This window comes from Lathyrus oleraceus, chromosome 2 (assembly GCF_024323335.1).
Source record: "Lathyrus oleraceus cultivar Zhongwan6 chromosome 2, CAAS_Psat_ZW6_1.0, whole genome shotgun sequence".
Lineage (NCBI taxonomy): Eukaryota > Viridiplantae > Streptophyta > Magnoliopsida > Fabales > Fabaceae > Lathyrus > Lathyrus oleraceus.
The window spans coordinates 470042781-470114869 of record NC_066580.1 but is presented as its reverse complement, the minus strand read 5'-3'; the positions used below and the strand labels follow the sequence as shown (position 1 = coordinate 470114869).

Below are 72089 nucleotides of genomic sequence, written 5' to 3'. Positions count from 1 at the left end.
AAGTTTTCCGACCCCTTCTTGTCTTTGATTTCGACATCGAATTCTTGTAACAAGAGGATCCAACGGATGAGCCTTTGCTTCGAATCCGGCTTGGTTAGCAGATACTTAATCGCCGCGTGGTCGGTATACACAACGACTTTAGACCCTATAAGATAAGATCTAAACTTTTCTAGCGCATACACTATTGCGAGTAGTTCTTTTTCCGTTGTGGCATAATTTATTTGAGCCTCGTTAAGAACCTTACTCGCATAATGTATCGCATGAAAAGTTTTGTCTTTTCTTTGGCCAAGTACCGCTCCAACAGCATAGTCACTCGCGTCACACATTAGTTCAAAATTTTCATTCCAATCGGGAGCGACTATTATTGGAGCGGTAACCAATTTTTCTTTTAAAACCTCAAAAGCTTGCAAACAATCTTCGGTGAAGAGAAATACCTGGTCTTTGGCGAGCAAATTGCTCAAAGGTTTAGCCACCTTTGAGAAGTCCTTGATGAAGCGCCGGTAGAACCCCGCGTGCCCCAAAAAGCTACGGATGCCCTTCACATTCACCGGAGGGGGTAATTTTTCAATTACTTCAACCTTAGCTCTATCCACTTCAAGCCCCCTTTTAGAGACTTTGTGGCCTAGCACGATCCCCTCGGTCACCATGAAGTGACACTTTTCCCAATTTAGCACCAAATTGGTCTTCACACACCTTTCCAACACCGTCTTCAAATTTGCCAAGCATAGACTAAACGTCCCACCAAATACCGAGAAGTCATCCATGAAGACTTCCATTGTTTTCTCTATCAGATCGGCAAAAATGGCTTGGACACATCGTTGGAAGGTCGCCGGTGCATTGCACAGCCCAAAGGGCATTTTTCTGTATGCGAACACTCCAAACGGACACGTGAAAGCCGTCTTCTCATGATCAACCGGGTCAACCGCAATTTAGTTGTACCCGGAGTAGCCGTCCAAAAAACAATAGTATTGTTGGCCCGATAGTCTTTCAAGCATTTGATCCATAAATGGGAGTGGGAAATGGTCCTTACGAGTCGCGGTATTCAACCGTCTATAATCTATACACATTCTCCACCCCGTGGCATCTTTAGTCGGGATCAATTCGTCTTTGTCATTTCGGATTACGGTCATTCCACCCTTCTTCGGAACCACGTGCACAGGACTAACCCACGGACTATCCGAGATCGGGTAAATCATTCCCGCATCCAATAGCTTCACCACTTCCTTTCTTACAACCTCCTTCATCGTAGGATTTAAGCGGCGTTGTGGTTGAGCCACCGGCTTAAAATCTTCCTCCATCAAAATCTTGTGCATACAATAGGATGGACTAATTCCTTTTAGATCGGAAAGAGTCCAACCCATAGCTTCTTGATTGGTTTTTAGCACAATGATTAGACGGGCTTCTTCTTCTTTTGTCAAGAGGTTGCTTATGATGACCGGCTTTGCCTCGGTCTCATCTAGAAACACATATTTCAAAGTCGAAGGTAACTCTTTTAATTCAATTGGCGCTTTCTCGTCAATGACCTCCTTCTTCAAGTTTTCTTCCTCTACTTCCCACGGTTGTAGGTCTTCCAAACTATCAAGTTCCTTTAAGCATTCCTCAAGAGCTAGCTCCTCTTCAATAGTGAAAACCTCCAATGATTCGTCAAGAGCTAACTCCATAGGAGATATCTCATGAATATGCTTTGAAACCTCTATAATAGCGTCTTCGATCACATCGATGCGAAAGCTATCATTTCTATCCTTGGAATGCTTCATCGCCTCGAATAGATCAAATGTGACTTCCTCATTTTGAACTCGCACCTTCATTAAACCGTCATCAACATCTATCATCATTCTTGCAGTCTTCATGAATGGTCGGCCCAATATGAGCGGAGCATCATCATCTTCCTCCATATCAATTACAATAAAATCCACCGGGAAAAAGAATTTGTCGACCTTCACCAAAACATCTTGGGCTACGCCATGAGGATGGGTCGTCGACTTATCCGCCAATTGCAACGTCATTCGGATGGACTTAATCTCGATGTTGCCAAGCCTCTTGATAATTGACAAAGGTATAAGATTAATGCTCGACCCCAAGTCAATAAGTCCCTTCCCGACATAAACGTCACCAATTTTAACCGGCAATGTAACTCTTCCCGGATCAACCTCTTTCTTAGGAAGCGTCCTTTGAATAATGGCACTACAGCTCGCATCAAGGACGATGGTCTCCGGTTCCGTATACCTCCGCTTTTTGGTTAGTATGTCCTTCATGAATTTGGCATACTTTGGCATTTGTTCCAAGGCTTCAGCAAACGGAATGTTGATTTGCAACTGTTTAAAAATATCCATGAACCGGGCGTAATGCCGTTCATTCTCCCTTTTGGAAGGAGCATGAGGATAAGGAAGATTTTGGACCGGAGTAGCGCTCACTACCTCCTTTCCCTTTGCAATTCTAGCACTTTTCCATCTAGGCTTCTTCACTACCTCCCTTATTACCTCATCACTTTTATTTCCCTCAATCTCCACACCTTTTTCTTTTTCAACTTCACCATTATTTTTATTCTTTTCAACTACTTCCTCATCACTCCACACTCCTATTTCACCATCAACATTTTCCTCCACTATTTCCTCCTCAATTTCTTTCTCTTTCTCTCTTTGTTCACTCTCAACTCTTTTTTCATTCTCACTACCCAACTCCCTCCCACTTCTCGTCATAATCGCCTTACAATGCTCCTTAGGATTTGTTTGCGTATTAGCCGAAAAAGAAGGACCGGTTTGTTGTTCAGCGAGTTGCTTGGCAAGTTGCCCAACCTGAGTCTCGAGATTTTTTATGGCCGCGTCATTACTCTTTTGATTGGCCATTGACATTTGCATGAACTGCGTCAATGTCTCTTCCAATTTAGAATTGACGACCGGCGGTTGTTGAGATTGATACGGATTTTGGGGAGGGTTTTGACGGCTAGAAGAACCACCTCCATAACCTTGGTTATGATAATAGTTGCTTCTAGGTTGGAACCCTTGGTTCCCTTGGAATTGTTGTTGTTATTGAGGGTGCGGTTGATAAGGTTGTTGTTGTCTCGGTTGATAGTCCCGTTGATTGGCCATGTAGTTTACTTCGTCAAAACCGGGAGGTGGACAAAATCCGGTGTCATGTTCACCTTTACAAAGTTCACAACAAGCTATTTGTTTAGCTTTTGACGGTTCTCTTAACTCTTTGATTTGTTGCGTTAAGAGTTCCACTTGTTGTGAGATGAGCTTGTTTTGGGCAAGGATGGCATCATTCGTCCCTAACTCAAGCACTCCCGCCTTCTTCAAAGAATTTCCACGACTTTGACTCTGAAGATCATTTAGAGCCATTCGATTGATAATGTTGGTGGCTTCTTCGGCACTTTTTGACATCAACGAGCCACCCGAGGTGGCATCCAACAACGTTTTGCAGTTTGGTTGAAGTCCATTTCTGAAGATATGGATTTGAGTTAATTCATCAAATCCATGCCCTTTACATTTCCTAAGCATGGACTTGAATCTCTCCCACGCTTCATTCAAAGATTCACTGGTTCCTTGAGAAAACACCGAGATGACCGTCTTTGATTCCATGAATCGGTTATGGGAGAAAAATCTTTCAATGAATTTCTCTTCTAACACGTTCCAGTCTGTCATTACGGCTGGTGTTTGATCGAGATACCAATCCTTTGCTTTACCGAGCAAAGCGTGGGGAAATAATCGTCTGAACAATGGAAGCTCCTGAGCCTGATCCACTCCGGCAGCCAATGCTATCTCATAAAATTTTGTGAGAAAAGCAAATGGATCTTCATGGTCCATTCCGGTGAATGGACTCCCATATAATAAATTCAGAGTTCCCGTTTTCATCTCAGCTTGCCTTCCTGTGTGGTTGGCAAACTGAGCGGTGTTCCTTGGACTATTGATACATGGAGTAGAGATAGGTGGTGGTGGTTGTGGCTCCATGTTTGGTATGAATGGGTGTGGATTTGTGGTTGAAGAATTTTCTCCTTGCTCTTGGCGTTGTCTAGCCTGTTGCCTCCTACGTCTCGTTTTGCTATTGAGTCTCCTTGCGGTTCTCTCGATCTCAGGATCAAAAAGAAGTTCGTCCACAGGGATTTGCCCTCGCATAAAACGTAAGCTGCACACTAAACCAAACAAATTACAAGCACAAGTCAAAAATTCACAAGCTAAAACTTAAACAACCATTGCGATGCTCGCAATATCAATTTACAATCCCCGGCAACGGCGCCATTTTGTTGAGATGTATATTTCGTGTCGGGCTTTTGTTATCGTATCCACAGGGATTGTAAGATATCACCGCCGTTCGATGGTTGTATTAATTTAGCTCAATGTAACAATAGGGTTTTGGTTTTAATCAAGTTATCTTGCATAAAAAGTAATAAATTGCGGTAAAAGTTATGGTTTGATTAAATGAGAAATATTGTCAAAGTTAGGTTTCAATGATCACTTTGCATGTATTTGCTCGGTCAACAATCTTATAAACTCCTTTAGATGATAAATCATTTCACAAAGTCCTCTCAATATGTTTCTCTCGAACACATATTGTGAGTTTTGCCATTTTGATCCATTGTTTCTCTCGAACACAATCTATCAAAATGACAACTTTTTGGTTCAACCTTATGGTGAACAAAATCATTCGTTACTATCTCTAGCTAACAAACAAGTTTGGATGAAAACCTAGGTCAAGAGTCGGTAAACATCTCTCGATCATAAACCAACACAAAGAGTTTTAAATAGCAACAAAGTTTTCATCATATATTTACCGTTAAAGAGTTTACATATGAGGATCCTTACATTTACACACAAAGCTAGTAATCACCTACATCTAACCTTGACAAATGGATGACTTAGCTACTCATTTTCATGGTAGCTTGGTCGGCAAGTAAGGAAAGAAGGTTGATCAACATCCAAGTCGGATAATCGAAGTTGGATGGGAATCCACCTTCTTTTTGTAGAAGATGGTTCTAAGATGAAGAGAAAATGAAAACTAGGGCATAAAGATCCCAAGAATAATGCTGCAAAAATATCTAGAAGAAAGTACAAAAGTGGAAAAAGTTGGTAAAAATGAGGTATGGTGCTCAAAAGTGGCACCTGCTACTTATAGACCACTGCTGGGCTGTTATGTTCGCTAGGCGAGCAGAATGGCTCGCCTAGCGAGGGTCTAAAATGGGCACAAAAGGCCCCTGCGCCCAGAGAAAACAGGGCCTGCTGAACTGTCATGTTCGCCTAGCGAACATACCTTCGCCTAGCGAAGGACACGCTTCAACCTTCGCCCCAGCGAGGTTGAGAGGTTTTGCTACTGGAATGCTCGCTGGGGACTCGCTAGAGCTTCGCCTAGCGAGTGAGTGCTGGCTGCGTTTTTCACCAAAACAGAATGAACTCGCTACCACCTTCGCCTTCAGCTCGCCTAGCGAATTAATTTGATAATTTACTGGAGCTGTTCGCCTGGAACTCGCCTAGCGAACCAATGCTTCGCCACAGCCTCGCCTAGCGAGCAGGCTGATGAAATGCTTGTATTCTTTGGTTCCTTTGCCAACTTTCTTGTGTCTTCATTTTCAATTAGTTCATGTCTTTCCTGCACAATAACACACAAATCAAAGGCACCAAGCTTGTTTATCAATGTAATGCATTCCATGTAAAACAAATGTGGTTTTGACAGTTTTAGCAAGGAAAAAGAGTGAAAGATGCCCACATATGATAGCTCTAATAAGCACTTTTGGGCATCTAACACGTTTCTACATCAACCTCTCTAAACATGGCATTAATTCTATTTACCCTCAAGCCTATGGTGGGTATTAGAAACTTAGGTGTTTAGACTATTTGTTAGATTGTTGGGCTTTAGGGTGGTTAGTTAGATTCACCTTATTGTTTAGTTTGTTAGACTATTTGTTAGTTTGTTGAGCTTTAGTGGTTTGTTAGCTGCAACCTAAGTATTTATATGTATCATACATGAACTTTACCTTTATAGACTAAACTTATCATTCCCAGTTAATGAATTCATCTCAACGCAATGGGGCTTTCATGTCACATCACTTTTAATAAGAATTTAACTTGCCACCTCCACTTATACCAAACACCCCCCGTTTAAAGATTTTTTTTACCGTTACACCCTTGTGTGAATTCCGTAAATTTTAGAAATTTATAGATTTTTATCGAAAAATATATAAATTTACAGTTGTTTACCGCAACAAAGACACATGTACCGCGAATTTAGAATTTCTGGAAAAAACATGCCAAAAATTTCACAATTTGCGTTAGAGGTGTGAAGTGTTTTTTAGGAAATTATGCAATTTTTGATAGAGGTATACCGAAAATTATGAAATTTCCGTGAAATGTCACAATATTCCAAAAAATTTAAAATGTCTGGTATGAGTCCAGAATTTAAAGAAAAAAACTTAAATTTTCGGTATTTTCCACAAAAACTTCCACAAAAATTTTCGGTATTTTCCATAAAAACTGTGCTACATACAAGATTACAAAAAAATTATGATGACTTCCTAACTTCATCTTCCTAATGTCTAATTCGTCCTGTATATGCTGATTCCCATGCTTTTGCATCTTCAGTACAATTCTGTCTCAAACGGTCAGTGACATGAGGCAATGGGCAATCAGGTTTCAACTTTACCTGAGTCCAATGATTGTTGTTGACAAAACCAATAACAATGATTTTATGCCTACTTGTATACATAGGTGGAACTAATGTTAAGTCTCTTTGACAGGGAGACAAATACAACAATATATCTACAAGCAATAGGGTAACCCATATCAGGATTCATCATCCATTTATCTCGATCCTGCACACCCAAATGTTCTACTCGTAAGGCATTCTTTAGAGACTGTGTCATATAATAAATTGGAAAACAATTTAGGGTGTTGATGAACTTGAGTATCTAATTGCGTCTGAACTAACGGCTGTGACTCTTCTCCCTATCCAAGTAAAGCTGCAATAGCCTGAAAACCATAATTTCCATCTCCACCCACATCAACAATGTCATCAATGTATTGATGCAAGAAAACATGAAACTGAGACAAGTAAAGACGCTTCGAAGATGTAGTCAACAGTTAACTTTGACCCGACAAACTTGATGATTGACTTCATGTTGGTTTCATGCATGATCTCTTTGTAGTCTGACTCCCCTGCAAGCCCTCATCATACTCCCACTATGAAGGATCATGATGCACATCACTCTCTTCAACCTTTCTACTCTTCTTAACTCCCATCTTTGGGTTGTACTTTATCGATGGTAGACACATATAAGTTGTGGATGGATGTGTTAATTCTCGAACCGTTTTCTTCAACAACCTTTGGCATTCAATATCCAAAGTATTGAAATATATCTTCAACTCTTCACACTCTGCTTCTAAATCCAATTGTATACCACTTACTTCATGACGGATATCATGCTCTTCAATGGGTAATTTCTTCCAAAAAACATGAATTAGTTCTAAAGGAACATGATTTCCTTGTATTTAGAAACCAAAAAGTTGACACGCATAGGGTAACACATATGTTATTCTAATGAAGCAACCACAAGCATCTTTGCTTGCACCAATAAATTTTACCCATTTCTAGTTCCTTTCCAATGTGTTGTATACACTGCCTTGAAATAAAATCGTGCAAGTTGGTATAGAATAAAGTGTTATACCGATGCTCAATGTTGACAATAATTTTTTTTAAACGAGACATTGATTGAACCTAACTTCAACTTCAACATGGTGTTCACAACATCCCAACTTCGACATAAATCTCCCCGACTTGTAGCTAACATGTTTTTTAGTCTCCAATGAGAAGACTCCACTCTAAAAACCATAATTAAAAATATATATTAAATTATGTTTAGTAATGTAATAACATCAAAATGACGTATTTGTACACGTTCGTTGTTGTGTTCCCTAAAGGAGTGACTATATTAGTCCAAGCAACAATAAACCTTTCTTTATAAGGTGTCAACCATGTTTCACTCACATACTTAATAAATAAAGAAATATCAGCACAAACAGTTTCAAAGTGCTTCAAGTGTGCGACAAAATCAATTTCTCTATTAGCATACATGACGTTGTTCCATAGATCCATGACATGTTCATGTCTTTCTGATTTAACATACTTTTTACATTTCATGCTAATGTTATTTGAAATATGGAAAAAACACAACAGATGAGTTGAATTTGGAAACACAACTTCCATGGCATTCATCAACACAATCTCCCGGTCCGTCACCACAACCTTCAGTAGCAATTTCTCGAAAGAGAACAACTCTTTGAGATTCTCCAGTACCCATTTTAAGTTCTCCTCCTTTTCATGTTCCAAATAGGTAAAGCCTATCGAAAACGTCAATTTTATTGACGTAACACCTACAATCTCAAGCAGTGGTAACCGATACCTATATGATCATGATGCACATAATTAAAAATTTGATAAATCAAAGTATGTCGAAAAGATATCAAATTATGATCACGATGCACATTACCTAATTGTCTTGTATGTACGATAAAAAATTAATACCAAATTAAACATATTCAACAACTTCACTAAACCATGATGTGTTTAGAAGATATCGACAACAATATTTGAATCTTCTTTATTTCTAGTCTAGCACATGTATTTTTCTATAAGAATAAGAGTCAATAAATTTTTCATTTTCGTCAATGGACCTCTCTTGCTCGTATTGCACGTAGCTCTAGATTTATCCACCTAGGTAACACTGGTGAGGTTTTCTAGTTCTTTGTCTTTCAAAGCAGCAACTATGTACCATGGAGTCATGTTGTACTTCGTCATGTCATTCATAAAATATCTTTCATGAACTTTTAGATGACTGAATATGTCAAGGCCTTCTAAATCCTTAGATAGTTTATGATTATGAAACCCACACCTAACTATCACCTTCCAACCGCTACCACTTGGGGAGACCTCAGTCTCAAAGGACATTTCACTTTCATACTATAAATGGCCTCTGAGGATTTACTGCTTCCATATGCATTCTTCCTTTTATAATCTCCTCCTCTCTCACACCCTATAATCAATTTATCTTTCTTACCTCGCTAGCCATTTGCAGTATCAGAACAAACAGTCACAATAATAATACCATATTGTTTGTCAATATTTTATGCTCATGCTAATACTTCAGATGGAGACTCAAATATCTTCCATTTACATCACATAAAAAAGTATATTATCAATATCATATAGAGGTAGGAAAATATTTAAATTAAACTTGTTATGTAGAAAACATATTGCGTAAGTGGCTAAGAACTGCGTAAAATTTGTGCACGAGTCTGTAGATGACCCTGCCGGCTCCGAACCATACAAATAAAGCATTTTTTATGTTTTCTAAACTGTTACCGGAAATTTGATTTATATGCAAAATTTCCGGTATCCGGAAAATGTTAAACTTCTGGAAGTTTTTGTTTTTCTTGAGAAATTTTGACAATTTCTGGCATAGTTTTAAGATTTCCGAGGAACATACCAGTTTTTTTGAAATTTTTGGTATTTTTCACCAGAAATTTTCAAATTTCTGGTACAAATGCGAGAATTTCCAGAAATGTAAAAAAACGTGTATCGGAAATTTCGCTTGTACTACCGAAAATTTCGTTTTTGATATGTTAGTAAGAGTGAAAATTTTAGAAGAAAAGTAAAATTTAGTTGGTAAATAATAGGAAGGACATTTTTGGAATTTTAAAATTATGGGGGTTGCCAGGTATAAGTGAGGGGTGATAAGTTAAATCCTCAGTTGTAATACATACATTAAACATGTTACATTCATTAAACACCCATATCTCAATATTCATTCTATTATCATTCATTTAGCATCCCTTGCATTGTTCTCTGTTTAATTTATGACTCTATCAATATGAATCGTCCTTTAGAGATTTATTCTTTCTACTTCTCCAACATTCTTGAGAATGTTAATCATTTGACTCTTAAGCGATATTTCTCGGAGTTTGGCTTAGTTGTGGAGGTTTTCATCCATGAAAAGCAAAATAAGGTTGGTGCGATATTTGGTTTTGTTTGATTTGGTGAAGTCAAAAACCTTAATAAGCTTCTAGTGAAGCTTAATGGTTTGTGGTTTGACAGTTACAAATTGATATGCCATTTGGCTTTATTCTCTAAACTAAACTCAAGGGTTCTAAGATAGGCTGTGTCTAATACCTCTAACCAAGTATTCAAATATGTTAGAGTAGTGGGAAAAGGATCCTTCAAGGAGGCTCTATTGAAAGATTCAGAAGAGGCGGGGCCTGACTCTCTAGCTAGCCCGTCAGGTGGCTTCAAAAAGTTGGTGATCCATGAAGTTGATGCAAGGCTACTTATGGCTATCTACTTGCCCCGTTTGTATTTTGGAAAGTAATGTTTCCTTTGAGGATATGTTGGATAACTTTTTTACTTTTGGATTCTATCGGTTTAAGCTTTTAAAGTTAGGTAGGAATTATATTATCTCAGTTCGTCTCATGAAGCAGTGTTAAACGCATTCAGAGATTCAAAGTTTATCTTCTAGAACTAGTCCATCTTATTCCTTAATGCATGGTCTCCATCATTCTCCTCCTTTAAAAAGAAGGCTTGACTTTCTATTAGAAGTGTCCTAATTCATGCTTGGGCAAATGAGGTTGTTTCTACCATTGGTGATCTTTTTGGGAGAGTGGTGGAATTAGAAACCAGAATTTTAACAACTTTGTATTTTGATTAGGGAAGATTAAAGATTGTTTTAAGGCTTGACTGGTTATAGAAAAAAACTTGTGATCTCCATAGGTGATGTTGACTTCTCCTTTTGGGTGGTAGAGGAAGTATTTGAGTTGGTTGCTAAAGCCGGATTAGTTCAAGCTTTGAAGAAGAGTAGTGGAATTTTTAGGGAAGATAATAGTGCCTCCTCCTCTAAGTATGATTTGATTAACAAGGATGAAGGAGGTTGTGGAGGATGTAATGTAGAATGTTGACCTGAATGAGGAAGATGGAAGCAAAAGAGATATGGAGTTTTGAGACACTTCCCTTTCCTTATAACTGGAAAGAGGTGACAGACATCCCAGTGTGTCCTGAAGGAATTGGTAAGGAGTGAAATCCTAGTTCTGACTTTCATAAGGACATCCCCGTTATTCTAGGGATTATTTACAATCCAACCGACCCTTTGGCAAAATATAAGGAAAAGCTACCAAATACTTTTCCTTCTTCCATGAAAGTCAAATATATTAGTAATAAAAGAGATAATGTTCATGGGAATCTACATCATTTATTTTCCCCACACACTCTCATGTAAGTGTCTCGTGTGACTCTTATCTGAGCCTAATGAATAAAATGCATCTTACCCACCTCTCGTTCCCTCACACACGACATGCTTATAAAAAAAGGCTAGACGATTTAGGCCTATTGGGTCATTAAAAGGGCTAACACCAACCATTTTTTCCTGGGAAATACTAATCTCATCCTATGAGATGGAAAAATGCCATATGAAAATTTGAAATTGACCATCAAATTCCAAAGATGTATTTACAGACGCATCATTTGCATCACTGAATGACACGTCAAATGAGTGTCACCCCATTTTAAAATAAAATTTTATTCTGGATATGCATCGTCGAGCATATCTATTTAATCTATTGATTATTAAGCATCCTAGTGGAGTTTCCGGAAATATATTTCCGGAGTTTTCAAGCGGGAATTTGAAAATCTGCCACCTTTGCATGTCAGTAATTTCCGGAGATGCATTTCCAGAAATATCAAATATGTTTTTAATAAAATAGCCACTTGCATGATCATACCCATACCCATTTTTGTTCAAAACCCTTTCCAAAATCCTTCCATTCTCAATCAAGATTTTCACTCCAAACTTTCATTCTCGTGTTTCATCACATCAAAAGGAGCAAAAGAAGTTGTAATTCAAGATAAAGATGATTCATTTTAAGCCTCATTGCTCACATTAATCTTGTTTTGAATGTGAAAAACTTACGTTTAACCCGAAAATGTATTTGTGAATTCTGTATGAATTCCTCTGGAAATGGATTTCTGAAGTCTGTCTGTTTTCATTTTCCAGCTGTCTGTTTTCAATTTTAGCTATTTTTGACTATTTTATGTTATTGTTTTCATTAGATATAGACTCGTCTTGATTCCATCAAGTTGTTCAATATATTTTCTACTGTGCTAATAATTGATTCAACGTATAAGACCAAGTACAAGTTTCCACTATTGGAAATTGTTGGTTTTACCTCTAATGAAAATACTTATTTTGTCGACTTTGCATTTCTAGAGAGCGAAAAAAAGAGAATGTTACTTGAGCTTTAGAGGTGTGTCGGATAATGTTGAAGGACAAAGAAAACATGTCGAAAGTTATTGTCACCGACCGTGATACCACTTTGATGAATTTAGTTACAAATGTCTTTTCTATTTTTTATACATTGTGTATGTATCACATAACAAAGAATGTGAGAAGTTAGGTTAAACTCGCAGTAGGGACGGAACAAATAAAGGCCGAAGAGGAAAAAATGGTCGAGGCGGGCTTGATAGTGGAAAACTTAATAGATGTATGGAATGCTATAATAAAGTCTTTTACAAAATAGTTATACGCCGATGTTGTTATACATTTCAGAAAGGTGTGTGAGAAATATTTAGATTTTTTGAAATATGTTGAAAATATGATTGTAGATTAGGTGAAAGAGAAAGTTGTGTGTGCTTGGACCGATCAAGTTAGACATCTTAAAAATACAACAAAAAATCGAATTGAGTTTGTCCATACTCCCATAAAGAATTGATTGAGAAATAATGAAAGTGATTTATTACTAGGGGTGTACGCGGGTTGGGTTGGATCAGATTTGGTCTAACCTGTTACCCAATCCATTCAAACTTCAATGGGTTGAGTCTGTCGTCCAACCCGTAATTTCATTGTCAAAATCGACCCGAACCGACCCGTTCATTAATGGGTTGAGTTGGGTTGGGTTCGTGGGTTGTGTTTCAAATAAAAAATATATTTTTTATGATTTTTTTTGTCGGTTTTAAAAAAATATAACACAACTCGATACAATCATACTCATTTATAACACTCAAATTCAATAAAACACATCATATAATAATATCTAATAAAATTCATCAACACGACATAACACATTATAATAGTATAAAATTCAACAAGACACGTTATTTTCATAAAATACATAAGTTGGAAATGATACAAAAGAAAATAAGAAACAACATTTAATCTTAGAATTACGTAAATTCATTGGTCTAGTAGTATTATTGGTGGAGAATAATTTTTTTTGGAAAAATTATGGTTATTAGTGAGATACTAATTTTATATTTTATTTAAAATAATAATAAAAATAATAAGAAATTACTAAAGTCACGTCAATGAGTTGGGTCAACGGGTCCGCGAGTTGCAAAACTCAAATCCCATACCCGAACCAAAACTATACGGGTTGTTATAGATTGGGTTGAATATATCTATGCGTAAATGAATGGGTTCGAATAATTTATGAATTGGATCATCGGATTTGTAGGTCAACCCGCACCCATAAACACCCTATTTATTACATATAAGAAATTAAAAATCAATTTTAAAATAGGAGGGGATGCTTTAGCAATTTGTAACAAATATCAAGATTAAAAAAAAAAAATACGAAACAAGACATCTTTTGGCACATCTAGTTATTCGCCGGTTCCTCGCGGAATTTATCGCATCAATTCTCACCCACACCACACCCTTTGATTCCCCGATCCACGCTGCACCTTCTTCCATTCAATTCCTTCTTTTATTTTCCTCTCCCTTTTTCTCCCTCAATTCAACTCTATTCTATTCTTTTCCCAGGTCACTGCATCCTTTTTTTTTATTCTTTCTTTTCCCCTTATTTCCTAAAAAAACTCTAAATTTCCAAATATGAACAAAAACTTACGCAATGCTATAAACCCTGGATAATTCCATTTTCTAGTTAATATTATGAATTATGGTTGATTCTCCAAAATCTAGAATCATTTTTTTTAATCGCAAATCAATAATCAGTTTATGTGTATATACTGAGGATTTGGATTTGTAACAAAGCCTGATCTAATCGCATTGCATAATTTTTTCCCTGATTTGATGCTTTCTCACAATGTTATTACCTATTTCTTCAGATAATTGATATGATTGTTGTTGCTGGAGTTTCCTGAATTGATCTCTTATGCAATTGAAGTTAATTTGCCTATTCAGGTCAATATTTGGTAATCATCATCAATTTCTCTTTCTATTTTTGTTTATTTACATATTGTGTATAATTATTGAGGGTTAAATGTGTTTGTTTATAACTTATTTAATATTATTATTTTCATTATGATGTTTGTAGGTCAATAGTAGTCAGAATTTTGTTTTTCGCGGATGGGTTCATTCCACTTCGAAGCTTTTCTCTAGATTAAAGGAAAAACTATACTGTCATAAGGTTGTGGAATTCTTTTAATGGGTGCTCCTAAGCAAAAATGGACTGCAGAAGAAGAGGCAGCTCTGAAAGCCGGAGTAGTCAAATACGGGGCTGGAAAATGGCGAACCATTCTTACCGACCCGGATTTCAGCACCATTTTGCGAATGCGTTCAAATGTAGATCTCAAGGTTAGTCTTTTCAAGATTCTAGCAGGTTATGGGAAGTGCTATAAGTAAGATGTATTCAAGATGTTACTGCTAAATGCTTTATTCTTTGCTTTGAGAAAATTATCATACTCGCCATATACCAGTTTGTTTCTATATAACTGTATATGCTTTAAGCTGTGAACAGGATAAATGGAGGAACATAAATGTGACAGCAATATGGGGGTCCAGGCAGAAAGCAAAACTTGCACTTAAAAAGAACCTACCTCCTCCTAAATCTGAAAATAACCACGTAACCTCGAATGCCATAGTTCCGTATAATCAAGAAGTTGCTGCTGCTAAGCCTCTAACAGTTTCTGGTGGAACATCTACTTCCAAAGAACAAATACCAAGGTTATACCACTCCAAGCTAAATATATCTCACTCCTTACTGAAACTAAATGGTTTGTGATTGTTGGTTGGTATAAACTTGTTCTTGAGTAGCAAATGAACAAACATCGTATAATCATTGATATTATTTCCTTTAATGGTTATCAGCTCTAAGGTTGCTTAAAGCAGCGTGCTAGTATATCAAATTTTTAAATGAATTAGTTTTTTAAGCCGGTTGCAAGCAATTTTTGCGATAATATGTGTACTGCAAGGTTTATTGTTTTCTGATTCTTCATTAGCTATTTAATTTCATGATGAATCTTTTCCAAGCATGGCAAATATACCCTAAAGTGATTCAAATACGTCCATTGATTGATTATATAGGTTCCAATTACAACTTTAAAATATTTGATATATAGTTATCTTCTGTTGGCACTTTTGGTGACAATATTCTCAAGATTTTAGTGAATTTGCAACGTCAATTATGTGGCGATGTTTTTCAATGACGGCAGCTTAACTTTTTTTAATAATGGCAGATTGGACAACCTTATATTAGAGGCTATTGTCAAGTTGAAGGAGCCAAAGGGTTCTGACATTTCCACCATTGCTGCTTTTATAGAGGTATTTCTACTTTAATTACATCACTGGTATTTAGAACCTAAACATCAAACTTATATAAAAACCAAACTTTTTCCTCACGCAGTGTGAGCAGTTACGTGCACCATAAGACACTACGATATCCTATTATAAATAATGTCTGATGACCGACCATTTAATGCCAAATCCTTCATAATCCAAATGTTGGTGCCTGTAGACTTCAATACTAGAAAACATATGTAATTTATGCTTTTGCAGACTCTTCCTTTTCAAGTTAATTTCCAACGAATGTTTAGAATCATGCGGCAAATTATTAATTTATTCATCTTTCATCAAATAGTTTTTCTTTTTATATATTAGTTTTATATTGATTGATGGATTGAATAATTGTTACAAAATATTTGTACAATCAGCCTACTTTGTGATTCAAGTTTAGAACAAAAGAAAATATTTTAACTGTTTCAAAATGTTTCTCTTCCATGTCCGTTGATTCATATCTTGTTTATCAATTATCAGCAATTTCAACTAGCTCTGACATGTAACTCTTCAACTTCCTTTCTTATGGTGCCAAAATATCTTAGCCTTTTTTTTTTCATTTGATGGTTATTTTTGTCAAATCTAAACAGGTTCCTTGAGTTTCTCACCTGGGGCAAGAACACGCTCTTAGTTTTTTATTTCCTATGGTTAAGAAAGGCTTAGCATAACTCAACCAATCATGATATACGATTTATTGTTTGTCTTTTTAAATATACCAGCAAATGTCATTTTCTTTTTATGCTTCTCTGTATCATTGTGTCGATAGTAATTCTGATTTTTTACCTCAATAGGATCAATACCGGTCTCCACCAAACCTCGTAAAGTTACTTTCATCTAAACTGAAGCATATGGTGGCAAGTGGTAAATTAATGAAGGTAAATATACTCTTTGTTAATGAAGGTTGGCTTCTTGGAACGATGTTCCCATGAAGCAATATATTTTCCTGCAAACCTGTGTAGTGAGGGGAGTGTTGTCAAACTGGATAGCATTATATTTGGTCAGTTGATCCTGAGTTGGCATTCCTAATGACAGGTAAATCAGAAATACAGGATTGCAACAAATTCTTCAAAAATATCTGAGAAAAAAAGATGCTCTTCGTTGATGCTCCTCGAAGGGAGGCCAAAAGATTCTCCAAAAGCAGAGAAGGCTGATGCCAACATCCTTTCAAAATCCCAAATTGATGTCGAGCTTTTAAAAATGAAAGGTGTGACAGCTCAAGAGGTGGCAGCAGCAGCTGCAAAAGCAGTTGCAGAGGCAGAAGCTGCCATTGCTGAGGCTGAGACAGCAGCACGAGAGGCAGAGGCTGCAGAAGCCGAAGCAGAGGCTGCTCGAGTGTTTGCAAAAGCAGCACTGAAGGCACTAAAATGCAGAAGACTTAATATTTGGTAAGCTTCCTTACCAAGAAACACTAATTAATGCCGAAATGACTGGTGTTTATAACGTCCTTTTATCCCATTTTGAATGCTTTCTCCTAGTTGTTACTTTTCCAAATCTTTTTTAAAGCTCTATGAAACATGTATTCATGTTTCTTACAATGTTTAAAAGATTATGTCAGAGAATAAAAACTTTCCAAGAATATTTTTTTTTTGCATCTCCGCGGTTTTTTTCTCTATTGAGGGGATGGAAAATCGTACTCCCGTGCAAAGGTTCTCCTAGTCTTCAAAATTTAATTTAATATCTTAGAAACAAACTCCTCTTAGGATTTACAATGTCACTAGTTTCATTCCATCTTCCATACCATAGGTGTTATCCAACAGGTTGGCTTGTTTACGGTTTGGTTTATATAACTGAACCGAATCAAACTAACCCACAAAAGTCGTTCAAGAAAACTGAACCGAACTGCAATCACTTCACCTGAACCAAACCAAACTGGTTCAGTGGTTCGACGCACTATGGTTTCCGTTCCAAACCAATCTGGTTATTTTACTGATTCAAAAATTTGTATATGTTCAAATCCAAACACTAAATGCAAATATGACGCCATTAGCCTTCAATCCACTTCATTTTCAATCCATTGTTTAGATTCACCGCTATAAGAAAGACGGCTAGTTCCGCGTAAGATTTTCAATCTTGTTCTAAACTTACTCGATTTTCCATTCATTATTACACTGGCAACATTGAATTGAAACTAAGTAGCAAGCAAGCAACACTTGCGTCCTTAAGTGACTAGTGTCAGTTAACCATCACACAATGATTGCAGATTGCAATTGAAAAGGAAATTCCATGGAGAAGTGAATTTCCTTAAATCCACTTAAACAACATCACCATGTGATAATAAAAACAAGGGATATGAATCATCACATGTTTCAGATATTTGTCTCACCCATAAAGTTTCAGTTCAACTCTTTCATTGTGGGTTCACGGAATAACATCGAGTAGTTCACAGTTTGTTTCAGTTCTCACTGAACTGTAGATATTTAAAGTTCGGTTAGTAAACTGACAGAATTAAAACACGGATCAGTTTGTAATTTATTTAAGTAGTTCAGTTTTTTAAGAGATAGTTTGGTTCAGTTTGGTTCTACCCAGTTATTTGAACGGTCCTACCAACAGGTCCTGAATAACATGTGGAAAAATCTCAGCTAAATGTCTCTACTCTCTGTTCAAAAACAAATTATCCCTCCACTCTTATACTTGAGTTTTATTTAGAAAATCAAAATCTCCTTCGCAACATTATCTGTAAGCCAAAACCCGGCCTCTTGTGAAAAGACCATATTTTTCGATAGTCACTGCAGGTCAAAGGTTTTTTTTAAGCTTATGACTCGTGTAGCATTATTTTGATTCCTCTATTGAATTGGTTTCTATCAGTTCTTTCAGCTAACAGTTTTATTTTGCAACTTTGTGCAGATGGTGTTTGCTTCTTCGTGGTTGACATGAGCAAAGCAGCAGCAGCATATATTGGCTAGGGTTTGCATGTATTTAATTACTGTGCATAATTTAGGCTTGTAAATTTGGAATTTGTTGGACTGATCCATGAAGCATTTTTGTCGGGAATAGTTTATTTTTTATTAATTTTTGTAATTTTATTTTTTAATGAAAGACACAATGCGGCTATGGTACACGATAATAGTGTTTGGTTATGTAGTGAAAAAAATTTGATTTTGAATGAAATAATTCTTTAAAATTGACTCTATGTAAGATTGAAAAAGTATTGATCGGAGTACCCGATTTTCACTTGGTGTTGATTTCTTTTAAGAAAATGACAAAAATATTATGCACTCTGAATATTTTAGCCTTTATTTGTTTCTACATTGTTCATGTTTTATTTGTCTTTTTGTTTATGATACAGAACCCGTGTACACCACAAACTCCACTTCTACAGCTAGGTGGTCTGGTCTCTAACGGTGTCTTGAAGAAAGAAAATATGACATGACATCCTCTAGTTTCATCTATCTTTCTTTTGGGCATCATATGGGTCATCTCCTTAATAGGGTACCATCATCTCCAATGTCTTGCATTTAGAGTAGTTTAATAATCTTTACCATCATCTCCAATGTCTTGCATTTAGAGTAGTTTAATAATCTTTCTCTGATTGAAAGATCTGGGATAAATGATATGTCATCAAATATGATGGATATCTCACCGATTGGAAGATAGAATGAAGAAGTCTCTCAGTGTCATCTCTCAGCGAAAGCAGACAATAAACCATGGTTAATATAGCCATACTCTATCTTGCATAAATCTTGTAACTCCAATGCATACATGACATCCTGAAATGAAATCATGACTCATCAGGTTGACGCAACTCAATGTATCATGGTACTGTAAAAAATAATCATCGTTAGAAAGTTCAAATTTTATAGCATACATGTCTAAAAGAATAGTTAAAGATTTAAGTTACCTCTCCATCCCACACGTACCTAGCAGCATGGTCTGGATACATAGGTGTGGAACCTTGCTTTGAAGGTTACTTCTAGGTGACTTGCCTTTAAACACACCAACTTTTGATGATGACAACTAGTCCTTAATGACAAGTCAAGTATAAGCGATTAAAGCGGTTAGAGATGCAACCCAAAATATTAGGGTTTGATGGGCTTGAATATTCGATGATGGCAACCAAATAGAACATAAATCAATCTCAAGTGAACTCAAGCAAGTGTCTACAAGAAAGAAAGCATACGAAAAAGTCTTGAAGTACAAGAAAGTCCTACCTTGATTAGTTTGAGTGAATATTATGTAAAGCATAAGGACATTCTCGAAAAAGTGCATGACTAAATCACACACACGAAAATATTTTTTAAACTGATTTTTCTCAAGAAAATATTTTCAAAAATGTCTTGAAGTCATGACAGATGAGTTAGGAGCTGTCAAAAAAGTCCTAGGAGAAGTTTTTGTCTCTACTAATCGATTGACCCTCTTCCAATCGATTGGAACAATTCAAACATGTGCCCTAAGTGATTAGGACAACATCTTAATGATATGTAACGATTATAGATCTTTCATTTCCTTTTTGATTCCTAATAATCGATTAATTTAGGGTTACCAATCTATTGGTACATATTGCCAATCAATTGGCAAGTTATAAAAAACCTTAAAATCATTCTTTTTTGCCAACCTCTAGCCTATAAATAGAGGTCCATTTCCACTCTTTTTCACATCAAGAATCATGTTTCATTTCACACATCTCATTCTCTCTAAAATTCTTTTTGTTTACTTTCTCACACTAAAAATTTAGGCGAAGTATTTTTTCGAAAAAGTTCTTTTGTGAGCGAGGAAAAGTGTAATTTTGGAAGGGTAGTTTTGTAAGTTTGCCAATGAAGTTTTATTTATACTTTGGTTGAAGGATTAACCGCATCGGGAGGAAGATGACTTCCGACAAGAGAACCTTTCTAAATACACCTCCACCTTTCAATAGTATTAAGTTTGAACTTTGGAAAGCTAGGTTTAGAATCTTTATCCAAAGTATTAGTTATGAATTGTTGGAGACAATAATCAATGGTCAGTTTATCCCTACTCATCAAGTAAATGATGAAGTAATAGATAAACTCGAATCCCTTTGAAAAAACTCTCAAAGTTTGTTTAGAAGCTTTAATACTAATCACTCCAATATTCTTGTAGAAAGGAGACTACCAGCTTCAATCTGCCATTTAGAAGGAAGACTCATCATTTCACTACATAGTTTGTTGTTTGATTGGAAGTTAGCCTTAAACTTTATTAAGGGGGTTCGTGAGTATAATCTACTAAAACTCTCAAATTTATTAGATACTCTAAAGATCAATTCTTTTGAAGATGAGTAGATCTTTTTCTTTGTTTGATTGAACCTCTATAACTTTCAGTGTTTTCTCTCTTCGCTTAAACTCTTCAATTTACACATTTTACATTTTTCTATTCTACTTTTCCGCTGCTTAAACTAAAATATTTTCTAACTCTGACTTTAATTCATTTTTTTTCAAAATCATATTTTTTAGAAACACACAATTCACACCCCCTTCTCTTATGTGTGAAGTCACATGTCCAACAAGTGGTACTGGAACCTAACTCTTGTTTAAAGACTAACAGTCTTAGGTGGAGGATGACTTCTGACAAAAGAACCTTTTTAAATACACCTCCGCCTTTCAATAGTATTAAGTTTGAACTGTGGAAAGTTAGGTTTAGAATATTTATGAAAATTATTAGTTAGGAATTGTGGGAGACAATAATAAATGGTTAGTTTATCCCTACTCATCAAGTAAATGATGAAGTGATAGATAAACTCGAATCCCTTTGGATCGAAGAAGAAAAGTGAAAAACTGAAATAAATTTTAAAACCAAGAGTTTTATAACAACTTATCTAGATGATAGTAAATTTTACTAGGTTCATCAATGCAATACCACCAAGGAAATGTAGGATACTCTTAAAATAATATATGGAGTCTCTTCAAGTATCAAACAAGAGAAGATGAACACACGAGGTGAAGAAGATGAAGATACCATTTTTAAATGTTTTTCAAAGTTTAGAAATGTTAGAAATTATACAGGGACTTTGTCACTAACCAATTTCTAAGAGTTAAGAATTGAAAATCTAATTCAATCCTTGAATCATAAGATGAGAGCCTTCATAAACTTCAGGAAAAATCAAGAGAGAAGGAAATTGTAAGAAATTGAACGAACTAGTTCAATTTCTCAAAGATGAAGAAACAAAAATTGAAGATGATGAAGCTTGCTCAAAGGAAACCTACGAGGTAAATACTATTTCATGAACTAAACCATCTTACGAACAACTATTAAGAATGAGCGGCCAATTAGTGGAAGAAAATAATAAACTGAGAGGACGTACCTTAGGTCTTAAGGAGTCCGTAAGATACCTTGACAGAATTTCAGACAGAAATAACTAAGATAAGAAATTCAAGAGAAACATGTGATAGGTGTGTGTCCTTAAAGAAGGAAGTAATTAATTTACATGAAACTCTAGGCAAGTTTATCCGAGGAAAAGAGAAACTTGGTTTGATCTTATCAAGTCAAAGATACTTCATAAATAAGAATGGATTAGGATTTAAAAAGGATAAAAAAACCTAGTAAAGGTATAGACAAAGAAATTATGTTAAAAAAAGAAGATTTTTCAAGAATAAAAAAAATAAAAGAAATAAAGTCTATATTTCTTACATTCTTTTTGTGTGTACCTCTACAACCCTGGTAACGATGGTATGAATCAAGCACGGTAATGTTGCGGAAATATAACAAGTATTGACAAGGTTTTTAATACCACGTCCCTTTAAATAGTTTGAAACCATATGATGTTAACTATATTATACATTGAGAAATTAAAAAAAATGTTAGAAATTTATGTGGGGATTATAATCATTAGGAATTTTACTTCACTCCTCTGAGATATTATTAGCAAGCTAAACATGACTTTCTCCCTCGAGCATATATGTGATCTAGATTATTTTCTAGGTGTTGAAGTTAAACAAGTGATTGTTTATTAAAAACACCTATAAACAATACAAGAGACCACATATATATGATCAATGTCTCAAAGACTGTTTGAGAAATCTCCATCTTACCTCGTTCTAAAAGAGAACTCTTAAGACTTAAATATGATTCTCAATCAAATTAAGCCAATTATTAATCTAATATATCATACAATCTCGTGAAAATTGTAAAATTGTTCTTAGGTTGTAAAATGACTATTTTGACCCTAGGTCTTCAAAATCTCATTGATAGAACACGAGCTTTTCAATAATATTTTGAGTCGGAATATTACACCAACACATATTCATGGACTAAACACATGAAAATTGCCTTATTTTTTTTTTTGTAAGAGAGGAGATTGCACTCACCAAACTCCTATCATCTTCGAAGTTTCTTAAACCAGGCACAAACTTAGAGTTGCAAGTTTCTAGTAAGATCCAATTTTCAGGTTTGCATTGTACCTAACTAAAACAATTATTCAAGTTAGATATCCAATAATTGTTGCATGTCAGTATGTATAAATGCAAACAATTTCTCTATCTTGTAAACTGTTTGTATCTATAAATGCAAACAATTTCTCTATCTTGTAATTAACTTTTATCTTGTAATTAACTTTTCATAAATGAAAAACCAGTTATTACAAAAAGTTGTTACTCACTCTACACTGTCTATTAGGATGTGAGTTATTAATTATGTTTTAGTTAGACTTCAAACTTTACTTCTCAAAGTTACACTTACACATTGAGCACGTATAGTAAAAAATGACTTCTAATTTAAAGAGAAGATCTAGATAACCCATACAGTATACACAATTTAATATTGTTTAGTGTATGAGAGAGAGTAATATTTAAGATTTTAGAGTATTTAATATTGTTAAGTGTATGAGAGAGAGTAATATTTAAGATTTTAGAGTATAGTTTCGTATAGATAATATTTTAGATTTACCTAAACACACGCAAACAATAATAAAATAACAAATCACACAAAAGATGGTGTAAAACACATGAGTTCATTTGTGTAGGAGTAAAATATTGTTTTTTTATGATTTAATACAAAATTAATGTTTCATTGATATTCACATGGTATGTGACTATGACATTTATGTGTGTTCCTTTTTATATATAATTTAAAAAGAAGGGAAGAAATGGGTTAAACTTGTAAGTTATTGAGTTTTGAAATGGGTGTATTTAGCCGCCTATAAACAACTCTTTTTATCAAATTAGTTTTTTTTTTTTAAATAATTTTCTGAATCTTATGGATTTTTAATTTGAAAAAGGTATTAATATTTATAAAATAAAAAAATATATTTTAGATTTTCTCATTTGATAATCATTCATTTTGATCTGTCGTTTCTAAAATATTTTAATCATAATTTTCACATGAAGCAATATATCATTCATTATTATCCTGCCAAAAATATTATAACTAACTTACATATTTACAACTTATCATATATGGCGAATGATGTGACTAACAACTCTCCCAAAGATAAATAATCTTTACCATAACTCTTTCTTCTTTTTTCTCATTTTATCCCAACACTATTAGAATTTTTTAAAAGAAGATAATACTTCTGCGATAAGTTCCTCCGACAAACTTACCGAAGATGACACAATGGTTTCAATATGCAACTGATAACTAATCTTTTTGTTTTTAGAGTTCAAAGTTTGAACCCTTCTGACAGCGACAATCAATCAATGGTTTCACAATGATTGGTACTCCCTCCGTTCCTTTTTAAGTGTTATTTTTTGATTTTTTACCCATACCAAGGAAGCTAATCATTATTGTTACTTTTCAAACAATAATTCTTCTTTTACCTATAATACCCTTAACTATTTATTACATTCACTTTACTTTTTCTCTCTCTGCAATCATTATCTAGGGGTAATTTTGACAAAATTGCAATTAATACTACTTTGAACTTTGTAAGAAAGTGACACTTATAAAGGAACGGAGGGAGTATTAAATATCAATCAATTCTATTAAATAAATAGTTAACTCTAATATTTTTTTAAACAGAAAAATCAATTGAATTTTTTTTGATATTATTCTATTAAAATGTACATAAAAAATCATTTATTTAATATTATTACATTTTTAATTTTTATTATGTTTATCATTTTCAAAATTGTCAATTTAGAGATTTGTTTACACATTTTTAATTTAAGATAATATTGAAAATCAATTGAAAATAATTTTTTGAGTTTTAAATCTTTGAATTATAAAAAATTTATATTGTCTATAATTCGAAATCGTGTATTATTTTTAGTAGCTCTTAGATAGTGTACAATTCCAATTGATAAAGAATAAAGATTCAAAAGATTAAATCTAATCATCTATTTAATATTAATAAATATAAGATTAAATTATAATTTTGTCTCTTATTATTGTCTATTCACAAAATGTAGATCTCCTATTTTATTTTTAAACATATTTGAAATCATTTTATTTCTCTCCCCACAATTAATCTTTAGCTTTTTTTTACTTCTTTCTTCTCATTTTATTCCAACACTATTATAATTTTTTTTAAATAATCTTTTTTTTAATTAAAATTTTAAAATAATTATTTCTTCGAAATATTTATTGAAATAATCATATTTCAAACCTAGACGCCAGTTGCATTGACGCATCCAATGAAAATGTTAATCTTTGACGCCACATGCACTAGCGCATCCTTGGTCAAGGCACACGTAGGATTTAGGCATGCATGTGTATGCACCACATGCAATGGCGCATGCATAGTCCACTATATGTGTGTGTCAATGCATCTGGCTACTGCTCCACTATTCGTCTATAAATACAGAGTTTCACCTCCCATGATTTTCCACACAACTTCTTACCCTCTCCTTCCATTTTCCTTCATTCTCCTTCCATTTTCTTTAAAATGTCTTCATATTCATACTTGTGTCCTTATATTCACAAGAGAAATGTCGATTTAATTATTTCAGCAGTGCAACCTGCAATGAAGATCCAACTTTGGAATGTAGATTCATTCGAAAATCTTAACACCATGACCATTGACTCAACAATATTGTATCAACCTTTAGTACGGTCAAACAACGTGACCACATGTGTGTTAGTTTTGACAGTTTCCTCTTTAATGAATTTCATTGAAGCATCACTAAACAACTGCCAAGATTATAACACTGAACTCCATTTGGAACGTCTGATCTCAAACCGCGCCCTAGCCTAAAATATGTTGCTTGCACTAAAGCGATTATAGGTAGGTTTCAGATGCCTTTGAAGATAGAGTTCATTGATTCTACAATGTTGTCATGTGGTCCCATCATTGATAGTTGTCGTATGCCCTAAGCCACTTCTCCAATGGAATATTGTCGATTCACCTTACTACATCTACGCTTGACAATCTGATGTCTTCACGATAGTGTTTGAAAGAAGGTTCTGTTAATGCATACCCTGCATTAACAACCTTCTTCCACTTCTCTAGAGTGACCGTGTAAAACTGCAGTTCGGCATGCAATAACAAATTTCAGAACCTCCGACATGTTTGGGAGATCGGCATCAACAAAGAGTCGATGACCAATAGGATTATTCCGATTTGAGAGATTTTGCAAAACATATGTGTCGTCATCGGAGGAATCAACGAGAACACGTCTTAAACGAACCAGTCATACATGGTGTTAGACCAACTCAACATTATATGGCATGATTTAGGTTGATTACAACGCCACCGTTTGTGTCTGAGTCAAGGTACTTTATTGATCCACGCCAACGGGTTTCGTCATCAAACGCCCAACAACAAATCCCCGCCCAAGAACAATATCCACCCACCCAAACCCAACGACCAACCGCACAACATCCCCCTACCATATACACCAAACCACCAAACACCCAACTTCGCAACCAATTCATACCACACACCCAAACTCAAAACCAGGAACCAAACCCTAACCACCCAACCACCACATCTGTCTATAGACTGGATGATTCATACGATTCAACCTCATGCCATCGTATCCCCCCACTTATGAACACACAAACATCTCATCGCCACATTACCCAACCATTGTATGACTTTAATACACCACAACAACCATTGCTTCATTTCCAAAACGATTCAATGTCCTAATTCGGGCAACCATACCGTCCACAAATCACCCAACCACAATGATCCAACTACGACAACATGGGCACCGAACTCAATTACGGAAGCGTAGTTGACGATAACCCCCAACTATTATGGAGAAATAATGACAAATATATCAAATACCGCTAGCCTTCCATCGGACCTTCACCAACCACCATTGCATCATGTCAGCATTCAAAGACCTCAAACACCTCAGGCAAATCATGGGAGACCTCGAAGGCAGACTAACACACCAGGATGTGGAACAGAGAGGGCGTTTCAATCAGGCGAGTCATTGATTTTCTTGTCAATTGTTATGTATTTTAACTTTATATTATAATATTAATAATTATTTTTCATTTACCTATTTAATTTAATTATTTATAAGTATAAAATTTAAAATTTAAAAAAAATTATATATGTATTGTAAGTATGCGTCAATTGCATTAGCTTCATTGCATGCATGCGCCAATGGTATGAACGCTTATGCTCAATGAGAAAATAGATGCGTCAGTCCAACTGACGCATGCTTCATGAAAGGTAGTTATTTCGATAAATATTTTGAAAAATGATTATTTTAACATTTTAATTTAAAATATAAATTATTTTAGAAAATAAAAAATCTACCCACCCCTTTAGTATTTGTAATATTTTAGATTTTATCTCACACATAACTAAAATATATATGTATTACGTATTTAGTCATTTTATCAATTTGCATAGCATTAACTAATATTATTATCATAATATAACTCTTTTTGTGTATCTTATTATTCATGTAAGAAAAAAGTGGTAATAAATAAAGTGACCCAAATTAGAATTTTGTTCGCTAGTCTCATTGATCTATGCCATTGAACAAAGTCATTTTCTCCCCCTTTTCTCTTCACAATTACAAATAAATACAAGACTTATTTTATTTTTTAAAATCACATAGTTTCATAAGATACTTTTAACTTTAGTCTTTTGTAAAAAAAAAATTAGTTAATTTAAATTTTGTAAAAAAAACTCTCTCAATTTTAATTCATCCCTATTATTCTTTGAGATGTTCCATATATTTTAACAAAAACCCGTGAGAATCTATTTGTCCATTATTCTTTAAAGAAAAAAAATTAAATATAAATAAAATTCTGAATTTGTATAAAATATAATCCATTCACATTTTTACTATCCGCACAATAACAATATTAAATCAAATAATAAACTATTAATAAAGAAAATTACATTTTTCATCCTTTTCATTAATTCATGAAAAGATAACAAAATAACATTAAAATAAATAATATACTATGCACCCAGAAAAAAAATGTACAATGTCGTATCTTTCGAAATCTTAATAAAAGAGGTTGATTTGATCGGTTTCAATTTTCAAGAGAGATGAAGGTGCAATTCCTTTTTATATGACTTTTGAAGGCAACAATACAACAATGAAATTTTGACCTAAATTAAAGAAATTATATTAATAAAAGAAGATTTCAAGAAAAGAAAAAAAAAAAGTTTATAGTTCTTAGATTCTTCTTGTATGTACCTCTACAACCCTTTTAACGATTGTATGAACCCTTAACCTTAAAGATTGTATGAATCAAAGACGGTAATGTTGCAGCAATATAATTAATAGGTATCGACAAGGTTTTTAATATCATGTCTCTTTAAGTAGTTTGAAATCCTATGATATTAACTATATTATACATTGAAAAATAAAAGTAAAAATGTTATAAACTTATGTGTGGATTATAGTCATTATGAGTTCTATTTCACTCTCCTGAAATATTATTACCAAGCTCAACACGACTTTCTCTCTCGAGCATCTATGTAATCTAGAGTATTTTATAAGTGTTGCAAGTTTTCCCTATGTTTGTGTGTGGCTATGTGTGAGTGAAGGGGGTTATTAGAGATATGTTAGCTAGATCCAATTTTCAGGTTTCCATTGGACCTAACTATAACAATTATTCAAGTTAGATATCTGATAAATATTACATGGTAGTATGTAATAGAAAACATGTTACAGCAGGTAATGTTACATGTCAGTATGTAATAGAAAACATGTTACAGCAGCTAAACTGTTTGTATCTATAAATGCAAACAATTTTTCTATCTTGTAATTAACTTTTCATAAATGAAAAATGAGTTATTACAAAAAAAAAAAATTGTTACTCTCTCTACACTTTCTATTAAGATATGAATTATTTATTATGTTTTAGTTGTACTTCGAACTTTACTTCTCAAAGTTACAATTGAACATTAAGCACATGCAGTGAAAAATGGCTTCTAATTTAAAAAGAAGATCAGATTAACACGATTTAATGACTTTTCAAAGGATTATACAAAACCAAACCAACATTATCAAGATTGAATAAGATTCATAATCATCACACAATCTAATTTAGAGAAGCTTAACTCTTCATAGCTAAAATTACAATACCAATTGGATAATAAAGAAGAATAGCATATGGATTCATATTCCATTGAAGGATTGACCTCCAATGCTCTCAAAATAACACTTTGATGCTGTAAAATCGTATTCCAGTGTCAAATTTCGTAATCCTTGTGAAAGTGCAAAATTTTTTCTTTTAAATATGTTCGAATGGACCAGAACGCATTAAAAAAATGTCCAAAAAGGTGACTATCGCGCGCACGATGAAACTTTTAATGTCATATCGCATACGCGATGTTAGATATGATTATTTCCGAAACTTCACCCTTTTTTACTACTTGTTCACTCAAAATTTCACTAATACACAATTTGCACACTTAATTATGTTTTCTTCATTATTTGATCACTCCCTCTCATATTTACTCACCTTTCATCGATAACTTTGAATTTATCAACTACATTTTATATAGTCATGAATTGAACAAATTATTTACTTATTAGATGTTCTGGATGAATTATAAATCGGCAGATCTAATTGTCACCTCTAATTTATATAGATTATTTAAAATCAGTGCCTAATAATTTCTGAAATAAATGAGTTCCCTAAAAGCTTCGAAAATTTAAAATTTGAGACCAAAGAGCCCCAATGTTTTTAAAAAGTATTTTCATAATGTGTTTTGGAAAAAGAAAGTTTACAAAATTATAAGTTTGGCAATCAGGAATACAAAAGCAAATTTTTAATATTTTTTTTTCAAAAATATAATAAACAAAAATCGTAAAAGAATATTTTTCATTTCCAAAAAACAAATTGTTTTTTAAACAATTATTTTTTATATTTTAGCAAAATATAAATTTTTTAGAAAAAAACAAAGAAACAAACTTTTTAAAGAAATGGACCCTTGCGTCCCACTTATGCCCCCCCAAACTGATAACACTAGGGAACATGACCGAAAAGTAGTCACTCAATTCTGTGACTTGGTGACTTGGTAAGAGCTTTACAAATAAGGCTTTGTGACTTGTTTTTTTTTTAACACCTCTAGAAAAAACCATCGATTCCTCTCGCAAAAGCAATTCTGTGATTTTTTAACGATATAGCTACACCGATAATACACAATGCAAAGCACCTTAGATAAGGGAAGAATAAACCAATCTGAGAGTTAGACATGCAAATGCCACTAGAAAATCCAGAAATGAGTCGCAGGGATGTTACATCAGAGTTCAAAACACAGTAGTTTCTCAGCTCTTTGATTTGGAATGCTTCACAAGCCAGTCTATAACAGAATCAATGTTGGTGGAGTTTTTGCAAGAGATCATGAAACAGCAAACTTCTCTATCAGTAATTGATTTCAGATCCCTGCACACCAGAGAGAACTCAGTACCAAACAGAGATAAATGTACAAAATTGATGGAAGGGATAAATACTAACTCCTAGTACCAATTTAATCTGTTATCGCTAGTAACAACCAGAGTGGAAGGGACGTGAATCTTACATTTGGTCGGTCAACGCTTGTTTAGAAAGAGCCCCTGCCTTGTCAATCTTGTTCCCCAACACCAATAGAGGGATACCACTCAATGATGGTTTGCTCAGCAAATCATGAAGTTCACTTCTTGATATGCTAAGATTATCTGGATCAGCAGCATCAACAACATAACTGCAGAAAAAATTATATTAAGAAACTAGCCAAGTCTCACAAATTCAGCTAATGCTTCAATCCATAGAAATTTGAGTATGATTCAACTAACAACTGTATTAGATATAAGTAGCATCCCATTTTCAACAGAAGAAATGAAATTTGCTTTGAACTAAAACCAATGAAGACTTTTTTTAATTGAGCAGCAACAAAGCACATAGAGTGAGAGTTTTAACTCTTGAAACTTTGGACCACATGTTGCAAGATAATCAAGTTCATGCACAGAAATTTCAAGAAAAATTCTCAATCTACCCACTTTACCGAGATAACCCACTTTTTCGAAAAAAATCCCAAAATACCCCATTTTTCAGGAAAATTCTCAATCTACCCCACTTTTAGGAGGAGGCGCCAATTGGATTGGCGACCCCTCTTAAAAACAACAAGGAGGCGCCAATCCAATTGGCGACTCCCTTAAAAAAGCCTCAAATGAAAAAACCTCCAACATGAAAGTTGTAGATCTTTTCAAGACAATGAATTTAGATATAAATTTTGCATCATTTGGATTTTTTATGAGAAAGTTATAGGCAGTTGAAGTTGGACTTCTGAGTTTTTCAACTATTATCTGACCTATAATGTCTTGCATTATTTCATGTGTTTCTTTTAGAGTTATGAATTTTTGTACAACATAACAACTGAAGTAGACATCTTAAATTTTCCAATGCACTTGGTCCCACCTCAAAATAATTAAAAATGAGTGAGTTAGGTCCCTGCGAAGTTGACCCAAAATTAGGGTTTCTGTCAAAATGACCTATAATGTTTTGAAATGAATGATGAGCTTCCAAGTTTCAAATGGATTTTTGATGAACATGAAAGTTGTTCATATGGCGACTGTTGTTAAAACTTGAATGGAGGCGCCAATTGGATTGACTAGGGCAGGTGCCTTAGCCAATCCAATTGGCGCCTATGTGTAGGTTTTAAAAGGAGGCGCCAACTCAATTGGAGAGTCCCTCATAAAATTCCTTTTTTGTCTTATAAATAGATGCGTTGTGTGACCTATTGTTCCACAACTCATATAATCATTTGGCTATCATGTTTGGTGTTCGTCGCCGATACGGTAAGGTGATTTATGCGAGAGACAAACCTCAATTGCTGATGTTGTTTTGGAACATCACCACGTTAGATCAACTGAAGAGGGAGCTGGTTCGATGGTTAGACGGGAAAATACCAGAAGGGGAAAAAATCAGAAGTATTGAGAGACTTGACAGTATCTTTGGTTGGGTGCGAATGAAGACTGATAAGGATGCTAGGGAAATGATGTCCGGTCGAGACGACATTAATTTGATTGTTGTAATCAGTTAGAATTATTTATGTTTTCAGATGTTTTGTACTGTTGTTGGTTATGAAACTCGTTGTAACAAGAACTTAATGATATATAATGATTGATTGTTACAGAAATACAATGTTACAAAAAGCTTAAGATCTAGATAAAATGTTACAAAAAGCTTAAGATCTAGATAAAATGTTACAAAAATCTTAAGATCTAGATGATGCTCCTTGATTGGGACAGTTGTTTTTGTTGTGTCCTGGTTGACGACAGATACTACATAATCTTATCATTTTATCTGTGGAATCCATCTCTGTTCTGATACGTGTGTTGTTTGGCCTTCCTTTCTTCTTTCTACGCATCTCTTCATTGTGCCAAACAATATCTCCTTCATATGGAGGCCAGTAATCCTCCATTGGTAGTACTGAAAAGCTTTGACTATATACATTCATGATGGTGCTGGCCTTGTACACATCAGATAAATGGGTGTAAGCGTCTTGACGAGTATAAGCGCATGCTGCAATGACATGGGAGCAAGGTATGCGGAAGGCCTGAAATTTTCCACAATCGCACCAACTTCTGTGTAGTCTAACAGCATAGGCTAAATTTGGTCTCCCCTCGTTGTTGCCCATTGTTTCCTGGACGCTGAAATTTTGTCTATGACGGTCAAACACTGTTATAGCGTGTGTCGTAGCTTTGATGCTCTCCTCTTTCATGACCTTCATGCAACACTCACTGAATACTTGTCCGGACATTAACACAATTTTTTATGCTCTCCTCCATTTGCCTATAAATTCATCCACTCCTTCAACAATTCTTCCACACCAACATTCTCACTACTTCATCTACATTACTTCTTTTACAATTTCATCTTCAACAAAATCTTCCAATTTCATCTACACCAACTCCCCAACAATATGTCTTTACTCACAATGGGCGAAGCACACAGAGGAACAGTTGCAAACATCGCAACATACGTAAGTTTTTTCTTATACTAATTTTTTATGTTTCATCTCCACCAACCCCATTTTATTTTGAAATACCAACTTAGTAAAGTGTTATATTATTTCTATTATAGGATGTATCAAGGTTTCGAACTCGAGTCCACGAATTTGTCCCAATGGACCCGATGATTCAACCTTATGTTGAACTCGCCGGTTTTGGTCACATTAGCAAGATTATGTCTTGGTCTATAGATAACAAGTTCATTCTAGCCTTATGCGAAAGATGGAGGCCAGAGACACACACATTTTGGTTTCCAACCGGTGAGTGTACCGTGACGTTAGAAGACGTCTACATGCTTTTAGAACTACGAATTGAAGGCAAAGCTGTTAATGGTAAGACCAACTATGCAAACTCAATTTGCATGGAGCTTTTAGACACTGATTTGTTAGATGATAATGCTAGAGGTCAAGGTATACTACTCTCACGCCTAAAGTCATATTATAATAGTTTATATTTAGATGAGCATTCTACCGAAGATGCTCGAATAATCAAAACTAGATGTTACATTATGTTGTTACTAGGATCCTTTTTATTTCCCGAAGGTAGTGGTTCTAGCATGCATATTATGTACTTACCTTTGTAAGAACAAAAATTGTTCTACAACAGATTCCATGATTTTGATGATAACAAAGGATGAAACCAAAAATGGCACCCTAACGAAAAGTTTCTAAGTGTGCAGGGTTCTAAGGAAAGAAGGAAGAAATCATCAGATACAGAATCATATCAGATACAAATTATCAGAAGACCAGGAGCATCTGAAGTAGAAACACGTTCAAGAAAGTCTAACTCTGAGCAAAACAACAAAATATCAGAAGCATCTGAACAAGAAGTACGCTCTAGAAGTTCTGACTCTGAACAACGGTATGTCAAACTCCAGAAGCTCTCAGCGCTATCTGAAGAAACCATCAGAACTCAAAAGAGATCAACATCAGAAGTAAGATAGCAAGATTCCAAGATTCTCAGAAACATGAAGACTCTGATCATGGATTTGCTAAATAAAGGAAGAGTAACGTTAACTTCAAATAAAGGTATGGAAATGGATTTCCTAATACAGAAAGAGACGTTAACTCTAAATTCAAATGAAAAGGAACTATATTTGGAAAGTAGTCATTCGAGGAGAGAAAGTTGTCTTGGCAAGAAGCTATATAAGTTATGGCATTAATTCAAATTATAATCCATCAACTTTAACGACTACTTCACTCCTATATAAAGGACTGCAATCAACATTGAGAGCACTACAAGAATATACTGAAACATCAACACACAAAAAACACGTTTTATTCTCTCAATCTTCACGAAGCTTTTGCTTAAAAACGTGAAACACTTTGTTCTTACTGTTGTAATATTTGCTTATCTTAGAAGCACTCTAGATTACATAAGTCTTTATCTTTGTTTTATTTCCTCAAGTGACTTTGCACAGTCTGTATACTTGAGAGGACTAAGAGATCTTTCTCTTAGACGTTGTTTGTAATCAATCTTTCAAGATTAGTGGATTAAGTCCTTGTTGAAGGCGAAATCACCTTGGCCGGGTGGACTGGAGTAGCTTTGTGTTATAAGCGAACCAGTATAAATTCCTTGTGTGATTTTCATTTTGAAAAAGCGCTTATTTTCCAAAACAATTCAAACCCCCCTTTCTTGTTTTTCTCACCTTCAATTGGTATCAGAGCTCTGGCTCTGTTATTGATTTTCTAATCAAACACTTAACAGTGTAGAGAGATCCAGAACGAGAAAAACTATGGCCCACACAAATGAAAAGGATAGTTACAATGCTAAGCCTCCTGTCTTTGATGGAGAGAAATTCGATTACTGGAAAGATAGAATTGAAAGTTTCTTTCTAGGCTATGATGCTAATCTCTGGGACATTGTCACAGATGGATACAAACCTCCTGTCACAGAGGATGGAGCTGAAGTTTCCAGAAGTAAGATGTCAGATGATCAGAAGCGAGTTTTCAAAAATCATCACAAGGCCAGAACCATACTCCTCAATGCTATATCTTACAACGAGTATGAAAAGATCACCAACAGAGAAACAGCAAAAGACATACTTGACTCTCTAAGGATGACTCATGAAGGAAACTCTCAGGTCAAAGAGACAAAGGCTCTGGCGCTTATCCAGAAATATGAAGCCTTCAAAATGGAAGATGATGAAGCCATAGAGGCAATGTTCTCTAGATTTCAAACTCTGATTGCAGGTCTCAAGGTTCTAGACAAAGGATACACAACTGCAGACCACGTCAAAAAGATAGTCAGAAGTCTGCCAAAGAAATGGAGACCCATGGTTACTGCTCTGAAGCTGTCAAAGGATCTGAACAATATCAGTCTTGAAGAACTTGTCAGTTCCCTCAGAAGCCATGAGATAGAACTAGAGGAAGATGAGCCTCAGAAAAGGAACAAGTCCGTAGCATTAAAGTCCAGATATGAAAGACGCAAACCTGACAGAACCAAAGCTCTCCAGGCAGAAACTGAAGATACTGATGACTCTGAACCAGAAGATTCTGATGATGAAGAAGAATTGTCCCTCCTGACCAGAAGAGTTAAACAACTCTGGAAAAAGAGGAACAACAACTTCAGAAGACCAAGACCCAGAGGGGATCGATCAGAATCAACCTCAAAAGGTAAAACTAACAAAGATATTACTTGTTATGAATGTAAAGAAACAGGTCACTACAGGAATGAATGCCCCAAGCTAAAGAAAGACAATTCTAGAAAAGAAAGCTTCAAGAAAAATACCTTCAGGACAAAGAAAGGATTAATGGCTACCTGGGATGATAGTGAATCTGGGTCATCAGAATCTGACTCTGATGAACAGGCCAACGTGGCACTTATGGCTACCACATCCAGGAGCAGCTCAGATGAAGAATCTGAAGAGGTATTTTTTGAACTCTCTCGATCTGATCTAGAATCATGCTTGTCAGAAACTCTTAGCTCATATCAGAAATTAAAACAAAAGCTTAAAAACATAAAAGGTTGTCTTAAAGAAAAATTTGAAGAATGTGGCAAGCTTGAGATGACAATTCTAGCGCGGGAAGATACAATCAGATCCTTAACATTAGAAAGAGATGGAGCAAAAAGAAAAAGCTTAGAATTAGAAGAAGCGCTGTCTCAAGCACCACAAACTTCAAATAAATTAATTTATGAATACGAAGAAGCCTTTCAAGAATTTCTGAAAAATGGAATAGGTAGGAGTATTATGGCATCCATGATTTATGGAGTCAGTTAGAACAATAAAAAGGGAATTGGGTATGATCCTAAGGAAGATAAAACTTCTACTAGTGACCAACTTAAATCTCCATTTTCGTATCACTATACACACACACAAGAACAAAAATTTGAAAATGCTAGAAAACCCAAAGTTATAAGAAACTCTGGGAAAACTAATCAGAAAGGACCCAAGAGATTCTGGGTACCGAAAGATAAGATTGTTTATGTTGCAGATATCCTATGCAGCAAAGTTCAGACACCAGTCATGGTACCTGGACTCTAGATGCTCGCGACACATGACGGGAAGAAAGTCTATGTTCCAAAGTCTGGAACTTAAAGACGCTGGGTTTGTAGGCTTCGGAGGAGATCAGAAAGGAAGGATCAGAGGCTCCGGAACTATTGGTAATGGTACTCTTCCCTCTATATCTGATGTCCTTTACGTAGAAGGATTAATGCATAACTTGTTATCCATAAGTCAATTAAGTGATAACAGTTATGATGTAATCTTTAATCAAAAAACATGTAAAGTCATTAATCAGAACGATGGCTCTGTCCTTTTCACAGGCAAGAGGAAAAACAACATTTATAAAATTAATCTTTCTGATTTAAAAGAACAAAATGTTAAATGTCTGATGTCGGTTCATAAAGAGCAATGGGTATGGCATAGACACTTGGGCCACATTAGCATGAGGAAACTTTCTCAGCTAAATAAACTCGAGTTAGTCAGAGGCCTACCTAAACTAAAGTTTTCTTCAGATGCTCTATGTGAGGCATGTCAGAAAGGAAAATTTTCAAAAACGTCTTTCAAAAAGAAAAATGTTGTTTCTACCTCTAAGCCTCTGGAACTTCTCCACATTGACTTATTTGGTCCTGTGAAAACAGCATCAGTCAATGGAAAGAAGTATGGACTAGTCATTGTTGATGATTATAGCCGCTGGACATGGGTGAAATTCCTAAAGCACAAGAGTGAGTCTCACTCTGTATTCACTAGTTTCTGCTCCAAAGTGCAAAAAGAATTTGACTCTAAAATTATTAGAGTCAGAAGTGATCATGGTGGGGAATTTGAAAACAAAGATTTTGAGGAATTATTTGACTCTTATGGAATATCCCATGATTTCTCCTGTCCTAGAACTCCACAACAAAATGGAGTTGTAGAGAGGAAGAATAGGACACTCCAAGAGATGGCCAGAACCATGATCAATGAAACAAATGTGGCAAAGCACTTTTGGGCAGAAGCTGTAAATACAGCGTGTTACATTCAGAATAGAATCTCTATAAGACCTATTCTGGAAAAGACTCCCTATGAACTGTGTAAAGGAAGAAAACCAAACATTTCATATTTTCATCCTTTTGGATGTTCTTGCTTTATCTTAAACACTAAAGAACATCTGAACAAGTTCGATTCCAAAGCACAGAAAGGTATTATGTTAGGATACTCAGAACGCTCTAAAGGCTACAGAGTATATAACACAGAAACCAAAATTGTGGAAGAATCAATTCATGTCAGATTTGATGATAAGCTTGACCCTGAAAAGTCAAAGCTAGTTGAAAATTTTGCAGATTTAGAAATCACTCTTGCAGGATCTGATAAAGCTCTAGAAGTAACTGTCACTCAGAACTCTGAAGAAATTAAATCCCCAGAAATCCCAAAGAAAGTTAAAAGTCGTATCAACGTATCTGAAGATTTGATTTTGGGCAACAAAGACGAACCTGTCAGAACCAGATCTACCTTCAGGACCTCTGAAGATACTCCTCTGGGACTAGTGTCTCTAATCGAGCCTACGTCCTGTGATGAAGCACTTCAAGATAACGACTGGGTGTCAGCCATGCAAGAAGAACTAGATCAATTCACAAAGAATGACGTCTGGGATCTTGTTCCCAAGCCCAGAGGCACTCACGTTATTGGAACCAGATGGGTATTCAGAAACAAGCTGAATGAGAAAGGAGAAGTCGTCAGAAATAAAGCTCGACTGGTAGCTCAAGGTTATAGTCAACAAGAAGGTATTGACTATAATGAAACCTTTGCTCCAGTCGCAAGGTTAGAATCTATTCGTCTTCTTGTATCTTTTGTTATAAACCACTCTATCAAATTATATCAAATGGATGTCAAGAGTGCATTCCTTAATGGTTATATTTCAGAAGAAGTGTATGTCAACCAACCTCCAGGTTTTGAAAATCCAAATTTTCCAGAACATGTTTTTAAACTTAAAAAATCTTTATATGGACTTAAACAAGCTCCCAGAGCTTGGTATGAACGTTTAAGCAATTTTCTTCTGGAACACAATTTTATCAGAGGGAAAGTTGACTCCACACTCTTCTGTAAAAACCTTAACAATGATCTCATGATATGCCAGATATACGTTGATGATATTATTTTTGGTTCAGTTAACGCCTCTGTTTGTCAAGAATTCTCTGAGTTAATGCAGGCAGAATTTGAAATGAGCTTAATGCAAGAACTAAAGTTCTTTCTGGGAATTCAAATTAACCAAACTTCAGAAGTTACATACGTTCATCAAAACAAATACATTAAAGATGTTCTAAATAAATTTGATATGGCTGACTGCAACTCTGCAAAAACTCCCATGCATCCGACGTGCATTCTTGAAAAGGAAGAAGTAAGCAAAAAGGTTTGTCAGAAGCTCTATCGAGGTATGATAGGCTCTCTTCTCTATCTGACTGCTACTCGTCCTGATATTCTCTTTAGTGTCTGTCTCTGTGCCAGATTCCAATCAGATCCTAGAGAATCTCATTTAACAGCAGTTAAGAGAATTCTCAAGTATCTGAAAGGAACTCCTAACCTGGGCCTGATGTATGAGAAAACATCAGAGTATAGACTTTCGGGTTACTGTGATGCAGATTATGCAGGAGATAGATTAGAACGAAAAAGCACATCTGGAAATTGCCAGCTTCTGGGAAACAATCTGATATCCTGGGCTAGCAAGAGACAGTCAACTATTGCTCTATCTACTGCAGAAGCAGAATATATCTCAGCATCACTGTGCACAACTCAGATGCTCTGGATGAAGAATCAGTTAGAAGATCTGCAAATCTTCGAGAGTAACATTCCCATCTTCTGTGATAATACTGCTGCCATTTGTCTAAGTAAGAATCCCATTTTACATTCCAGAGCTAAACACATTGAAATAAAACATCATTTTATCAGAGACTATGTTCAGAAAGGGATAGTAACATTGAAGTTCATTGATACAGATCATCAATGGGAAGATATCTTTACTAAGCCTCTAGCTGAAGATAGATTTCTTTTTATCTTAGAAAATCTGAACATTCAAAATTGCCCCGAATGAAGTATGGCTCTGAAGATGTAAAATGAGACTCTGACATAAACAAATGTGCTTCTGCCTCTGACTCTGATACTTCTACCAGTTAAGAAGATATCTGAGTTAGAAATCTCCAGGAACCAATCCTTTGGTATTCCTGAAGATCAGATACATCAAAACACGTGGAGCACTTAGCGTCTAACCCTAGAACTTCTAGACAGCTGTCCAGAAGAAAAATCAAGGGCAAACGTTTAAGATCTCCTCGAGCAGTGTGCATACTGTTGGGATTAGACATTCATTAATGAGCCTTAATCATTTTTCCCCCAAGCGTGCTAACTTGTGTTTTGTGCCAACGCTGAATTGTGTGTCGTTTTGCATGTGTTTTTCGTTTAGGGTATTTAAACACTCCTCTCACATTTCACACACTTATCACTCTCACTCACTCTCAAACCCTCTCTGAAGCATTTCTACAAACTCTTCATCTTCATCTTTTTCTTCATCAACTATGGATGCTCAACAACAACAAGTTTTCAACTTTTCTCAACAAATGGAATCCAACACCACTGCCCAAAGTTCAAGCATTTCCACTCCAACAGTTACAGGCGTTTCCATTACTCCAGTGTACAAGGAACCCCATGTTCTTGATCGTCAACCTCATATCAACCTAGCAACCCCCTTTGAGGGACTGGAAGTGTTATGTGAAACACTGGTGGACTTCGACAACATGAGGAGAAATGGAGTAGATCTTACTGAAGAACTCCGTCAACAAGGGTGGGAAAACTACTTTCAAAGGCTTTATGGTCCTGTTTACCCAAATCTCATCAAAGAATTCTGGAGATTTGCTGACGCTGATGACCATTTCATCGTCTCCTTCGTATTGGGGGTAAAGATAGTAATTACTGAAAAGTCAATTGCTTCTTTATTGAACATGGAGAAAGATGGAGGAATAAGGATTTACAACATCAACCCTAGGTCAAGGCGCGTTGCTCAGGAAATAAATCCAACCTTTTTCAAACTCAACACTGAAGGCAATCCTTCAAAGAACAAAGAACTTCATCAGAACCTCATAGTATGGCTCAAGATCATTCTGGGAACCATTCATCATCGCCCAGCATCAAACTCTTCTGACTACATCAATACAGATCAGAAGTGCATTCTGTATTGCATTCACAAGGGTTTGAAGCTCTGCCTTCCTGCACTACTCTTCAAATATCTCAGAGACTCTGTAAGGGAGACAAGAAACAACATGAAACCCAGAACCTACATCCCCCTGGGAAGACTTCTGTCTGATGTCTTCATCGAAAATGGGCTTGTAGATCATCTGGAGAAGAACAAGCTTATGGAAGATCTGGCAATAGATACTGGAAGGCCTCTGAACGCCAGAAATCTCAAGAGCATGGGAATCTTGAAGAAAATTCAAGTCAGACCCACGATGGACACCTCCTGGGACGCCTTGAAAAATCAGAGGAAGCTGCCCCATGGTCTTGCAAGGTTCTATAAGAATGAACCCATAGACGTTATCCTCTTCTATATGCAGCGTCTGAAGGATGAAGGAGTCGACATCTCCGACTTCAGACTGGATGACTGTCTAGATTCAGAAGAAGATTTTGTCAGGTTCAAAAGAGGTCCCTCTTCAAAGAAGTCTTCAAAGGCAAAGAGAGCAAGGCTAGGAGAAACTTCTGGAACCAGATCTCCAGCGCCTCTGCAAGTAACTACTGGTACGTCTGCTCCCTCTATTCCCTCTGAACCTCTTGTGGCTTCCTCCTCTAATCCTCTCCCAACACCACCTATATACACATCCTCTGAAACCCCACCTTCTACAACCAGAACCTCACAACCTCTACCCAAAGTTAATCTTGCCCATACATCACTACCTCTATCTGAAGCTGAAGAAATGAACCAAACCACTTCCTCTTCATCATCTTCAGACCCAGAATCACCTCCATACCTTATCCTCTCCTCTGACCCAGAATACTCTGACCCTAACTCTCCAACCCTAGCCCAAATTCAGGCTCAAAACCTCGCTTCACAACAACCAACACAATCTGAAGTAACTTCACCTCCCCCAGAATAAACAACCAACATCCCTTCTGAAGACCAACCTTCTGAAGCTCAACCCTCTGACCTACACACCTCTGATATCACCCCTCCAAACACCTCAGCTGAACCTGAACCTCTAACATTAAACCTTAGCCCTCCAACCTCTTCACCTCAAACCTCTGAAACTAACCTTTCCGTACCTACCCTTGAGGAAGCCATAATGCTGGTCGCAGGGGCTTCAGTACAAAAGGTCAAGTTTCTGACCATTAACTCTGAAGTCAGTGATGATCCTGACTCTGTAAGGACACACTGGAACAGAGTCATTGGCTGGATGACCTCTGAGGCTTTTAAACTGAAGAACATCTTTGAGCAAGTCAGAAATGGCTACATCAGAGATGCTGAGGCAAGACTATAGGAGAGACTTGCTAGAGAAGCTGAAGAGGAAGCCAGAAGGCTGGAGGAAGAAAGAGCAAGGGAAGCTGAAATCCTAAGGGCAAAGGAAGCTGAAGCTAAAGCTCTGGCCGATGCTGCTGCTGCTGCCGAAGCTCAAGCACAGGCTACTGCCGAAGCTCAAGCACTGGCTGCTGCTGAAGCTGAAGCAAAGGCCGCTGCTGAAGCACAGCAGGCTCTGACTCAGGGGGAATCCTCATCTGTTGTTCCTATGGTTCTCCAGACGCTGGAAGAACTGAAGAAAGATCAGAAGGAACTCCGTGCCAGAGAATGCCTCCGCCTCCCAACCCCTAGGCACTTAGGATTTTGTTTGCTTGTTGTTTTGCTTTCTTTGTTTCTGATGTTTACTTGTTCTTTTTGACCCTGTCTCTGTTGCCTTTTTATCTGAATACAATGTTTTTCTCTTGAATTATTTTTTGCTATGTCTTTTTGATTCTGACAAAAAGGGGGAAAAGTCATTAATAGCTCTGATGAAAATACTGTCTAAATACCTTAAGCACTCTGCAACATATTTTTCTTAAAAATAAATTTATCTAACACTAGACTTAAGAAATTGCAGAAGGTATCAAGAAACCTCATTGCTTGGAAGCTCTGGTAAGAACTTCTGAACTCCCTAGCCTATCTCAGGGGGAGCTCTTGTCTATCTGATCTGATATTGTTTATGTTTCATCTGCTAATTAAGTTTGTTTTGTCATCATCAAAAAGGGGGAGATTGTAAGAACAAAAATTGTTCTACAACAGATTCCATGATTTTGATGATAACAAAGGATGAAACCAAAAATGGCACCCTAACGAAAAGTTTCTAAGTGTGCAGGGTTCTAAGGAAAGAAGGAAGAAATCATCAGATACAGAATCATATCAGATACAAATTATCAGAAGACCAGGAGCATCTGAAGTAGAAACACGTTCAAGAAAGTCTAACTCTGAGCAAAACAGCAAAATATCAGAAGCATCTGAACAAGAAGTACGCTCTAGAAGTTCTGACTCTGAACAACGGTATGTCAAACTCCAGAAGCTCTCAGCGCTATCTGAAGAAACCATCAGAACTCAAAAGAGATCAACATCAGAAGTAAGATAGCAAGATTCCAAGATTCTCAGAAACATGAAGACTCTGATCATGGATTTGCTAAATAAAGGAAGAGTAACGTTAACTTCAAATAAAGGTATGGAAATGGATTTCCTAATACAGAAAGAGACGTTAACTCTAAATTCAAATGAAAAGGAACTATATTTGGAAAGTAGTCATTCGAGGAGAGAAAGTTGTCTTGGCAAGAAGCTATATAAGTTATGGCATTAATTCAAATTATAATCCATCAACTTTAACGACTACTTCACTCCTATATAAAGGACTGCAATCAACATTGAGAGCACTACAAGAATATACTGAAACATCAACACACAAAAAACACGTTTTATTCTCTCAATCTTCACGAAGCTTTTGCTTAAAAATGTGAAACACTTTGTTCTTACTGTTGTAATATTTGCTTATCTTAGAAGCACTCTAGATTACATAAGTCTTTATCTTTGTTTTATTTCCTCAAGTGACTTTGCACAGTCTGTATACTTGAGAGGACTAAGAGATCTTTCTCTTAGACGTTGTTTGTAATCAATCTTTCAAGATTAGTGGATTAAGTCCTTGTTGAAGGCGAAATCACCTTGGCCGGGTGGACTGGAGTAGCTTTGTGTTATAAGCGAACCAGTATAAATTCCTTGTGTGATTTTCATTTTGAAAAAGCGCTTATTTTCCAAAACAATTCAAACCCCCCTTTCTTGTTTTTCTCACCTTCAACCTTTACTTAGACATATAGATAGAATAGGTAGTTACAGTTGGGGATCCGCATGTCTAGCCTATCTCTATAGTTCGTTGTGCAAAAACTCCCACAAAGACACATCGACATTTTCTGGATGTGCTATTTTGCTACAAGCATGGGGATGGTCAAGACTACCGTCTCTAGCACCGGTCAATAACAACCCCTGCACTTTTCCATATGCAAAAAAGTAAGTTGTTTAAATTGCTATATCTTTACTTACTTCCTTACAGTTTAGTACCCATAACTAATTTCTTTTAACTTTTTGGTGTAGATGGTCGGCACGTGGTATGAATTACAGCAGATGTCCGAGACACTGTATTACTCAGTATCGCAACCTGTTGGATCACCTTCGACCGACAGACGTAAGCAAAATAACCTCATTAATTCGTCATATTATGTTGACTTTTTTCTACATTCATTTAAATCCTATCGTCTTTAAAATTTCAGTTCATTTGGCGTCCATACCTTAATATGGATCACGAGCATCAGGTCAACCCTGAAGACGCAGCCGTATGGACAGCATGCACACCGATAATACGGTTCACAACAGTGGAGATGCACAACACCGATCGTGTGAAGCTGCAGTTCGGTATGGTCCAGAATATCCCAGACCCCCCAGCTAGCCTAGGAGAATGGCATATGCGTAAAGTGAACGACCAATGGAACTACAACCCTTGGCAAACCTTCACAAGATCAGAGTGTCGCAAGTGGAAGCACCGTCATGACCATGTCTTAACTGGCGCAGTCATGCCAAATGAGGTAAAACCAAGTCGTACTTATATGGCTTGGTACAGATCGGTTGGATTTCAATTCATCGCCGATGATATGTACCTCTACGACCCATGCCAGACAAGTTACACACAAGAAGGATCAACATCTAACCCCCAACAATATTCTCAGCCCGGTTACTCACAACCACATATCCGTCAAACTTTCCGTTCCACAAACACACAAACATACAACCAAAACATGCCATTCACCCAACCCCAATACCAAGAACATCCCCCATACCACCACCAACAAATGGACCATCAACCTCAGACCGAACATCGCTTCGCACCCACACCATCACCCTACCAAAGTCGCCTTAGCCAAAACACTAACCGCCCCATCACCTACCGTAGCCAAGTACCCCAAACATCACAATACCAAAACATCCCACAACCATATCTCTTCCAAACACCCCAGCAACCTTTCCAACCTTTCCTAGACCCATCATTATCACCCATGTCTCCCTTCAACCGTCCCGGTCGCCCATCCATGAGTCAACCACACCCCAACTTCTCTGGCATGGGTCATGAGCTCAGCTACGCCGGTACACCATCATTGAATACTGAAGACTATGCTGAGTTGGCTGAATACCTCAACGGATCTTCTCCTGCAGGAGGTAATGACGCTCCTGGACCATCAGATGAACAAACACCGGTGCAGAATCATCAACGTGGGTTAGGGCCAAGGGTTAGGGTAGCTAGGGGATGTGGGACCGGAGGTCGGTTAGGTGATTCCGGTCATCACCATTAGGATTCTTTGTGTAAAATCCAAATTTTATTAATATCAATTCGTATTATATCAAATTTATCTTTGTGTAAACTCCTAACATTAGGTTTCTTTGTCTAAACTCCATTTTGGCAAAATTCACATACACATGTTTTGACTGAAACTTCATTGAGATGTCTACTTAAATTGTTATGTTGGACAAAATTTCATAATTCTAAAATAAACACATATGATAATACAAAACATTATAGGTCAGATAACAATTGAAATGTCAAAGAGTCCAAGTTCAAGTGCCCATACCTTTCTCATAAAAAATGCAAATGATGCAAAAAAATTGTCCAAATTCATTATCTTGAAAAGATCTAAAACTTTTATGTTGAAGGTTTTGTCATTTGAGGCTTTTATCATTCAAACAGAAGGGCTTGAATTTGGTCCCTTTTGGCAAAATTCACATACACATGTTTTGACAGAAACCCTAATTTTAGGTCAAGTTCGCAAGGACCTAACTCACTCATTTTTAATTATTTTGATGTGGGACCAAGTGCATTGGAAAATTTAAGATCTCTACTTCAGTTGTTATGTTGGACAAAAATTCATAACTCTAACACAAACACATGCAATAATACAAAACATTATAGGTCAGATAACAATTGAAATGTCAAAGAGTCCAAGTTCAGGTGCCCATACCTTTCTCATAAAAATTGCAAATGATACAAAACTTTAGTCCAAATTCATTATCTTGAAAAGATCTACAACTTTTATGTTGAAGGTTTTGTCATTTGAGGATTTTATCATTCAAACAGAAGGGCTTGAAGTTGGTCCCTTTTGGCAAAATTCACATACACATGTTTTGACAGAAACCCTAATTTTGGGTCAAAGTTCGCAAGGACCTAACTCACTCATTTTTAATTATTTTGAGGTAGGACAAAGTGCATTGGAAAATTTAAGATGTCTACTTCAAATGTTATGTTGGACAAAAATTCATATTCCTAAAAGAAACACATGAAATAATGCAAGACATTATAGGTCAGATAACAGTTGAAAAACTCAGAAGTCCAACTTCAACTGCCCATAACTTTCTCATAAAAAATCCAAATGATGCAAAATTTATATCCAAATTCATTTTCTTGAAAAGATCTACAACTTTCATGTTGGAGGTTTTTTCATTTGAGGCTTTTTTAAGGGAGTCGCCAATTGGATTGGCGCCTCCTCTTAAAAAATACACATAGGCGCCAATTGGATTGGCTAGGGCAGGTGCCCTAGCCAATCCAATTGGCGCCTCCTTGTAATTTTTAAGAGGGGTCGCCAATCCAATTGGCGCCTCCTCCTAAAAGTGGGGTATTTTGGGAATTTTTCTGAAAAATGGAGTATTTTGGGAATTTTTTCGAAAAAGTGGGTTATCTCGGTAAATTTGCCCTTTTTGTGTATCTTATTATTCATGTAAGAAAAAAGTGGTAATAAATAAAGTGACCCAAATTAGAATTTTGTTCGCTAGTCTCATTGATCTATGCCATTGAACAAAGTCATTTTCTCCCCCTTTTCTCTTCACAATTACAAATAAATACAAGACTTATTTTATTTTTTAAAATCACATAGTTTCATAAGATACTTTTAACTTTAGTCTTTTGTAAAAAAAAAATTAGTTAATTTAAATTTTGTAAAAAAAACTCTCTCAATTTTAATTCATCCCTATTATTCTTTGAGATGTTCCATATATTTTAACAAAAACCCGTGAGAATCTATTTGTCCATTATTCTTTAAAGAAAAAAAATTAAATATAAATAAAATTCTGAATTTGTATAAAATATAATCCATTCACATTTTTACTATCCGCACAATAACAATATTAAATCAAATAATAAACTATTAATAAAGAAAATTACATTTTTCATCCTTTTCATTAATTCATGAAAAGATAACAAAATAACATTAAAATAAATAATATACTATGCACCCAGAAAAAAAATGTACAATGTCGTATCTTTCGAAATCTTAATAAAAGAGGTTGATTTGATCGGTTTCAATTTTCAAGAGAGATGAAGGTGCAATTCCTTTTTATATGACTTTTGAAGGCAACAATACAACAATGAAATTTTGACCTAAATTAAAGAAATTATATTAATAAAAGAAGATTTCAAGAAAAGAAAAAAAAAAAGTTTATAGTTCTTAGATTCTTCTTGTATGTACCTCTACAACCCTTTTAACGATTGTATGAACCCTTAACCTTAAAGATTGTATGAATCAAAGACGGTAATGTTGCAGCAATATAATTAATAGGTATCGACAAGGTTTTTAATATCATGTCTCTTTAAGTAGTTTGAAATCCTATGATATTAACTATATTATACATTGAAAAATAAAAGTAAAAATGTTATAAACTTATGTGTGGATTATAGTCATTATGAGTTCTATTTCACTCTCCTGAAATATTATTACCAAGCTCAACACGACTTTCTCTCTCGAGCATCTATGTAATCTAGAGTATTTTATAAGTGTTGCAAGTTTTCCCTATGTTTGTGTGTGGCTATGTGTGAGTGAAGGGGGTTATTAGAGATATGTTAGCTAGATCCAATTTTCAGGTTTCCATTGGACCTAACTATAACAATTATTCAAGTTAGATATCTGATAAATATTACATGGTAGTATGTAATAGAAAACATGTTACAGCAGGTAATGTTACATGTCAGTATGTAATAGAAAACATGTTACAGCAGCTAAACTGTTTGTATCTATAAATGCAAACAATTTTTCTATCTTGTAATTAACTTTTCATAAATGAAAAATGAGTTATTACAAAAAAAAAAAAATTGTTACTCTCTCTACACTTTCTATTAAGATATGAATTATTTATTATGTTTTAGTTGTACTTCGAACTTTACTTCTCAAAGTTACAATTGAACATTAAGCACATGCAGTGAAAAATGGCTTCTAATTTAAAAAGAAGATCAGATTAACACGATTTAATGACTTTTCAAAGGATTATACAAAACCAAACCAACATTATCAAGATTGAATAAGATTCATAATCATCACACAATCTAATTTAGAGAAGCTTAACTCTTCATAGCTAAAATTACAATACCAATTGGATAATAAAGAAGAATAGCATATGGATTCATATTCCATTGAAGGATTGACCTCCAATGCTCTCAAAATAACACTTTGATGCTGTAAAATCGTATTCCAGTGTCAAATTTCGTAATCCTTGTGAAAGTGCAAAATTTTTTCTTTTAAATATGTTCGAATGGACCAGAACGCATTAAAAAAATGTCCAAAAAGGTGACTATCGCGCGCACGATGAAACTTTTAATGTCATATCGCATACGCGATGTTAGATATGATTATTTCCGAAACTTCACCCTTTTTTACTACTTGTTCACTCAAAATTTCACTAATACACAATTTGCACACTTAATTATGTTTTCTTCATTATTTGATCACTCCCTCTCATATTTACTCACCTTTCATCGATAACTTTGAATTTATCAACTACATTTTATATAGTCATGAATTGAACAAATTATTTACTTATTAGATGTTCTGGATGAATTATAAATCGGCAGATCTAATTGTCACCTCTAATTTATATAGATTATTTAAAATCAGTGCCTAATAATTTCTGAAATAAATGAGTTCCCTAAAAGCTTCGAAAATTTAAAATTTGAGACCAAAGAGCCCCAATGTTTTTAAAAAGTATTTTCATAATGTGTTTTGGAAAAAGAAAGTTTACAAAATTATAAGTTTGGCAATCAGGAATACAAAAGCAAATTTTTAATATTTTTTTTTCAAAAATATAATAAACAAAAATCGTAAAAGAATATTTTTCATTTCCAAAAAACAAATTGTTTTTTAAACAATTATTTTTTATATTTTAGCAAAATATAAATTTTTTAGAAAAAAACAAAGAAACAAACTTTTTAAAGAAATGGACCCTTGCGTCCCACTTATGCCCCCCCAAACTGATAACACTAGGGAACATGACCGAAAAGTAGTCACTCAATTCTGTGACTTGGTGACTTGGTAAGAGCTTTACAAATAAGGCTTTGTGACTTGTTTTTTTTTTAACACCTCTAGAAAAAACCATCGATTCCTCTCGCAAAAGCAATTCTGTGATTTTTTAACGATATAGCTACACCGATAATACACAATGCAAAGCACCTTAGATAAGGGAAGAATAAACCAATCTGAGAGTTAGACATGCAAATGCCACTAGAAAATCCAGAAATGAGTCGCAGGGATGTTACATCAGAGTTCAAAACACAGTAGTTTCTCAGCTCTTTGATTTGGAATGCTTCACAAGCCAGTCTATAACAGAATCAATGTTGGTGGAGTTTTTGCAAGAGATCATGAAACAGCAAACTTCTCTATCAGTAATTGATTTCAGATCCCTGCACACCAGAGAGAACTCAGTACCAAACAGAGATAAATGTACAAAATTGATGGAAGGGATAAATACTAACTCCTAGTACCAATTTAATCTGTTATCGCTAGTAACAACCAGAGTGGAAGGGACGTGAATCTTACATTTGGTCGGTCAACGCTTGTTTAGAAAGAGCCCCTGCCTTGTCAATCTTGTTCCCCAACACCAATAGAGGGATACCACTCAATGATGGTTTGCTCAGCAAATCATGAAGTTCACTTCTTGATATGCTAAGATTATCTGGATCAGCAGCATCAACAACATAACTGCAGAAAAAATTATATTAAGAAACTAGCCAAGTCTCACAAATTCAGCTAATGCTTCAATCCATAGAAATTTGAGTATGATTCAACTAACAACTGTATTAGATATAAGTAGCATCCCATTTTCAACAGAAGAAATGAAATTTGCTTTGAACTAAAACCAATGAAGACTTTTTTTAATTGAGCAGCAACAAAGCACATAGAGTGAGAGTTTTAACTCTTGAAACTTTGGACCACATGTTGCAAGATAATCAAGTTCATGCACAGAAATTTCAAGAAGCTAATACTCACTTCCTTGCTTGAGACAGAGACAATACTGGAAGAAGGCAATAATGAAATCAATTTATACATGCAAATATTTTGACGCTTTTTCATAAGGGCAGTATTTCTCAACATATAAAAACATCAGGAAAGAGCTCTTTACTCAGCGGGAATCTAAACAACCAGTATTTAAGCATAACTATGTTTGTGTTCATGCGAGAAAAATAACTAAGCAATGGGTTATAATCTGCTGGCTATAGAACAACTACAAAACCTAAAACAAATAGCTAGGGACATCAATCATCAAGAACAAATTAAGTCTTTAGGCACGCCTCAGATGATTGTTTGGCAATATTTCAATCACGTAGACAATATTATACACATATAAGTTGATCATATACACAACATTACAAATAAAAGGTTATCAGTTAAATATGCATCCATAAATGTATGAGTGTATGTATGGGAATCACACACATATATATTCAAAGCTAGAAGAAAATAAGAAGTTTGTTCCATACACAATAGCAGAAACCGCACGGCAGTAGCGTTCCCACATGCTACGGAACCTAGGTTGCCCTCCAAGATCCCATAGCTTAATTGTAACATTGCCTTTTGTTACTTTCCTCATATTGAATCCCACCTGGAATCAGATAACAATAGATTGATTTGAAATATTGCCCTTGAGAGATAGTAAACTTCATACATCAAACTGTTACAAACCCAAGAGAATGATAAAAAGTAGGATGAGAACATAGAAATTTAAGAAACTTCCTCTGTACTATTGATTGAAATGGCAGGGTCTATGTTAAGAATGTGTGATTGCGGAAAAATCTCCTTATAAAAGGGCAGAACTACTTTTCTATATTATTAAAACAGGATCTATGTTCTCAAATTCTACTTAAATCCTATACTGCACCATCTTGCAACTATGACTGTTGTACCTAAATTAATTAAACTGGTCCTTCTAACTACTAAAATAACTGCCAGTGTTATTAACTGTGGATTGCGGAAAATAACAGATTGTTCAAATTCTACTAAGTAGCACTGCTATAGCAAATTATATTTTGTATTAAATGGCCTATTGCAGAATAATAGTGATTTTATCACCCCCGTCTGTATCAAATGACTCAGCTCCTTCCAGCGACCACTTGCTTCTCGTATGCACCTTCAATACCTTCCCTACTGACTGCTGTCTGCTTACTCTGCCTGTCACAAACGTTTACATGTAGAACTTAAATATAAACCTTGTCCTCAAGGTTGAAATGGGGATATAGCTCCTGGATAAACCATGTAGGCCCTTTTTCTGGCCTGCGGGCCTCTGCACCAGAATCTGCTCTACTATAATCAGATCAGACCACTGTGCAGAATGTGGCGCTTCCTCTTGATGTTAGTGGATAACACGGTTCCCACCTCCTGGTGCCCCACGACATTCATCAGCAAGAATACACGAAATAGGGTGAGTTTGATATTGCTCAGGTAGCTGCAGTTTGAATACAACAGAACCTCTTTGTTTGAAGACAACAAAGAACATCCTGCACTATATTTTGGTTGTACATGCCACTCGTATCGACCCCTGCCTTGCATTCCCAATATAGCCTACTTGGATGCTAGTAGATTTTGCATGTTGGTCTGGATAATGCCCCATAAGCTTTTGATCCATCGCCAAATGATGTTTAAGTTGATGTAACACTCCATTTATTTATATCAAGTCTCTTGCAAACACTAAAACTACTGCAAGTGTGCAACCACATAAACCACGTTGAATGATGTATAACCTGCTGCCCTATGAAAGTTGGTATTATACCAACACTCTGCCCAAGTAAGGAAAAAACTCCAAACTCTTTGCTGTTCTGAAGTGAAACATAGCAAATGGGTCTCTAATGTCTGATTGATTACTTCTGCCTGCCCAACTGAGTCAACATAGTTCCCTGTATTGAAAATCTCTCCTGCCAGAATTTGCTCATGAATGTAGCTCCCGTCACTTAACAATCGAGATAGGAATCCCAAGTATCCAAACTAACTCTCGTGCGAAAATGTATACCGCAATTCTTGCTGAATAGGAGTATTTTAATGCAATGAAATAGTCATACTTAACTTGTAAACAACCAGTCAACAACCAATATGGAATCATATCCTAGGACCTAGACAACCTGAATAAATTGCATACGGAGTTCTCCGCAAATAGCTCTGGGAATGGATATTATGCAGTGTTTATAACAAGCTTGCAGGAGACACATCTTTATACTTATTGTACTCACAAGAATGGCAGGTAGCACAACAATTAGTATTGGCCTGTTTCATCCCCAATGACTCACCAATTGTGCTAACATTTTGTAGTTCCTGTAAATCAATATGTCTAAAAACGGGAATAGTGTGGAATCTAACCAATAATTTGGAAATCCAAGCACAAGAGTCTGTTAAAACCATCCTACCCTTGCAGTGCAAGTTTCCCTATTCGTTAGTAGTAGAGGCAATGTGAATTAGGGTCATTCTTGAGGTCGTCCAGAATTTTTCTCAAGGTCTTATCTACCTGAACTCCTCAGTCATGAACCGGTGATACTGGATATAAGATCGAAAGATGGCCTGCATCTCCTTAACCTCTTCTCTATGAAATAGTGCATCTACCACCTTGTTAGAGGTGTGCAATTCCACTTTTTTACCCAAAACCCAGTTCATTGTTGTCACTCAGAGACCCCTGACCATTCCCACTCTACTCCATCCGCCATCATTGTCCTCAAGTGGCAATCAATCCATCCTTAGAGTTATCGCTGGTTTCATCACTGTCTTCCAAAACCAACCCAACTTTTTCCATCTAACGAGCCATAAGCCCCTTGATGCTAATATTCTATGGTGGGTTGTCATACTCTGTCAAAAGTCTGCCAAGTGCTAATTGGGTGAGCCATTGTTGACCACCTCTATGATACTAACTACTTCCATTGATGGTTCAAGGGCTTCAATGAGCGCCTCGATGTTATCCAGTGTCCTCAGATCAGAAAAATTGAACCACTTGTTAAGAAGCCAAGAGAGTAATAAGAATTAGGATGAAGATAGATTGCAAGTTTAGAAGATCCTCTGTATTATTGATTGAATAGACAAGGTCAAGACTCAAGACAACTCAAGACAACTCAAGACAACTCAAGACAACCTACGAAGGGAGATTTCCTTTGTTATACGTCAGGACCTTCTAATATTATTTTCTCCCGTAGCCCTTTTTATCATATACTAGTACCCTATTGTCGTGTCACTAAGACAACTGTACCCTAATGAATCCTACTTATCCTCCTAAGTCCTAACAACTACAATAATAAACTATTCTAAAACACCCAAAGTTGTATTTGCTCTATGAACTCCTTTCCACTACCTCTTCTTTCTTCTACACACATTCAAACTCTTCCCTCCCTACTGCTGCCCCATTCGCTAAAGGCCTAACACAAACAAATAGAGGAAGAAGCGATAACTAAAAGCATTTGGTGAGCATAACTTACGGTAGGAATCATGTCCTCGCTGTATCCACCGGTCTATAAGCAATATAAAAAAATCAGTTAGTGAAGCGGACCCGAAGTATAAATTAAACAAAAAAAGAGAAAATTAACATGATTACTGTACTTACAGCAACAACATTTACAAGGGAAGTCTTTCCAGCATTCTGCAGTCCTATAAGAGATAACTCCATTTCCTGCTTGAAGAAAAGGCTGCAATCAAATCAAATTTAAAACATAATAAGCTTGTGCCTTTAGAAGAAAGCAATCCACTTAGCACAGGGGATGCATATATACATCAGACAAAACCAAAAATATAAAATTCAACTTCTAAGTACAATCTAAAACTGAAACTTTAGTGTTGTGAAAAGAGAAAGCAGACTTAATGCAACCAAACGCCCTTTAGTAAAGAATAATATTGTTTAGCACCAATGGTGAACTTGGAAGAGCTTATTTACAGCATATTTGAGCTTAACTTAAGATATTAGCACTTGTATAAGTGCTCTAGGGAGCATATGACATGTCCATGAGATGTTCTCAGCTTATTGGTTTGCCATGATAGTTTTATCAAAACAACATATGACTTGCATGAATACAGTTTGACCACATTCTCTCTTTGACTATTGAAATTAGTTTATACACAAAGGCTTATATAATAAGCATTTATTGAAAAAGTTCAATTATATGATAAGCACTTATTTAATAAGCGCTTAATCAAGCTTATTACCCAATTGCACCCCAAAATAATCCATCTGCAAACAGGAGATTCATCTATTTGAATTCCATGATCTATCCATCGTAACTACATCCATTTTTATTCTGTACAGCAGCTAGCCTCACTCATCCAAGGCTTGGAACATGTCGATAACTTCAAAATCTATAGTAAGTCACTTGAAATCAAACGAATTTCAAATCATATCAACTGTGAAAACGTTTTACAAATCATGAAATATATCCAAAACTGAACGCCTTCAATATTATTACAAGAAAATGCACCAAAACCTAAGAATAATACAAACAAACAAATAAAAACATAACTCCTTCAACAATCAGTAAATTCCGCCCCGAATTACTCACGCAATACAAATTTCAAAATTCAAACCATCTAAACAGCTCACAAACAAAAAACGTAATAACAATTACAATAGCGTAGAACTACAAGAACCTAATTCTTAAAAAATAATAAAATAAAATACAAGAACCAAATTCTTCAATGACAATGAATGAAAAAAGCTTACCTGCGTAACCAATTCAAAAAAGCTTCCCACAATCCCATTGCTTTTTCCCGAACTTAATTCTGATGACGAAACAATCGATCGAAAGAAAGAAGAAAAAAATCAGATCTACGAATTCTCTCTTCTAACAAAACGAGAGAGAAAGAGAGATATTTTCTAGAAGCTTCGCTGAATCCAATTCACCTTTCGTTCTTCACACAAACCTCCTCCCTCTCTGTTCCCTCCTTTTGCACTGTTTTACCGCACTCATATATCAAATCAATTCCGAAACTTTATTTATTTATTTATTTATTTTATTTTATTTTAGGTTTTGGAGTGTACTTAGATCCAACGGTTATGAATATTCCACTGCATCATATCCGTTAATTGTGGTGGGGTCCGTAAACACGAGACCATACTGCCCCTTGTTATCTTTATTTAGAGAACCTGTGGTGCTTTGACACGAACGACGATAGCTGGACCAGAACAAACATGTTGGGAATTCACCACGCTTTGTTATAGCGCGTGTGTGACACGAACCGTTGAAAAGTTTTAGCGGCGATTATAAGCTCGTGGATGAAGAGCGTGCGTGTTAATGCAAGTGAAGACGTCACCGACCATAAAGTTTTTCAATGTCTAAAGTTATCAATTATCATCATAGCCAATCAAAGGTGGATTGGAATGATACCAAATGTGAGCTGGAAATTGTTGAAGCTTTGAAATTCAAATTATTATTTTTGGAATTAAATATAATTATAATAAGTAATATAATCATAACAACAATAAAAGATAAAAAAAGTTTTAGACCAAAGAAAAGAAAGTTAAATATACTCTTTAAAGAAAGTATTTTTGGTAACAAAATAGTCTTTTCAAAAGATTATTATAAAAATCTTGAAGATTTAAAAAGATTTTATAGATTTATATTGACTTTCTAATTTTTTTTATAAAAAACATTTAAAATTATGATTTTTTTTTAATTTAGAGTTTAAAGAATTTATGATATAAATTTTAAAGATTTGAAATTATTTTATAAACCGTTAAGATTTGAAAGAATTTAGTGGAATTTTTATTGAAAAAAAGGTAAATCAAAAACATAACAAATTCTTGCCTAAAAAAATAACGAAAAGTAATTTTAATTTCATATTCTCATCAATAATATTTACTTAAATATTTAAAAATATATTTTGTCCTTTATAAATTAGTATTAGTTTAATCATGTTCTTGTGTTTGAAAAAAGTTTAATATTTTTAAGTATCTTATATTACTTTTGAAATTTACTTTGGTCTTTTAATTCAAAAAAAATATCTCTTAACCTTTTAAAACATATTATATTTAAATTTTTTATCTAATTAGTAGCAAAAGAATTCAAAAATTAATTATTAACTTTATTGTTAATTAAACAAAAAAGACTAACAAAAATATTTTGAGTTTTTGCTTCAAATACCCTTCTTTTTAAAAAAATATCCCAATATGCCCCATTTTGAAAATTATTTCTCAATCTACCCCTTTTCCAGTTGGGGCTCGTCACTTGAAGTGGCGAGGTGTTGAAGAATTTTGTGTTTTTTATTTTTTAATATTTTAAATAGTTTATTAAATATCAATAATAATTAATATAATTGATTTTTAATTATTAATTCTATATTTAATTAATATAATTGATTTAATTAAAAATAATAATAATTTTTTTATAAAAAAATATTTAAAATAAATAGTAAATAATTATAGTTTTTCTTGATAATAAAAAAATTGTGATATTATTATTTTTGATTAAATTAATAATAAAAATGAATAATATTTAGAATATTAATAATAGAAATAATTGGTTTTTTTAAGAATTTCAATAGAAGAAATACATTATTTGATTATAAGATGCCAAAAATATATAAATAATTATATAATTTTTTTTATGATCATATATCAATTGTGAGTTTTTCATATTATATCACAATTTTAATAATATTTAATTCATATATTACATATATATTTAAGAATAAGATGAACATAAATTGCATTTAATTCTATTTATTCTAAATTCCATTTAATACCATTGATATTTTTAATGTTCCACAAAAAGTCCAATCATTATTATATATTTTCTTATGATAAATTTAATGTCATTAATTATATATTAATATATTTTATTATTTATAATTTTTTATAACACTGTGTTGTGTACTCTCCATGACAACTATAAATCAATTCCTAATTTCTTTCTGAGAATTTAACACTATGTTATGTGCTCTCTATGATATTATTATCCCTTAATGTTATCATCATAGCAATATTATTACAACAATCATCAATGATCATCATTTATAACTTACATATAATTCGTATATTGTAATAAAATTAACATTTATAATTATTAATGATATAGTTTAATAATTAATTCATGATTACTTTATTTTAAAATAAAAAATATTTATTTACTAATAATTAAAATATATGTAATATTTATTCAAAATTTCTTATTTTTCCAGTAAATACATACTTTTGTCTTATTTACATCAAAGACATAAATTTCTCCCCTCAAATATATAAAAAATTTTAAATAATTTCAATAAGTTTTACAGCCTATATAAATGTTAATTTAGTAAAAAAAAAGTAATTGGATAATTTAATAATTTAATAATATTTATTTAATCATTTTTATAAAATAATTAGTCAAAAATTATATTTCTTTCACTAATTATTTAATTTTTTATTGTATCTTTTTCCAATCTCAGTCTTCTGATATTGTGTCATATTCTATTATTATTTGATAATATAACTATATAACTCACATAATTAATAAGATGCCAAAAATATATAAATAATTATATAATTTTTTTTATAATCATATATCAATTGTGAGTTTTTCATATTATATCACAATTTTAATAATATTTAATTCATATATTACATAATATTTAAGAATAAGATGAACATAAATTGCATTTAATACTATTTATTCTAAATTCCATTTAATACCATTGATATTTTTAATGTTCCACAAAAAGTCCAATCATTATTATATATTTTCTTATGATAAATTTAATGTCATTAATTATGTATTGATTATTTTTAATTAAATCAATTATATTAATTAAATATATAATTAATAATTAAAAATCAATTATATTAATTATTATTTGTATTAATAAACTATTTAAAATATTAAAAAATAAAAAACACAAAATTCTTCAACACCTCGTCACTTCAAGTGACGAGCCTACAAAGCAAAAAAAATTCTTCATCCCCTCGTCACTTCAAGTGACGAGCCCCAACTTAAAAAGAGGGTAGATTGGGAAATGATTTTTAAAGTGGGGCATATTGGGAAATTTTTTTAAAAAGAAGGACATTTGAAGCAAAAACTCAAATATTTTAAAGAGTTAATAGATTAATATAGATTTTTTTAATTAATAAAAAAAATGAATTCAAAGTAAATATATGAAACTAAAAAAAATATTAAACCTTTAAAAAAATATTTTTATAAAAAAAATACTGTAGTATAAAATAACAGCATTAAAAGATTAAAAAAATGTTTTAGACAAAAAAAAAAAGGTTAAATATACTACTACTCTTTATGCAAAGTATTTTTGATATTTACTATTTTTATAAGGGGTGTAATGAATTGAGATTCTAAGAGACTATTTTGTTAAAAAAATCTTAATGATTTAAATTTTTTATAGATTTATATTGACTTTCTAATTTTTTAAAATAGTTAACAATCAATATTTTTTAATTTAAAGCTTAAAGAATTTATAATACAAATTTCAAGATTTTAAAATATTTTACCGATCTTCAAAATTTGGAAGAATTCAATAGATACTTTTATCGGAAAAAAATGATAAATCAACAAAAATGTTAAATCTTTTAATAACAAAATGATTCTTGGCTAAAGAAAATAACAAAGTAGTTTTAATTTCATATTCTCACAAGTAATATTTTTGTACATATTTGAAAATATACTTATCCTTTATAAATTAATATTTTATTAATTATGTTCTTGTGTTTAAAAAATATATATTTATAAGTAAGATTTTTGTGATTCATAATTGGATTGGAGTACACTTAAGATGATATATGAAAGTAAACATAAGAGGAAGCCAGAGAAGAATGTAATATCTTTAAACAATGCAATTGTTTCATGTCTATGCTTAGGGACTAATGGACTTAAGTAAACCTAAAAAGGTCATCGACCTGAGGAGGGTTGAATGGACATGATAATATAACTCGTATCCGCAGATATCCATCTGAATTCGTTCCGAAGTTGACGGAAAAATTCCGTTTTGATTGGGTTTGGATTTGGGTTTTTCTCGATTATAAAAAGGGGGACGGGTCGGGTAATGAGGACACTAGTACCCACCTCGAACCCGCCCCGTTTATTTTATTATGTACATTATTAATTATTTTTGATGATTTAGAATATTAAATAAGTGATCAATGTTTTAATATTTTGAATTGTATTAATTATTTAAAATATTCAAAATGTATGTATGGAATTTTTTAAAATTTTTAAAATTTTATTATTTGTAATGTAATTTGACTTAAAAATAAATAAATATTTTTTGTTAAAAAAATTGATTTTGTTAAATGGATGGTGGCGGGACGGGGATACCCGAACCCGTTGGAACGGATTTGGATTTTAATTCTCCATTCCCGTTTGGGTTTAGGGCGGGGAACGAAGATTGTTTGGGGATCCGGGTTTGGGTTTGGGGGTAAAAATCGTCATCGACCCGCCTCATTGCCATAGACATGAATTTTGAACCAATGCTTAATATCCAAAATATTAAGTCAAGTATGAGAGTGGGAAAGGAATTAATTGTCATCCCTAGTGGGCTTAAAATCTGGCTCCAAGTGACTTATAACTCCAACCCATGTAACGACCATTGCCACATCATGCAATGTTAGAGTATAAAGACAATCAATTACAAGGCTTTTCAAACATCATTAACCATTATAGGAAAGACATTTTCAAACCTCTTAATGACCAATGAAGTGAAATAACTATGAAGTATCTATAAATAGAGTTTAGTAAAGAATTCATATCACCACATTCCCACTATATACTTATCATACGCTTTCGTTAGGGGTGTTAATGGGACAAGGCAAGGAAAGGGGTGCATCTTCGCCTTTATCCCCCAAGCTCAGCATTCCTAATCCCTACCACAAACGTATTTTGTCTCACATTCTCATCCTCACAATTTTATGAGAAATCCATCAAGTTAAATATATATATTATTTTTAATCAATTATTAGTAAATATTCAAAAATTAATCAAACAAATTAATTAATTGTACGATAAATATATTTATAATTATTTGTATTAAATAAATTATATGAATTGACAAAAAAACATATAGATTAAAAATATATATTAATTAAGGATATTATAGTAATTTAGACAGTGCGGGAGATATGCTCATGTCCCCATTCTTAAAGTGTCTTCTGGATAATTTGTTCTTCATCCCTACTACTGTGGAGGAAAATTCCTTATTCATGGGTCCCAGAATGGAGAAATCCATGCATAAATCCTCATTAACGAATGCAAATTAACATCTTAAACTTCACACCCAAAAGAAATCATACGCAATGGATCATTGTCTCCTGACCACTACTAGTAGGGCACCCACGAGTCCAGTAAGAACACCTACCAAGTTGCAAAACGATGATGATTAGTTCATAGGCTATGGGCTTGTGAGTGTCTTGATTGTCGGTTTGGTAAAATAGGTATTTTTTTCGATAAATGGATCGGAACTATAAGACGAAATGGGTGATCCTCAGTAAGATGATCTTGAGGTATTTAGTCGGTAGTTAAATCATGTTAAGTGGATATGAGTTACCCTGATCTACTATTGTGTTATACCTTAACCGGGTAGAAGAGTGGTGAGTGGTCCGCTGTCCACATGAGTCAAAAACGAGTAATTAAGAACGATAGTCTAGGGAAGCGACACTCGATTATCGTATTGCAAGGACTCCTGGAAAATTAAACAAATAAGAAAACAAAATAGGGGTTTTCGATTCAATTGAGAATAAACGATTATAAAAAGTGATTATGAAATAAGTTGATCTACTGTTCGGTCTCCTAACTTATCATCGATCAAAATAATTCTCAATCCATAAGCAATTTCTATTCCCTTTTCGATTACAGTATCAACCAAACAAGATAATTGAGACCACAAGATATAAATTCCTAATTTCCAAATTAAGCAGACGGGTTAAAACATCGTGAATTAAGCAAACGCAGTAACACAAAGTGAATTAAGCAAATGCGATTTAAGGTAAAGGAACATACAACCATCGAAATAAATCAATCAACCCTAAGAGAAATCGAATTAAGCATTTGATTATCAAAGAGAAGAAATTGAGAGGAAAATAGATTTAATTGGAAATATGAAAACCTCAAAGTATGATGGAGGCACGATTATAGTAGATTAACTATGTGAGTGTTAGTTCTCCATAGGTTCGTACAAAAGCGTATTATTTTTCGTGAATACGGAATAATGATTACTGTAGTATCGAAAAATCCTTATAAAACAAAAGGGAAATTCGGGCCCTTATGGGATCCGACCCGAAAATTACAAAAATCGGCTTAAACTAACTATTTTAATTAAGTCTGGAACTTCAATGAATTATTCGACTCTCTTTCACTCCGAATCTGATTTTGACTTCAACATAAAACTTGTAGCTCTTTCTCTTATCTTTCCAGCTCATATTAGAACGCGTTAATCCGATTCATGTAGCTCAAGTTATGGTTTGCATAATGACAAAGTATCAAATAATTGTTTATGCTGAAAATAAAGTACAAAAATAAAATAAAGCCAAAAATAAACTTAAATATAAAAACACACTAAAATAGTAAAAATAGTAGAATAAACTCTAATGCTGCCTTAATGCAATAGTAGGAGAATTTGCATCAAAATGCACTGATCAAATTCCCACACACTTGAACTTTTGCACTTTGAGCAAAATTATAAACTCAAAACTTAAAACAGAAAAAGTAAGAGCAAAACAAAACATGCAATTCCAAAGGTTCTCAGGATACAAAGTGCAAGCAAAATTCTAAGACTAAGTTTCAAGAAAATGACATTAGTAAGTAACTCTTTTGTGAGATTCAAAGCAAATACAAAAAATAGATTACCAAAGAGTACATCAAAAGCAACAAGATCCTAACAAGATAAAATTTGCTCAACTCTCAAGTGTTTAGGTTGACTGTTTACACTCAAAGCACAACATGAATATTAATACTACCATAATCTTGAAAAGACTCTAACATCCACAATTGAATTACATGCACACAAATATTAAAAAGACTTTTATTAGGTTGTAACTTGGCCAGGGTATGGGTGAGATAAATCCTAATGGATACTAGGCTAAGATTCAAAGGGAGAAAAGTGACATGAAAGAACTTGCGGGAGTTGAAATACATTCATCCACTTTCAAACAACAACTTTTCTGTTATTTTTCTTCTCTTTTATCTTTTTATTCTCTTTTTTTTCTACGTATATTTTTTTTCTGTCAACTTTTGAATGAAATATCACAACTATAGTTATTCAACCTCACACAACTACAAACAAGACTCTTTCAATCCTATGAATGGGTGATAACATTGTTTTTCATTTCCAGGTTTGTAATGAGTTTAAATAAAGAATGGGATAATAGGCTCAATGGATTTTCAAACAAGGGATGATATTATTCAGGGTTGACTTTTTGGTTTTTTAGCTAAAAGTAAAACAAAACAAGTTGTCTTTATCATATCAATGTGCATAAGTAATCAACAGTTTCAAAAAGAGTAAATTCAAGTTCTAGAGACTAACAGACATGAGTGAAATCACAGAAGAAAGAAAGACATGGATTTTGAATGTTATCCATTAAAAGACTCAAAATCTCACAAGGTTAATGATCTACCACAAATGATGTACAATTTAGAGTTTAGTTACACATATCATACTAATAATGTACAAAAAAAATCAATCACATCACATCATAATTCTTTAATCAAGAGAACAAAGGAAATACTCACAATTGTAACTCAATGAAATAAAACATAGTAAATGGTTCCCTGTCTCACACTTATACATTGTCCTTAATGAAAGAATATAAATGTAAAACAAGAGTGAGAGAAAGTAAATAACACACCGGATGATTCAAGGCAGATAAATGATCGTATAAGCAACCTTTCTCAAAGAGAGTTCTTCTACAGTCTCTTCTTCCAAAGTGGGGCTCTCATGAAGTATCTTTGGGTAGTATCCATTGATCTTGAAATTTTGATTAGTGTCTTCGCCTTGTATTCCCGGATCAAAGAAGGATCTTGGATAAGTGAAAGTGTTAAATGGGTCGTGAAAGTGATCTCCTTTTTCACAACATCAAGAATCAAAGGATTATGGGGTTGTCTCACTACTTTTGTTACATCTTTAAGTGAGATCATATGCATACATATGGATGAACTAATATCACGAGTGTCAGTCAAGATCCATCGAATTCCCTTCTTATGTTCCTGCTTAAGTTGAAGTTTTGATAAATAATATAAATCCTCAGGAAGTGGTTTAGGCTCTAAAGGAAATTTTCAAAATTGTTTTTACCAAAGAAAATTTTCTTAAAAATATCTTGAAGTTGTGCTAGATGAATTAGGAGTTGTCAAAATAGCTATAGGAGAAATTTTGACTTCTCCAATCGATTGGATCTTTTTCCTAATCGATTGGATCAATTCAAAATTAAGCCACAAAGCGGTTGGGACAACATCTTCATAATATGCAATGGCTAGATATCTTTTCTTTCCTATTTTGAACTTACAATCGATTGTATTTCAAGCTTCCAAACAATTGTAAAAACATGTCAATCGATTAGAAAGTAGTAAAATACATTTATTGGAAATTCCTTTTTGAGCCAACCTGTTACCTATAAATAGAGGTTCCCTTTCTCATTTCACATCATCTCGAACCATATTTTGACCTCTCTCTCTCTCTCTCTCTAAAATTTTATTTAAACTTTCTCTCACTAATGTTTTAGCATGAGTGCTTTTGTGAGAAAAGTCATTTTGTGAGACAGGATACTTGTGTCTGGAAAGGGTAGAATTATAAATCCACCAATGAAATCTTTTGTATACACCTTGGTTGAATACCACCCAATTAGGGATATATTTAGGTTATAAGCTAAACTCGTTAAAAAATTTGGGTTGGTATTGTGTAATTTAGTTCCAACTTAGGTTCGAGATTATACCGTTATAAAATCTCATAGGTTCTTGGTTAGCCTGGTATTAAAACCAAGATTAGGTTTTAAATTTTATCCCATATAAAAGTGTTCATCATGTTCAAGCTCAGCATGTATAAAAGCTTGGAGGATTCGAGATCATCTCGATATAAAATCTTATAAGTTATTGGTTATCCCGTATAAAACCAATGATTAAAGGTTCGTGAGCTCAACTCGTGTAAAAGCTTACAAACTTCGTGGAAAGAAGACTAACCGCTTAAATATACCATTTATGAAGAATAAGACTAACCTCTTCAATTCATCAAAGAGAAGACATACACGTTAAATCTATCGTCTTGTATTATCTAGTTGGAGGTCAACCACTATTCCTTGTATAAGGGGGTTCATGAGTCTTTCCTACTAAAAGCTCTAAATTATTATCGGAAACTCTATAGATTAATTCTTGAGGACAAGACTAAGTCTTTTTATGATTGAACTTGTATAACTTCTGATGTTTCTCTCTTTTCCCTCAGACTCTTTCCTTTATGTCATTTATTTTTTGCTATTTTATTTTTCCGCTGTTAAGCTTTTCAAACATGTTTTTAAACTCTGATTTTATTTCCCAAAGATTTTCAAAACAAATTTTTTCCAAACCACTCAATTCACCCCCTCCCTTTGTGTGTGAAGTCTCAACAACTGCTACCCTCAAGATATGATATACTGAATTAATCCACCTTTCCTACTTTTGGGACTTCTACCCTCAAGCAGTGGTGAACCAGGTATATATATATATATATATATATATATATATATATATATATATATATATATATATATATATATATATATATATATATATATATATATATATAGGGTAATATGTCTATGTTTTTTTTTTTGAGCTAAGTGCTCCAACTCATCTCGATTAATACTACATGCTAAAAGGATCCATAATCCCAATACAACATACTAATCACCAGAAGGGAGAAATCTTCCAAAAATCACAACAACAAAGTTAAAATAACAATGACCCAATCAGGATGATGGTCTGGCCGTCATGGCCACGACGGTCGCCATCCCGTGACACTCAAAAGAGGACCACCCATCAACATACGTTGACGGTTGTCACGAGTCTCACGCCCTTCATTGGGATCTAGAGCGATGACCGTCATCCCGTCACTAGGGGTGACAATTATCATTATGATTATGACTCTTTTTTGTTGTTACAGAAAACGCAGATCAGACCCCAAAATGCTAGGTTTCAAATACCAATCTAATACATTCAGTTCGGAACAACTATCAACATGTTATAGACCATTACTCCACAACATTGCATCAAGGTAACATCAAATAACAAAACAAAACATGGATTCAAGCAAAGTAAACATGCAATTTCAAGAAATCCCTCTAAAACCCAATTTTCCCAACATGGTTAAATTCCCTAATAATCAGTTTAGATTACTCACTACCTAAGAACCCCACCTTTAATTGAACCTGGAATCAGAGTTAGATGAAGGTTTGAGACTGACTTGATATTCTTTCAAGCTGCAAGGTTGCATGCAAGCTTTTCTTCCTTCCTTTTCCTCCTCCACGTTTCCCTTTCTCTCTTTCTCGAATTTATGATTTTGGAAAAATAAGTGAAAAAGAATGAAAATCAATAATAGTAAAACCTCAACCTTGCAAAATACCAAAAATATCCTCATTTAATCCACAAATTACGAATATGCCCCTTAGCTCCAATTACTACTAAGTTTCTAGTATTTGTCTTTATACTTAGAATTTAGTAATATTAGGCCTTTACTAAATGGAGTATTATAGCTTTCGTGCATCCACCTCGATCAAAACTTTTGTTTTGTAATAGTTAAATGTATTTCACATAATCCTTAAATATGCATTCGTCTCCAGCTCAAAGTTTTTGAACTGAATATTTTCTTCATTGTCAATTGATGGTAAACGGTGCTCGAACTTCACAATTCTTCGATTATCTGAGTATTGTAGGAGATTCTCCAATATGAATTTTAAACCTACAAGACGAGTGTACTATGTGACCTTAAATTTAGTTTAGGTTTTCGCGCCATTGAAATAGACATATGCGACATGTTAATTAATGTTTATTATGATGTAATATGATTTTGTAAAAAATAAGAGATGAGAGACCCATATTTATACAAGTTTTAGGCCAATAATAACCTTTGAAAATTCATTCATGTCCCAGGGAATATTCCAAAGACGTACTTCAAGATGCATCTTATTTTGCTGGGTGAAATTTGTGAAATTAGAGTGAGTCCAAAAATACATTTTTGAATAAACCCTTAATCGTATTTTTTTAAACATTTGGGATGAATCCGAAAATGCACTTCCGGAATTCTAGTTAATATGCAAATATGACATGTTTTCAAATTTCCGCTTCATAAATTCGGAAATGCACTTCTGAATTTGTCACTAAGTTGTTAAAATAGAAGTATATTGATATGGTGGGTCCGAAGATGCATCTCCAGACTAAATTTTGTAAAAAGTATAAAGTGAGACTCAATTAAGACGTATTTCGATGAGACTGAAAATATATTTTCATAATTGTTAATACCTTAGGATTGACATTAATTTTGTAAAACAAATAATGTAATCATCTCTGTTGTTTTAATATGTTGGGTTGAAGAAGTTCAACATCTGGACCAACATGTCATGTACGATGTCACAACATCATGTCTGTGACATCGTACATGTGTAGAAAACTGAATTAATTAATTCAGTATATATTCTGGGATTAGTGAGGATATTTGGTGAATATCCTAACTCCCATGTGGAGGTCTTAAAGACTCAATCAGAATATATAGGCTCTAAATATGGAGATATATATGGAGAGATTTTAGGAACTCAAGGTTGAAGACCTTATTTGTAGCAGAAATTTTCTGCTGTATTTGTAACAGCAAAGAAGAAGTTTGCTGCGATTTCTGAAGGCCCAAATCCAGTTGGGTGATTAGGTTATAAATAGCATATTGTAACCTAGTTTTTGTAAGCCTCATAGATTGAAAAATTAGGGGGGGTGTGAGGTAAACCTCCCAATCTGTGGGAAGGTTACCATGTGTTTCTCAGTGTTCAAAGCTGAGAGTATTTGTAACTCAAAGCCTGTAGGTAAGAGTTGTTTGTTCTTGAATGAAGCTGTGAAGCAAGTTCAAGTTGTTTAACATTACATTGTATTTGTAGTGATAGGAATGGAAACTGGAGGTTTCTATCTAGGAGTTCCTAGGTATAGATTGCATTGGGTAGGGATTAAGTGAAGAGTTGTAAACGGGGGAGTTTAACTCTGAATTAATACTGCTGATAGTGGATCTTCTTCCTGGCTTGGTATGCCCCCATAGTAGGTGATGTTGCACCGAACCGGGTTAACAATTTCCTGTGTTTGTTTACCTTCTGCATGGTATAATCATGTCTGCCATAACTCAGGTTGTATTTCAGTCTGCTTATCAAGTTAACAACATACCTGATACATAGCCTTCTGTTTGAATGTCAATCAGAATGTTTTGACATTCATCATTAATAACATATACTGAATAATAGGCATGTTGATCTCAGTTCAGTATTTAGTTAAGTCTGGTCTTCAAGAGGATAACAGACCTGGCCAAAGGATCATAGTGAAACTGTCAAACTGGATGTCTTGACAATTGTTCGTGTAGGCTGATACTGAAGTAGAGACTGGTTAGTCTTTTACAGTATAGCAAAGTTAGCACAGTCTGTTTTCAGGAACATAACAGAATCATCATGAGGTATATGTTCTGGATGTCAAACTGAATGTTGTGACATTCACACCTGACAGTTTGTGCTAAATTGTAGGATAATTAGTTTTTCTGTTTCAGCATTTTTCTCAGGCTATTTTTAGGAATCCAACAGCTGAGCTAAAATCCAGGAAAATAACAACTAACCTACAATTAATGAACCTAACAAATAGCCTATTTGTCAGCTCCCTAATGTGTGGAAATTAGGTTAACTTGCTTGACTTTTAGTTTAGGAAACACGAGTACTAAGCCAGCAAACTGGAATACAGTAACAAATGATGTTCAAATCAATATTGATATATCATGCTGATAACTGTGCAAACACAACAGAAGTAAGCGTGGTGTTTGATCTCTGCTGTGTCTTTGTACAAGAAGGACAGAACTAGGTGTTCTTCCATTCTAAGGTAATACAGTAGCAGATGTCGTGACAACTGTGAAAGCGTGCTTGAGTACAGGGTTTTAATTTGTATAACTGTCTTGCTGTATTAGTTACAATGTTGGATAAGATGTCATGACTTGGAGTAGAACATCTGAATTCTGACTACGCCAGAATTTCAAATGGTATCAGAGCAAGCATCCTGTTCTGTTTCTGGATGAGATTCATGGGTGATACTTTCTGGTATCTTGCAAGGAGTTATGTTAGTACTGATGTTGGAACCTATGGAAGGTTCTGTGATTTACCTGAATGGTTCCTTGAAGTAGGTGGATGGACTATTCATGACAGGAGCTGTGTGTACCTGTCTCTGGAGGTTGGCACTTGGCCTTTGTGTGGGACAGCTGTGCTAGTATTGAATCATATTCAAACTTGGTATGTTCTTGGAGGCTGATCTGGTGAAGTGTGTGTTCATTGGGTGAGTAGTATTATGATTTCCGCTGCATAATACCTGGCAAAACTCAAACTCTGATGTAGTTTCCCCTCATGTGGATGAAAGGCTGCTGTATTCAAGATTTCATCATAATCTACTAAAGATGTCAAAGATACTTGAGTCTCATCAAGTCCACTCTTCATGGTAAGAATCACCTGATCACTGATTCTTTTACTCTCCTGGGTAGTGTATATGAAGACCTTGAAGACTTTCAAGGAGGGTTTGTTCCAAGGAGGTTAAACTAATGTTCTATGTGATGTTAGAACATGTTGTTCAACAAGTATGCAGCTACTGGTTGAAGAGCAGATGTTTTTAGGTGTCAAACAAAGGGATACTTTGGTTTGGAACCTATTCCTGACCTGGAAGAGGAGACATCTGTGTGTGCTAAGTTGACAAGGGTAGGGTCAACTGTGTGTGTGCTCAAGAAGGTCACTTCTAGACGTCTGATCTCTAGAAGTGGAGTTGGTTGAGATGTGACATTGTGCAATTTCCTGTTGTTTGTCCTATTCCTGTAGATTGATCAGGGTTGGATAGTTGTTCCCTGAAGTACTATGTTATGTTGGAAGACAAGTCCCCTGGATGTTAGAAGTCAATAATGGGGTAACCTGATTGCTATTGCATTTAAGAGGATTGGGACCATGAATCTTGGTATTCAAACACCACGCTCAGAAGTGGCAGTTCTTTCAAGGAGTGAGAATATGAAGATTCAGAGGTTGGTTGAGGTAGTATGCTCTGGCAATGCATATCTACTATTAACTGGTGTTGTTTTGTTGTCACTAGTACTTATGGTCAGCTGGAGTCTGATTGGTGTGATTGAAGTATGTATAGGCATAACTCATAGAGTTAGTTGCCACTGGTAGGGATGATGTATGTCATGTTGAGACATTTGTGTACAATGCATGGATATCGGTGTGGAGTTTCCATGATTGTTAATTTGAGGGGGAGCTTTGATTAACCTCCTCATGTTTGGTCAACCTAGGGCCTGGTTGACTGTTGACCTGTGTCACATGGGTTCTGGTTGTTGTGTGACACATTTGCAAGGAAGGATTCATCTCTCTCATTCCTAAGGGTGAATCTAATCTGGAAAGATTCTCAAAACTATTGAGGTGCTTGCAAGCAGAAGATCTTGACACAAGAAGAGTATTTTCAAAGTATTCTTATGGTGGAAGTTTCTGAAAGGATAATTGGGAAAGGATTTAAGATCAATGTCTACTTGTGCCAAGTACAAGTATTTAATTGATTATCCTTGGAGCTCCAGATAACTGATGTTCTTAAAGATGTTGGAACATCTCTTCTTCAAGACCCTGTGCAGAATCACAGGAAGGATAGTACATTGGTTTATGATCTATCTCCTTGGTGGCAGCAAAAGCATATGATCTCTGAAAAGGTTTCCTGGCAAGAAACATGTTCAGCCTTGGTGTGTACAAGAAGAAGAAGACATCATAGTCCTGATGGTGGTTACTTGGATCAGTTTATTTCTGATCTAGGTAAGGAAGTGCATTGGCTAATGCACACTGTGGAGTTAAGAACAAGTGACAACATTCTTGACACCATGGAAACAGCCTTGCTTTAGGAAGTGGAATCCTTGGTATAGCTGAAGAGTTAGTCTCTAACTGATCCTTCTGAAGACTCATGCATCAGAGTGTCTGATGTCTTTGGAGAAGAAGCAGGGATTCATCAAGGTGTGAGCTTGGATGACTTAACTGCAAACCTGCAGGATGGAGGTTGCTTACTCAAACTTGGTTACACAATCAAGTCTATGAGAGCGTTGAACTCGTGTTCTGTGTAGGGAGGAAGTTCTTTCAAGTGGCAGAAGAAGGAGCTGAATTCAACAGCTAGATGTTAAAACACAATGTTGTGACATTTGGTTCAACATCAGAATCTTAGTTGATGAAGTGGCACATCAACTTAAGATAGAAGGGTCTACAGAGTTGTAGATTGGGTACTTCAAAAAGATCGTTCTCATTGCAGTTCTTTGGAGTTGTTGGATGGAGAAGATGGTACATGTTCATGTCTTAGAGAATCTAAGTTTTGTTTAACATGTAGCTTGAAGTTCAAGTCTCACTTGGAAGGTCAGAATATCTTTGGGAGAAGTCTGATAAACTTGGAGAGGTCAAAAAGTGGCATTTGACTTTTTCATACGAGGATTCATGAAGGAGGTAATCAACCAATGGTATTTGGTCTATCTCAAAAGTGAGTTCGAAGAATCCCATTAAATTCAGATTCACACCCATCCGCTTTAAGACCCGGCCCAAAATAAGGGACTTATTCAAAATGGAAAAACTAACTACTAATAATTGAAAGACTGAAAAGTAGAGTTCTTTAAAGACAAAAGTCCAAACAAAATCCCCAAAAATATAATCAAATAATCTTTTAACATTTTAAATTGCATCCAAATAACTAGTCACACATCAACTAAAAGTGCTAAGAAAAGGGGGAGAAAGAAAATCGTATAGTACAAAGCTAATTTCCTTTTCTTTTTTGGGTTCATTCCACGCTACGTATAATCGTATATATTCAAATCACAAACTCAAAAAAGCAAAAGTGTGAAACATATATATAATCTTAAGAACAAAGACACAAATTTTGGCAATAAAAATGATATAAAAAAATGGTCAATTTACTTAGATTAGATTAGACAAACCAACAATTTCGGCTTATGATTCGTTACTTCTATCTTTTAACATAACCATTTGTCCTTCCTTGACATTAACAAAACCATGCTACAAGCTATTCTTACCTTGCTCACTCAGTTACACGTAAATTCCATTCCTCCAAAACTTGTCACCATTTTTAGAACAAAACCAAATGTTGTCTTTTTTCATTTCATCACTAACCATAAAACAACATGCTCAACTCAACCAATCACACCTTGTTTCTTTTACTTCTCTTGTTCTTGATTTCAGTTCCGCGTAAATGCTTAGCTTCGGATTCAGATTCACCAGTTCATGGAAGAACCTTCAACAGACCTGATCCTTTACGACATTTCAAAGACTATAACGGAGACTTCGATGTTCGAAACAAACATTACTTAGCTGTGAGTTGGTTACTTTCCAACTTCAACACATTTTTCAATTCTCTTTTTGTAGGACTGAGAATTTGAGATTGATTTTTGAGTATTGGTTTCTGATGTTTTCAGTCTGCGGCATTTACAGGAGTTCATGGATACTCTTTCGCCGGAGTTTGGTTGTTATTTGGACTGGTCTTAGGTATCTTCATCATTGTGAAGTGTCTAAGTGGTGCCACTCCTTCATTACAATGCTTGGATCATTACTATATCCACATTTTGTTCCTCCTTCTCATGCTAACATCTCTCGCATTGTAAGTCTCAATTTTCGTGTCAGACACAACGCATCTTATAATCTGAAGTATCAGTGTTACATAAATGTCTAACACCAGACACATACAGAATCTGAAATGTCAGTGTTTTATAAATGTCTAACACCGGTCACATATGTATCTGATGTGTCATGCTACATTAGTTAGTTAAGGCTCAATGTTATTTTGATGAAAAT

The 72089-nt window shown here is 34.6% G+C and overlaps 3 protein-coding genes across 9 annotated transcripts in view; 2 read left to right on the top strand and 1 right to left on the bottom strand.

The window, feature by feature from the left end:
• The first annotated feature begins 13599 nt into the window (after window positions 1-13599).
• On the top strand, window positions 13600-18666 carry LOC127120489 (telomere repeat-binding factor 2). Of its 3 annotated transcripts, none has more exons than XM_051050931.1 (8): window positions 13600-13789; window positions 14095-14170; window positions 14304-14563; window positions 14727-14932; window positions 15445-15529; window positions 16333-16416; window positions 16574-16926; window positions 18386-18666. In XM_051050931.1, coding segments are annotated over exons 3-8 (879 nt in total). In that variant the 5' UTR covers window positions 13600-13789; window positions 14095-14170; window positions 14304-14413; the 3' UTR covers window positions 18387-18666. The 3 variants fall into 3 exon arrangements, with proteins under 3 accessions (XP_050906888.1, XP_050906887.1, XP_050906889.1); XM_051050930.1 differs by having other exon boundaries at window positions 14095-14181; XM_051050932.1 differs by lacking the exon at window positions 13600-13789 and adding an exon at window positions 13910-13928 and having other exon boundaries at window positions 14095-14181.
• Window positions 18667-29940: 11274 nt separating this feature from the next.
• Window positions 29941-55066, bottom strand: LOC127120487 (ADP-ribosylation factor-like protein 8a). Of its 4 annotated transcripts, XM_051050927.1 has the most exons (7): window positions 54969-55066; window positions 54789-54847; window positions 53682-53763; window positions 53557-53589; window positions 50590-50711; window positions 49649-49810; window positions 49212-49512 (listed from the first exon to the last, which is right to left on the bottom strand). In XM_051050927.1, exons 2-7 carry the CDS (start codon window positions 54824-54826, stop codon window positions 49395-49397), a joined length of 555 nt encoding a protein of 184 aa, XP_050906884.1. In that variant the 5' UTR covers window positions 54827-54847; window positions 54969-55066; the 3' UTR covers window positions 49212-49394. The 4 variants fall into 4 exon arrangements, with proteins under 4 accessions (XP_050906886.1, XP_050906885.1, XP_050906884.1 ...); XM_051050929.1 differs by lacking the exon at window positions 49212-49512 and adding an exon at window positions 29941-30241 and having other exon boundaries at window positions 54789-55054; XM_051050928.1 differs by lacking the exons at window positions 49212-49512; window positions 49649-49810 and adding exons at window positions 29941-30241; window positions 30378-30539 and having other exon boundaries at window positions 54789-55054.
• Window positions 55067-71309: 16243 nt separating this feature from the next.
• LOC127120486 (uncharacterized) overlaps window positions 71310-72089 on the top strand; it is a 2780-nt gene continuing 2000 nt past the window's right edge. The window contains exons 1-2 of one of the 2 annotated variants that reach the window (XM_051050924.1): window positions 71310-71611; window positions 71714-71895. In XM_051050924.1, coding sequence (XP_050906881.1) covers window positions 71423-71611; window positions 71714-71895 — 371 coding nt within the window. In that variant the 5' untranslated portion in view covers window positions 71310-71422. The remainder of the gene's footprint in view (window positions 71612-71713; window positions 71896-72089) is intronic. The other variant, XM_051050925.1, reaches the window with a different exon arrangement.

Coding starts and splice junctions, on each gene's coding strand:
- LOC127120489 (XM_051050931.1), top strand. CDS start 14,414: ATGGGTGCTCCTAAGCAAAAATGGACTGCAGAAGAAGAGGCAGCTCTG. Junction 14,933..15,444: donor TCCAAAGAACAAATACCAAG/GTTATACCACTC, acceptor TAATAATGGCAG/ATTGGACAACCTTATATTAG. Junction 16,417..16,573: donor CAAGTGGTAAATTAATGAAG/GTAAATATACTC, acceptor TCCTAATGACAG/GTAAATCAGAAATACAGGAT.
- LOC127120487 (XM_051050927.1), bottom strand. CDS start 54,826: ATGGGATTGTGGGAAGCTTTTTTGAATTGGTTACGCAG. Junction 53,590..53,681: donor CCCTTGTAAATGTTGTTGCT/GTAAGTACAGTA, acceptor TATTGCTTATAG/ACCGGTGGATACAGCGAGGA. Junction 49,811..50,589: donor CGTGCGGTTTCTGCTATTGT/GTATGGAACAAA, acceptor TTTTTTCTGCAG/TTATGTTGTTGATGCTGCTG.